Source organism: Amblyomma americanum, chromosome 2 (assembly GCF_052857255.1).
Source record: "Amblyomma americanum isolate KBUSLIRL-KWMA chromosome 2, ASM5285725v1, whole genome shotgun sequence".
Taxonomy (NCBI): domain Eukaryota; kingdom Metazoa; phylum Arthropoda; class Arachnida; order Ixodida; family Ixodidae; genus Amblyomma; species Amblyomma americanum.
Window position 1 is genome coordinate 101,329,662 of NC_135498.1, and position 72,089 is coordinate 101,401,750.

At 48.1% G+C, this 72,089-nt stretch overlaps 1 protein-coding gene across 1 annotated transcript; it reads left to right on the forward strand.

The window, feature by feature from the left end:
* Nucleotides 1-17,813: 17,813 nt before the first annotated feature.
* On the forward strand, nucleotides 17,814-47,954 carry LOC144121676 (uncharacterized). The gene is made up of 12 exons (XM_077655016.1): nucleotides 17,814-18,032; nucleotides 19,876-20,016; nucleotides 21,719-21,871; nucleotides 24,257-24,459; nucleotides 28,618-28,812; nucleotides 29,790-29,838; nucleotides 32,106-34,050; nucleotides 34,799-34,915; nucleotides 37,191-37,368; nucleotides 40,581-40,784; nucleotides 42,844-43,076; nucleotides 47,669-47,954. Exons 1-12 carry the CDS (start codon nucleotides 17,949-17,951, stop codon nucleotides 47,836-47,838), a joined length of 3,672 nt encoding a protein of 1,223 aa, XP_077511142.1. The 5' UTR covers nucleotides 17,814-17,948; the 3' UTR covers nucleotides 47,839-47,954.
* The last annotated feature ends 24,135 nt before the right edge of the window (nucleotides 47,955-72,089 follow it).

Genomic DNA, 72,089 nt, shown 5'->3' on the forward strand with positions numbered 1-72,089 from the left:
TTTTGCTGAAAGTCAGTCTCAAGACATACACTTGGGCAGCATAGGCACCCCGCAGGGTTCGGTACTTTCCCCCTCTTCTCTTCTACGTGGTCATGATACGGCTACCGATGAGGCAGGTGGGGACAGATGGCTTGAACTTCTGCATGTATGCGGACATCACCATGTGGATGACCCGTGGAAACGGCACGCACATCGAACATACTTTACCGAAGGCCATAAATGAGGTCGAAAACTGTCAGCCGTAGGGGCTCTCAGTGCTCGCCGCAGAAGTCTGATTTTTTTTTTATCGACCTCTGCATCAAAGACGAACTACAACCATCCCTAACATCAAATTACAAGGGACGGAGATATACCATGTTGAAACTATCAGACTTTTAGGCAGGATTATACAATGAAACGGGTATAATGGTGATGCAGTAATTACTAAGATGAAAAACTGCGCAAAACAAACGATGCGCCTCATACACGGATGGCCAACAGGAGACACGGCATGAAAGGGCAGAATCTTCTGCGGTTGGTACAGGCCTTCGTAGTTAGCCGTATCTCGTACGCTGCCCCCTTCCTCCATCTTAAACTTTCAGAAAAGGAAAAGATAGATGGAATTATCAGGTGATGTATGAAGCAAGCTTTAGGACTGCCCATCCGTACATCCACCTCCTCGCCTCCTGGAGCTTTGAACGCACAACACCCTGGAAGAAATTACGGAAGCAGTAAAGAACGTCCCAAATCGAACGCTTATCCGGGACCACAACTGGCAGGGCAATTCTCGACAAACTCTGAGTTGAGATAACCGAAGAGCCGCCAAAGTTGACATGCTCGGAGAAATTCAGGACAATATAATTGTACCCACCCAACCCAGGAATATGCATCTTGTTCATCACTCAGTGCGCCGGGCCAAACGGGCAGAATCGCTCGAGAAATGCTTCTGCTCCTACAAAGACGAGGACGTGGTCTACGTGGATGCTTCTGAGTATGCTATGAACACGATAACCCTCGTGGTCGTCAATTATAAACAACTCCTCAAAATAAGCGCCTCTATACTCGCGGGTAACCCAGAGACTGCAGAGGAAGCTCCCATTGCACTGACTTGTGTAGGCACAAAAGCGAGGTATATCATCAGTGAGTCCAAAATTGCCATACTAAATTTCAGAAGGGCCCGGGTCACCCCTCTAACGATTACAATTCTAAGTCGTCATGTAATAGACTAGAAAATTACACTAGTCAGGACACCAGTACATGCATCCCGGCCTCGTAATGAGAAGGCCCACGAGTTCATCCGAGGCTTTTCCTTCCTGGCGGACCCGAGTGAGGTGGTATTCACACACAGGAATCGCATGGTGGCATACAGAGAAATTACACAGCACTACCGTTTGAAACGAGCTAGACTTCCCCCAGCGGACAGATCCTTGACCAGGTACCAAGCCATCAAGTGGCGCTGCTTACAAACATACACCTTTCCAAACGCGGCCTTCTGGAGTCTAATGTACCCAGGGCAATTTTCAGACAAAAGCGCAAACTGCGAACTTAGAGCCACCATGGACCACACAATATGGGAATGTCCTCATGCTCCCCGGGAGGGACGGGGTATAAAAAGAAAGACCAATGAGAGACATTACTACTGAGATCCGACCTGGCTACTGAGCTACAGCTCGTGCGACTGGCAGAAGCCACCGCCGAGAGTCAAGACCTTTCGGCCGTCGTCTAGGCGGGCATCCCTGTGGCTACCTTCTTTCTATTGGACATTAAAAGTTTTCCATCCTATCCTATCATGGCCATCGGGAAATTGATAGTAGTAGTTAGAGCCGCCGCATGGCTCAGTGTTTATGGCACTCGGCTGCTGACCTGAAAGACGCCTGTTCGGTCGCATGTGCCTCGGTCGCATATCGATGGAGGCCATATGCCAGAGGCCCTTGTACTGTGCTATGTCAGTGCACATTAACGAAGGTCAGGTGGATGAAATTTCAGGAACCTTTCTCTACGACATCTCTCATAGCCTGAGTCGCTCCGGGACACATAACCCAAACCATTCTGCTTTTTAGAGCGTTAGCTCTACTGGTCGCGTTTCGAGCCTTGACGTTTTGCTGATTCCGCGGACAGAATCGAAGATTGCGGCCTCCGCAGCGACATTTTATTCATTGTATAGCAACAGTGCATACTCAATGACCTTCCAGCACAATGAACTGGTTGCAAACCTGGCGACCGTAGCTTGTATATGGAGCATGCAGCTCTACTTCTCGCGTTTCGAGTCTGGTAGTTATGCGTTACAGCACAAATCGTAACCCAGTGGCTGCCACGGTAAATGAGGTAGCTCCATAATGGAAAAATTCTGAGGGCACTTAAGTCTGCTTACATAGAGAAATGCCAAGGCGGGTATACTGAAATTGAAAATTGGCCCAGTACCTGTCTCACATATCGGCGGACAACTAACTGCGCCTTAAGGGAAGAGATACAGGAGGTTCTAAGAGAAGAAAAGACGAAAAAGGTTTTATTTATTTGTTTATTCAAATACCCTCAGGGCCTGAAGGCATTAAAGAGGGGAGTGGGAAGGACATACATTGGGTTAGATAAAGTGCAGCAGAAAAACAATATAGAAGAAACGAAAATGCAGCGAAAAATGTACAAAACATAACACAAAATAAGGCAAGAGAATGCAAAGGGGAAAAAACAGCAATTCCCAAAAATAGAGAACATTTCCGGCAGACAGCAAAAAAGACAACGAAAACGAACACAAAATAAAACTGACTAAAATCTACAAATAAAGATTACATAGGGCAGTCTTAAAAGAACTTGGATTAGAAATATCGACAATGTGCCTGAGAAGGTGGTTCCAACAGTCATAAGTTTCGGTGACAAAAGAAGAAAAAGCGGGTTTAGTATGGCATGACGGAACAGCTACTTTGCGAAGATAATCAATGCGGTCTGAAACGTATGTAGGGGTAGTTAGTAGCCGGCTCTTAAGGACGGGATTGTAGTAATAGATCTTATGAAATAGGCATAAGCGCGAAACTTTTCAGCGGAGTGAAAGAGGTGGCAATGATAAAGTAGTTTTCACAGCAGTAACACTGGAGATACGGTGATAATGGGAAAGTATGAAACGTGACGCACGGTTTTGAACAGATTCAATTTCAGTCGCTAATGATGACAGGTCAGGATCCCAGATAGATGCTGCATATTTCAATTTAGGCCGAACAAGTGTTCTATAAAGGAGCAATTTTATTGAAGTAGAAGAAAGGGAGAAGTTTCTGCGCAGGTACCCCAACATGAGGTTAGCATTGTTAGTAATAAATTCCACGTGCAGATTCCATGAAAGATTAGAAGTTATGTTCACACCAAGGTACTTATACGAAGACACAGTTTCAAGAGGGATATTATTAAGATCGTAAGTGGCTATTCCAATGTTACGTCGAGGAGCACGCAAATGTTTACACTTATTAATGTTAAGTTCTATGTGCCATAATTTGCACCGTTCTGAAACTTGGTTCATATAAGATTGAAGGACAGAAGTGTCAGAGTCACTGCTAATTTCACGGTAAATAACGCAATCATCGGCAAAAACACATACGGAAGAAGCAGTGTTGTTAGGCCAGTCATTAATACAAATGAGAAAAAGTAGTGGCCCTTGGACAGAACCCTGGGAAACTCCTGACCACACTGGAGAGGAACGAGAGTTGGATTTATTAGCTGTCACGTATTAAGAACGATTAGTGAGGAAAGACTGAAGCTACGAGATGAAGTTATGGTCGAGATTGAGATTATTTAATTTGAAAAGTAGTAATTAGTTAAAGACATTGTCAAAGGCTTTTGAGAAATCAAAGAATATACAGTCAGCTATGAAACTACGGTCAAGAATGAAATGAAGATCCTGTGTAAATCATTGAAGTTGCCTCTCGCACGAGAAAAATTTACGAAATCCGTGTTGGCAATGACTGAAAAAAGAATTTGACTCAAGAAAATTGGCAAGCTGAGAGCATACGACATGTTCCATGATCTTACAAGGGATGCTAAGAAGTGATATGGGCCGATAATTATTAGGAGAATGTTTGACACCAGCCTTGTGTAGGGGAACCACCTTGCCCACAGTCCAGTCGCTAAGAATATAGCCAGACTTGAGAGATTGTTGAAAGAGTTCAGCAAGAATAATAACACTGTACATTGTAGCACTGTACACTGTGCTGTAGTGGAGGGCTCCGGAATAATTTCGACCAGCTGGGGATCTTTAACGTGCACTGACATCGCATGGCACACGACCGCCTTTGCGTTTCGCCTCCATCAAAACGCTGAAGCCGCGGTCGGGTTCAAACCCCGGTAATCCGGATCAGTAACCGAGCGCCGAAACCATTGAGCCACCACGGGGCATGGTATATGCTTAGCTATTTCACGTTGTTGACAGCTGAGCGAAGGAATTATGGACTCCCGAGAGCGCCCAAGGCCTTAGTTGAGCGCTCCCGGGCAGCGGCCGAGACCACTGAGGTCCTGTACCCACCCCATCTAGGGTTTGTGAGGGGCGGCCTCTTGAGAGTCGGTCCAATCACACATCCCTGTGCCTTTTTTCGAGACAATAAAAGTCTTTCACCACAATCACCACCGAGGCAGGCATAATACATCACGCCGGTGCCTTTGGACACCGAAGGAAGAGAATATCGCTGGTATGGGAAAAGCATTTCGTTTGGGGTAGCAACGCTTTAAAGCAGTAAAGTAGTCAAGAGGCCCTAGTGAAAGTTGATTTTCTCAACTACACCTCAAGGATCCTCGACTCGATACAACACGGCTACGTGCCCGTATGCTCCTCTAGAGATGCTTTTTTTTATTTGCTTCGCTTAAAGCATGGCAGCATCGCGGGGTTCTTTAAGACCAGTAGTTTGAGGAAATGTCGTTTCTTTTACCGTTAAGTAAAAAAAATAAGATATCAGCTTGATATACTTGGCCTAATAAAAAATTTAAACCCTTTTATTCAATACTCGTTCTCTCCATTTTAACGAAGAATGTTCAACGTCAAACATCAGTCAGACATAGTGCTGGAGCAATAACCATTCGGATTTTCTCAAGCGCAGAGAGCTTGCCCCTTTTAGGCAGAGGCGACCGGTAAATGCTGCTGTAACAAACGAAGAGCACCAGAAACAGTTTCAAGTATATTCGTACGTAGTTATGAGTTCAGAAGGCGGTTAGCCTTAAGGACATTAGCTTCCAAAAAAGATTTTGCTAGGCTCCTCATGGAAGCGATCGCTTGAGCGCCGCCATAGCTTCAGTGCAATGTTAAAGTTCTGAAGAAGCCAGCTGTACACTGACAGTGTAGCTTAAAGAAATCCGTGCGACCGAATTCATTCAATCCCTTGCAAATCCAGTGCGCCTTATCAAGTGCGCTGAAAACTCCAGAGACGGAAAAATTTCTTTTCGCGACTTCAGCGGTGCATCGGAGAATCCAGAATCCAATATCGAGTATATGTATCGGAAATCAATTTTGGTTCGGTATCGCGTATCGGCATCCGAAACACAATTTTTGAGGACATCGGGTGCCGGTATCGAAGATACTTTCTTTCATGAATAGGGCCCAGCCCTGTCTCAAACCTGAAATTTCAATTTCAGCTCATGTTTCCATGTTCACATGGTGATGGCCCAGGGAAAAAAAGCCAGAAATTTCGGCTTGAGATGCCCCTCGGTCAGTACACTGCAGGGTAGCAGGCAACATGCAAATTTCGTGCACAAGTAGCGAACAAAAATGCTAGCAATGGTGGTCAAGAACGGTTTGCGCTTCATTATAAAAGAACAATAACGAAGAAAGCGTACACAAAACATAACAGAAAAAGCAACAGAACAATATACTTCATAGAAAAACATGTCTTTGGTTATTAAAGTCAGCTTCGTTAATGCGACGATGATCCATCGAAGCACCCCAGGTGGTGTCACTGCTCTTCGCGTTATCGCGAGGAAGCAGTGTCACGGTTCTAAACGAGCAGCCTGATATATCTATCTAAATTACACCATAGTATACATTTGTTTTGTTGCACATATTGGGTGCGTTCTTTAAAACACGTAATAAACAGTGTTTCCTTTGCTGCTTATGGTGCATTACTGTTCAAGTGTTATTCCACGGTTTGCGGACCTCCTTAAGGAACAAGGGTCCCTCAAACGTAAAACAGAATTCGCAAGAATCTTACTTGTATGCTGACCTCTCATCGCTCAGAAACAGCGCCAACAACCCGGTGCACATGTGCTTTGCTTGCACTTCTTAAGCTGCTGAGTACGGCGTAATCACGCGCGCCGATTGGGCGATTGGTGAAACTAGGAACGCTTCATTCCTGCCGTCGCAATAGCGCCGCACATAAAAGTGGTGAATCCGTCGGGGTACAGCGATTGAGTCACGGAGTCGGGCCCCGTTACCGTAATTCTCGAGGGGCGTTGCAGCAAAGTATTCCGCTTTCATGCAGTCGTCTAGTTTATCCAGTCATTAGAGTATTGCTTCATCAAAGACGTGTCTCTAGTTATTTGAACACAGATGGAATGGGAAAAAAGAGTGAGGGAGAGAGATACCGGCTGGCGGCCTGTTTGACACATCGTTTTATACAAATGGGGAGGAATCATTTTTAAAGCTCATGTCTGCTCAGTTTATGACACACCTGAAAGAAATGATCTCCACTGTCTGCCAGTGTGCTCGTTGTTACTGTGCAGCCTTGGTGATGAGTGGCCAGCTATGGACTGACCCCGGTGTCACGACATGGGTTCCCCTTTTGCTTCCAGCCTTTGTATAGTGCTGCCGACTTTTTATTGTCTTCGTCTCACGTTTTTGAATATATGTCAACGATTCTTGCTAAAAACACCGGGAAATTTTCGAAACGATAGAGAACTGCTCCGACCATCACCGAAAAGAAGCATAAAAATGGTTGCCTGCTTTGGATTCATGCAGTCGCTACATTCTAGCGCATAAGACGGTCTCAGATCACTTGCCAATACTGATGGGGGGGGGTCTGACACCCCCGAGAGACTCCCCTGACTTTAATCACTGAGCTTATCCATGCTCTCTTTTCAGTAAAAGTGAGAATTGCAATCTTGAGAAATTAATCTCTCATTCTAGCTGGACTAGTACTCCCTTTTGGTAATCGTTTAACATTGTGCGTCTGATGTCGTAATAAATATGACAGTGATACCATCATAATTATTTTTTATTTTTATGCCGATGACATGAGGACAAGCGCACGAAAATGAAGCACATAAGGGAAAGTCTGGCAGGTGCAACCAGAACACTCTCAATACTTGTTTCTGCGTTCTTTTTCAGAAATTCGAAAACAGAAACGGTAATTTCTGTTATCGTGAAAACCACAATGAAAGCAAATCTCTTCGCGCTGCATGTTGCTTTTTCAATTATAGAACAGCATTCAAAATTTCTCTAAGACATGTCTCAACGAATGCGCCACCCACATCAACAACATGTTCCATTAGAAATTTCCAGTTCTTTACACATGCTCGTTAACGTCAGATATATCGAGCAGCTGTACTCCCGAATCAGAGACGCGATATCTCGATAATCTTTCGGCCGTCCTGCCAAGCCTTGCTGCAAATGTAGGCCTTATCGAAGAGGGATGACTGGAGTCCGCTTAAAAGTAGCAAATAGATTCTGCCATTTGCAGGAGGATTACTGTGTTCGCTTCGACAGATTGCCCAACTGTGGGAGGGCCTGTTGTTATTACAGGAGCGCCATTCATGCCATTATAATTTCAGCCTTCTAAAATTTGTATTCAGGGTTCGGCAAACACAGGTCGGTCTGTACATAGAATTATAGGAAGATGCAACGCGGTTCTCCATCACTCTAGCACTACATAGCTCTATTTCCAACCACTACATCATGCCTACATCATCACTCTATATAGTAGAGTGATGTAGCGCTCTCTCCATTTGTTTCATTGCTCTTTTTCCTTCGGTTTTCAACACCACACCTGCCCATTTGGTTCTCATTCTCCTACGGGGCTTAAGAACCGTCTGAAAGATAAAGATGCGATCTGTTTGACAAAGCGAGCTTCGGCTTCACTGAAGAAGTATAGTGAAGATAGCGAGCCGGTAGGAAGAAAAAAAAAGTCTATCCCTACGTATCAGACAACCTCCGCCTACTCGCGTGTTGATTGTGGGACACTGGAAAAGGCTCCGGGAACTGACCTAGATAGGCATTGCCTTGGCGGCCGTTGATGTTTTCCGCCTGTTACACGCTGAGTAACGTCCATCGATGTTCGAAGCAGTCATCATTCTGTTTATTAACGTTACGCCGACCATTTTCCTATTTACGACTCAGCGTAGCCGTGCAGTTTATGTTTTGCCTCCACTTTGGAGGTCAGTGGGCGCTCAGCAGGAGTAATCCCTTACGTACTTTCTATCAGGGAGGCACTGGTGTGCCACTGCATATATCTGGGTACAAAAATGTGTTCACTAATGACGTGGACACGTTTATTTATTTTCGACTGTTTGCAGGATGAAACCACAGGCATTTGAAGAATCGTAGTTTTAAAAAAATGCACTTTTGTTGCTAGAGAGCATAAATAAAATTTAAATTGGCGCCAATTAACAGGCAGTAAAGTAGCGCTGTGATTACCGAAGCTGTAAATCTTATTGAAATGAGCTTTATTGAAACCAAAAAATGCCAGACAACAAAACCAAGATGGTAAAAGCATTTCAGTGCATGGCTTTTCTTGCCTAGAGAGAAAAAGATCTACTTCGTTCATTGGTACAAGGCTGTGTGCAACATAGTACTTGTTTGTAACGCAAAAGTACCGTAGTTACGTTTGTGTTCTTAAGAAATCATAACCGCACTTGCCACTTTGCTTTATGCTGGCGTACGTTATAATGTTGAACGCAAAACTCGGAAGGCACACATAAGCTCTGCCTGAAGGGCATGACGCGATTGAGTAATGGGTTATTGCCCATATATGCACCACTGGTTATTCTCTACTTAGCAGTCACAAATCTCTGGAAGTCCTCATTTCTCTCCTGTCGCAGTGGGGCAGAGGTCAAGCGATGCGCCACTCCATTGTGACGGCAGGCGTTGCCATCGCTGGAGGCTTGTGCGAGCCATGGAGGTTGCTCTTGCCGAGCAAACTCTGTTGAGCAAACATTGATTTAATTCGTACCTACGTTAATGCGAAGGTTGCTTACAATACGTTAGGCAGGTTGTGATGACGCCACAAGGTTAAGTGATCTAGGTGGCCTACCTGCCACAACAGGCACCCACCAGTCGTCGTGTGGGCCTCATCTCTTCGCTGTGTTCCGTCTTTTGAATGGTTGTTTTCAAGAGCTACCTGCCCCCTAGATTGCTTCTGTAGAGATTTTCCGTTGATTTTTCGGTCACGGTGAACGACGTCGAGGGCATATTTTCTGCGACACGAGTTTCTTAACGCTATAGCGTTGAAAAGGCATATCCGGAACACGATTACTAGTGCATCTATACATTCTCATTATTAGGCGCCAGTTCATGCTTCATGTCCTCCACTTCGTGTCTTTCCGTTTATTTTCCTTAGATATCAGTCACTTACGAGCGTTATTCTTTTAAAGAATACTTTAAAGCAATCTAAACACGCATATTTATCGTCATTAGCCTCACTACACCCACTGCAGGGCAAATACCTCTGCCATTTCTCTCCGATTAACCCAGTCCTGTGCTTGTTGCGGCCGCCTTATCCCCACTAATGTCTATTGTCATCCACCCACCTAGCTTTTTGCCGGCCCCTGCTATGCTTGCCTTCACTTGGAACACACTCCGTTACCTTTAACGACTGCCGGTTATCTTGCCTTCGCAATACATGACCTGCCCATGCCCATTTCTTCTTGATTTCCGGTAGCATGTCACTAACTCGTGTTTGTTCCCTGACCGTATAATGTATACGCATAATATTTTATGAAGAATGTTTTTTGTTCGCAGACGATCACTTACCATGAATGTCGTAATAATGTTGGTGTCCTCCAAACACAGGGAGACATATTGTGACTGAACGAAATCAGTTGGCAACTGGTGCTGTTCGTGTAGAGAACTTGATGTTCACGGACATTGTGGTGTATAAAATAGAATTCTTTTAAAAACAGGAATGAGAAGATAGTGAACGATTGTAATTAGAACTTCAGAAAAAATCAATATAAGCCGGTCTCAATAACTCGGAACTAACTGCCAAACCCACTCTCATAATTTGTTTAACATCATCCTTGTTTTCTCCTCATCATCTGTCTATGCAGGACCTTTGGTTCTTGGCGTAGAGTCTTTTAACGTCCCAATATATTTATGCACGCACATTTCTTTGACTTCATCAATGCTACTTTGAGCTGCTCGGCTTCCGTAGCCTAATAATATGTCAGCAGTCATGCGCTGTCATTTGACTTTTTATATAGTAGGATAACACCCTCCGCCAGTCGATGGTTTCGGAGGCATCATTTATTTTTGCACATATTCTTTCCAGCCCAACGCCCTGAATGTTTCTTGTACACATGCAGCGATAAACAGTGGGTAAATTGTGTCTCTGTACCGAATAACCTATTTGACCAGTGCTGTCTTCGTCTAATAAAAACTGGTGTTGATATGCATTTCTGAGTATGTTTTGCAATATTTAGGGTTGTCTAACCCGCGAGAAGCATGGAAGGGGACACAAGAGCAAGATCAGGATGGCAGATTGCTGAGCACAGCAGAATACATTGAACGTCTTTTGAAATTCGTCTCTGATGCGATATTCGTAATAAATTATGCCTAATGTCTATCAAAATCGCAATATGGCGTTCCCTCTTCTATACTACAAATATCTGACAACGCTCACCTTCCTTAAGCAGGATTTCAAAATGAAACCTTACATACGCAACAATTCTGGACAAAATTATTTTTGATCGGGAGCCAGTTTATGAATGCAATTTTTTCATACCTTGTAATATATATATATATATATATATACATATATATATATATATATATATATATATATATATATATATATATATATATATATATATATATATATATATATATATATATAATTTTTCTACTTATTGGAAGAGTAGACCATTATTCTCAATATTTTCAAAAGAATACCTTATAATATTCCAATGCGGATAATTTTTGTACAAGAAAGTTGGACATGTGCACTTTTCTCAGTGTAAAGTGACAACTCTTGTAGGCAACAATAGTTCAGTATATGGGGGTTTTAAGTCCCAAAGTCCCTCAGGCTATAAGAGACGCTGTAGTGAAGGCGTCTGCAAATTTCGACCACCTGGGATTCTTTAACGTAACTGACACCGCACCGTAAACGGGCCTACAGTTTCGCCTCCATCGGAATGCGACCGCCACGGGCGGGATCGAACCCGCGTCGTTCGGGCCAGCAGCTGAGTGCCATAACCCCTCAGGCACCATGGCGGCGGTTGCAGGCAACAATAAAAGACATACTCTACCGGAGCGTACCTTAAACCCACGAGTTTTTTTAACTAAACCGATGATACCAATGCCCCGGATTCGATCCCGGCCGCGGTGTCTCTGTTTCTATGAAGGCGAAATAATACAGCCATATGTATTGCACAATATCAGCGTTCGTTAAAAATACTCAGGTGGTCTAAATTCACACCGAGCCCTCCACTACGCCGTTAGCCCAAGTGTCGCTTCGGGATGTTAAATATCTCAAATTAAATTTTTTGGTGTTGAAGTTAGTCTGTAACGTAGCCGAGAGGCGTTTGCGGTGCTCTTGGCCTCACCTAGACACGATGCATCGCGGCATTATTATAGTAGACCGTGCAGTCTGAAGACCTTTCTAGATTTTTTTTATTTCTGTCAGGACTGTTGAACAATTACAGTTCGATCAAGCTGGCACTGCTTGAGTCACCATATCCTGCGAGTGGAATATATCAACGTTGATAAGACAATTTTAAACATGCTGCCAACGCAGCTGCGTTTCGAGAATTGGTAACACTGGCATGATTTGCATGCGCAGAGTGGAGTACGCAGAGATAAAAACCTGTTTTTGTGTCAAACCGCACACCTACACTGAATATGTCGTTTTCACGCTGCATCGTGTTGGAAAGTGGTGGAAATAAGGAAAAATCGTTTTCAACGGTATGCTTGTTGCAGAAAGCTTCCGAGGCCATGCAAGTTTCCACTGGACTGCTCAAGCCGTGCATTTTTGAAGCCCACACGGGCTGTACTCGTGATACTTTTGTTGCTTTCTAGCTTTGCAGTTAGAAATAGGGTCGCCAGTGACATACATTGTTTTCAGCAAGAACATCGTTACGACAATATCAGATTGAGGATAAGGAGCAAAGAGTGCAAGGAAACGTGTCACCATTGTCGATGGCCGAAATAAGTATGTGTTCTAAGGCTGATTCACGTTTAACTTCCACATGTACAGTCGCGGCCAGTACAGCACGGAGAAGGGTTCAGCGATAAAGCTCCGCTTATGAGTTATTCAGCAAAAACTCCGCGCTGTTTGATACCAACGCGAGTAAGTGCCGCTCGGTCTCTGGCTTGTGCGCACGTAGCAATATTCCCTATATCCATCACTGAACGCGAGGAATGTGCTCGAATGGAAGCCTGATTTGCAGTATTATGGCCACGACTGTGCGTAATGGACGCTACGCAATCGGAAACTTGCCTGGATAGGCTGACAGTGTGGATCAAGTCAGTTACCTCAGCTTCTCCCATGCTGGCATCTTATTCATCACGGTGTGAAATTCTTTGAAGTGGATCATACAGTAATGTGCGTTTTTATTGTGAAGGCTTTCAAAAATTTCCCCGCCTCAACCGCTGGCTCATTTGCGGTGAAACTGCACACAGAGCTTGCGTATTGTGGTAAATTTTGTATCGTAGCAAGTTTTAGAAAGGTACTTACTGAGTTGAGCCATGCATGATGCGAAAACGTAATCGTCTACGTAGAGATCGGCGAGCCAAAACCCGCAGACGACGTTTTTTCGCTGAAGGGTGGCAGTGGCGCCATCTGGCTCCGTCTTCCGAGTTTATGTCGTAATAAAAAGCGTCATAATGTGCCGCAGCGGGCACACCTGATTGGTCGAAACTACGGAAGCGGATGTGGCGGTTCAGATGCAGCAAAAGGGTCGAAGTAACCGGCTTCGGAGTGAACTCGTCGATGTTACTGCGTTTTTCGGCCTGTGAACTGCTATAAACTGGGTACGGGAATTTCGCTTCGTCTTGTCTTGCATATAACAAATTGGATGGACGATAAATTTGGCCTGTTTTTTTATTTCGTTGGATGATTTGGTAGCTCCTTTGGTAGCTCCTAGGCCTAACAAGCACCGGTTTGTTGCAGAAATTGTTCTCTTCATTCAAACTGGACGGCGCCACTATCACCGCGCTGTCTCGTTTCCGTATGTTGAATTATGTTAGAAAAAGCACACACAAAATACTTGCGCTTACTGCGCGCAAACGTGAGTTTCCTATTCTAAAGCTATTACCTGTTGAAGTGTCCTGCATCATGATCGTGTGTAATGTCAGCCAGTGTGAAACCACTCACGTGCACAGATGGTCAATCGCCAGCGACGCGCTGCTACACTGAAGCGTTTGACATGCCAGAGCTGGTTCTTTGGCGTCCCTTACGGTTCTCGATAGCCGCGGTGGTGTGGCTCTGCATCATTGAGCTCGCGATTTAGCTTGCAAGTTAGTTTTAAGGCGTCAATGGGCATGCGTGCGCTTCGTATCATGGCGAACCTATGAAAACTTCGTCTGCAAAGTCTTCCAACGCATATATTAAAAGAAACACAGTAAGAAAATTTTTTTAGCTCATTCTTTTTATTTATTTACAGTGCCTGCATGAAATGAATGAAAAATAATAAATTACCGCTTGCACAACCGGCCGATCACAGCATTAGTTAACATTCAGCGATGTTGCAGACGGCAAGTCGTCACGGCGCCTTGGTTCAGCCCGGCACGAAGCGCGTATTGTGCAGCGATTGAGTTCATGCTAAAAATTTTCCTCTCCATTCCCTTTTCCTCAAGATAAATGTAAAACGCCATGTGCGAACAAGCTAGCTGCCTTTTATTTACCATCGGCGATCGACGGCTGTAGGGGCCGCCTTCTGTCAATGAAAAGCCTGCGTGGTTGCGTACAACAGTTTCTTCTGCAAGTATACATCCGGCCTTTACGGTGCGAAATTATTGCGGGAACTCTATTGCTCATATTTGCTGGAGTCAATAGAATAAATAAAGCAGCTTTGATATTACTCTTTTACAATGGAATACGATGCGCAACCGAACTTGCGGCTGAATGTTTCTTCTGTCGCATTGGTCGTGTTCTTTTTCTCGGCAAGTAGCAAAAGCGCCGCTGGACGTTTCGTTGCGGCAACGGCAACGCAGTGCATCCGGACGCCGCTCACAGTCGCAACTGAACCGACATCCGCTACCGGTTTTTTGACCAATCGCGTGTGGCCACTGCGGCAGATTAGGGCGCTTTTTATTGTGACACAAACTCGGAATACGGCCCCGGTTTTCTGCACTGGAAAGCGTCACGACAAAGCGCCGTGGCGAGCGTTGCAAGGAGCGCAGGCCCTTTGAATATGCTGTTCCGGCCGTTTCGCGCCACATGATGACGGAAATAAAGTTCATTCATTTATTCATCATTCGTCTGCTTCAACTGAAGCGCTTCCAACATGTTTGGCTAACTGAGCGGAAAAAAGGAATCAGTCAATTGATTTAACGAGGCTTTACGTTTCAAAGAATATTGTTTGATCTCTTTTCCTGGAGAGTGACTTTATCCAGTTCAGCACATGATGTCTGCTTTCGTGACTCTCCGAAATCGTCTGAGGGTGACAGCAGAAAACAGATGGCGCAACTGCCTCCCTTCAGCGAAAAAACGACGTTTGTGGGTTTTGGTTCGCCGATCTCTACGCAGACGATTACTTTTTCACATCATGCACGGCTCAACTAAGCAAGTACCATTGTGAAACTTGCTACGATACAAAAGTTACCATAATACGCAAGCTCTGTGTTCAGTTTCACCGCAGATAAGCTAGTAGTTGAGGCGGGGAAATTTTTGAAAGTCTTCACAATAAAAACGCACAATACTCTATAAAAAGCTTACGTCACAAACCTTAAGATTACAAGTTACTTAAAGCAAAATTTCACAGGCGATCAAGGCGATTCATGTGGCAGAGTATGATCTAGCGTTAGTGCTCCCCCCGGGACGGAGCAGCCGCTGCTGTTGACAGGTTCAAACCATGCGAGCTGATGATGGGGTCCAATCCATCAACTGCCGTGCGACACCAAGTAACCTCTCCCCACCTTCGCCACCCGTCGACACTGACTGGCAATCGTGGTGTCCCGCTCGTCACCCTCCATCCTCTGCTCATCTTCCCCCTACCTCCCTTACCTCTCCTGAAATTGGAGAGGGGGAGTCACCTCTTTTCACTTGCCTCCTGCCAACCGAGGCTTCACACGCCAACTCCAAAGCCTGACTTTGCGATAAGTGACGTCCTATTGCTAACGCATAAAAATAAAATTTGGAGGGGGCCTAAAGCTCCGCCTTAAGGGTATGACGTGGTATCATAATGGGTTAATTGCCATATATGCAGAAGTTCATAGCCTAATTTACATATATAGATCCGTGGCAGTTCTCATACCCCTCCTTGTACAGTGACGCTGGCTGATGAGCGCTTGAATTGCAGCGTGTAAGCTGGCGAGTCTAGGGGGTCTTGTCGGGGATGCCACTACTTGCGGAGCGGGTCTTACTTCCATAGTTTGAGCCCCTGGTGTTTGTTGTGGTGCTAACTGTGCGGGTTGTTGTCGTCGTGCTTCGAGGCGCTGAAGACGCCGACTGAGTTCACTGACATGTTCTCTAAGGTGTGCGTTGTCTTTTTCTTTTGCTCTGCATGTGCGGTTAAGTTGCATCGCTTGCAGACTGTTGAAACCTTTTGCTAGGGTTCCTACCGTGCCGGTGTAGCAGCCTTTGCTGCTTGTCCAGCCATAGCTTGCTTGGTCTATCCGGTCAGTAGCGTTGAGATTGGCGGCGTGTTGACAATGGGAGAAATCCTACGTGGCTCGACTCGGCAAGTTTAAACGCACGATGCAACAGAGGTGCGATGGCGCCCAACATTTTTCTAAACTCACGAAACCCACGCTATAAGAATGCACTGGTTGAAACATTTAGAACAGCGTACGCCATTTAGCGCTGCCCTCTTATCGCTCAAGGAGGCTGAAATTGCTGTACAGTGTCAAACTTTGCAATCTAAACACGACTGAGCGGAGAATGAGCTTAGCATGCATTTCATAACGGTCGGAAGTTGGGCTGGTTGTCGAATAGTGTGAATATATGCCAGAAAAAAGTGTGAAGGCGTTTAGGGCAAAAGCCATTTTCTTGAATTCCTTTTGGGTGAAGGCCTTCATGCCATAGACCTTTAGGGTGAAGACCTTTTCGGTAAAGTTCCTTGAATTGGAGGTCTTTAGGTTAAAGGCATTTAGGATGAACGCGTTTATGTCAAAGGCGTTTACCCTAACGATCTTCATCATAATTGCCACCATAAATGCCTGCACCTTGGGGGCCCAAAAGGCCCAAGACCTTTGGGTGGCGGCCTTTAGGGTAAATTCGTTTCACCTAAGGCGTTCACACTGAATGCCTTCACCCTATAGGCCATTGGGTGTCTACTTATACATCGTTTTCGCGGCGACGAGGAAAACACTAACATGACGTGCTGCCTATGGACGTCACCATCACTATCACTATGCCTACAACATATCTACAGCATGTCCCATTCACTATCTAATTGGCCACATGGGAGCATGTGTATAGTCTCATGACATCACACCAATTTTTTGTGATCACGTATTGCGGTCAACGCCGACGACGGGTTTCGTTCTGATGAGCCATATTAATGCTTCGTAATTTAAAACGCGTACAGACGGGTCGGGAAAGAGACGCGTACGGAGGGCGCGCTTTCAATGCATCTTGCGCTAATATTCCTCAAACAAGCTTATCACAAACGGGAAGGCGGCCAAGAGTCATGCGCTTCTGACGTTCCCTCAGAACTGCTACCGCGTTCATACGCGCAATTGATGCGAGCCGTCATCACAGCCTGTGACGCTTGCGATTTGAACGAAGCTATAGTATACTTTTTAAAGCGATAGCCTTTAATGGCTCATACTCGCGCTGACCGTCCGTCTGTGCCATCGCCACCTAGGTCACGTGTCCTTGTGATCACCCAAAATATCTATAATTTCGGTAAAAATTGCTCAAAAACGAGAAAACGTGGATCACGACGTCACATGAGACAAAAGGACATCGAAGCAGTGTGATCCGCCGCCAAGTAACGAGTGAACGATAAGGGGATAGTTGGTATGACATGATTACAAGACATAAAACGGTGCAGGGGACAAGCCACAGAAGAGAAGCAAACAGGACGATCTCGTCCTGTTCGCAAACAGGACGATCTCGCCCTGTTCGCTTCTCCCTTGTGTCTTGTCCCCTGCTCAGTTTTATGTTTTGTAGTCATGTCTGCCATGATTTTTAGGACATACGAATACATTATTTTTATTTAAAAAATACATATCTCACTTGTCTAGACAGCGCGTAGCGTTATCTAAAAACTATGGGATTGTCAATGGCAATGACCATGCAGTTATTATTGTTGCGTTTGATCCCTCCACAAGTTCTATGAGGAGGCCGCACTGCAACATTAGACCCCCCCGAACAAAATTTCCGGCTACGCCACTGGCTGACAGATTTGAAGACGCAAAGACAGGGGTCCTGAAGACAGGGCATCAGTCTCATAACCAGGATCACCAGCGACCTCTCAGCATGCACCGGCTGCCTGCTTCATCTTCCTTAGCGTCTCTCAAAGAAGGAAGATGGCTCGTGGCGTTCGAGCGTCACTGCGGCCGTCAGGGGGCCCTCGCGGCGCGTTACCACCGATGGGCCGGCGGGGCTTGGGCGGCGTCCCCAGGCTGTAAGTAGCGGCAGCGCGGTCGGTACAGCCGGCCGCACGGCCCCACCGCGGCCGCCGCCATGGCCACGGCTGAGGCCGAATACCGCCGCGGCAGCACGGCGTTCAGCGGAAGCGGCGGCTTCAGCAAGGAGATCGGCAGCCTCGTAAGCTCCCTCTTTCTTGATCGCTCGTCCTCGCACGGAGGCTGCAGTGCTCGGGGCAGGCTGGACATTGGCGTCTGTGTACAGGCGCGCCCGCGGTGAAATACATTTCCCCTGCCTCCAGCGCTAAGCACGTATACCGCATAGTCCGGCGTCTGCCGGTCGCTGTTCGATCCCAATATTGTCCTGCAAGCGATGGTCTCTTTAACGCCACTTAGTCGGCCTACATGGTGGTGAAACTGGACGGACCTACGTCTCATCTAGCTACAGTGTCAGGGGAGAAGATTGGACGTGACTGCTGTGCCGACAGCCCGAGAAATAATCCGCAGGGAACCCTGACGGCAGTTTGACCCCATTGGCTGATTCCTTTCACGTCAAGTTACACTTCCAATGAAGCGACACTGCCGGCATTCTCTTTTTTCCAGCTCTTTTGACGGCAGAATACCCTGCACAAAAAAGTGCCGGCTGCCAACAATCAAACCTAGCCAATCCAAAGACCAAAGAATCGCAGATTGCTACAGGCGACACAATCCCAGGAAAAACAAATATTGATCTGACCTATTTTCTTTTTCCATTTATAACAACAAAAACAAAATTCCTTCTCTAGAAGCGGGGCTGTGCACATCACGTGACCACAGCAAGTCAATGATACGACACTGTCGGCCTTCTGTTTTTCGGGCGATTCTGCTGGCTGTCGGCCATATAGTGACTTTCCAGGAGATTCCGCCAATGCCCGTTTTCTTCCCACGTCTATTGACAGTCCCACATTTGTCGCTTCTTGCTTTATTGTAAAGAAGCACCGATTGCCACTCGTCATACACACCAATCAAAACCCCAATGAAATCGCGAAGACTTCAGTGCACGTAAAAATACAGTAATTCGCTGAAATGGGCACAAAAAGGTCTCCGAATGAGATTTAACAGGGCTGAAGTATAGCGTGACAAAGTTGAATTTCTACCAAGGATGGGAAACTGCCCGCTATGAATTCGAGGCGCAGTGCAAATTTTCGCGGCCGTCACCAGGGAGCCAATTGTTTTTTTTTGCGTTCAGTTTCTCCAGCTCCTGCTGTCACCCTTATACAGATCGTTGCGTGGAGGAAGTGTGCAGTGATGCGTATGCGGAAATTGTTACAACGCTCCTAACGATGGACAGCCTCTTGCAGCAATGGCGGGACAGGAGGCAATCCAAATGCATGCAGTCGTTTTCTGCTATGCCAGTGACCTACGCAGCTTTGTGTACGATATGCTCGTGATACTTGTATTTTCTTGAATCCTTTATAATTTAATACACCGCAGAACAATACTTTCAGAAGCAGTACTTGTCTGTTGCGAAACCCGTCTTTATACCTAAAAAACCTATTTTAAAACATTGCTGGCAGGTTTTGCTGCAGCCGCCCTGTGTATCACATTATACTGTTTGACCGACCCCAAAATGCGCACGCGCACGTGCGCGCGTATGTGCCAGCGGGTGTGCGAGAAAAATTCGTTGTCATAATGGTTTTATCCCAGCTGGTCTGCACCCCTTTTATTTTTTAAGCTATAGAATGACGCAGAGTTGATTGTTGAAAGCACTGGAAATAGGCGTGCAGCCTGCGTTTCAGTGCCTCCTATTTCAGTGAAAATTGGCTTCAGAGCTCGAAGAGATCTCGATGGGCGAGCCATTCTATTTTGTTGGTCGGAACTGCTCGAACGTTTAGGTTATATTCAAATGAAAATGCAGACCCCGAATTTGCGAAGAAAAGCGTTTCACTTCTTACTGTTGCGAACGGTTGACTACAAAATTAACAACGAAAACTGTGGCAGTGTGGGTGGAAGAAGCGAGACACACTGTCGCGATGTCGACGCAGGTGGCCGACGGCTCGCTCAACTGCGTCGCCGTGATCCAGCTGAGGGAGAACGACTACCTGCTGCCCACGGCCGTGCTATGCGAGGCGAGTCCAGCTATCAGAAATGCTATGAGCACACAACGCGGAGACACCATACCCAGGGTGAGCATCTCGATCACTCAAAAGGGCACGTATTATGGAAGTGTCCACTATAAGCGGGCATGTCCACTTTGGTCTATACCGATTGTAAGGAGCTTCAAATGCGATAGTACTGCTGCGTGATGACAGATGACTTGTCTTTTCTGTTACGTTATCGGGGCTGAAGATGCTGGCAATTTCAACAGTAATTGTAATGCAGACAGATAGTTAGGAAACTTCTGCTCTAAATACTTAGGTTAACATTAGAGCGTTGGAGAGTAGTGACTGGCTTCTGTGTTTGATTTGAAGGATGTAGGAGGGGAGCGTCTACGCAGTGACTCGAACTGAAACAGCGGCCGTAATAACAATAATTGGTTTTGGGGGGAAAGGAAATGGCGCAGTATCTGTCTCATATATCGTTGGACACCTGAACCGCGCCGTCAAGGAAGGGATAAAGGAGGGAGTGAAAGAAGAAAGGAAGAAGAGGTGCCGTAGTGGAGGGCTCCGGAATAATTTCGACCACCTGGGGATCTTTAACGTGCACTGACATCGCACAGCACACGGGCGCCTTAGCGTTTTTCCTCCATAAAAACGCAGCCGCCGCGGTCGGGTTCGAACCCGGACCCGACCGCGGCGGCTGCGTTTTTATGGAGCGTTTGTCGTTTTTCGAAATAACGGACGCGCCCGGATTGATCCATACCCATTTAGACATGTGCGCTTAATGGACACTTCCAGAAGATTCGCCAAGGACTCCCTTTTGCGTCATAGTCGCAGAAAAGATGAGGGTCCAGTGTTCGTCTTGTCGTAACAGTAAGCAAACCTGCATACCTGGTAAATCAGGCGCATCGAGAGTTAAATATTGACGACCACGTCTAGCTGAACAATTGTACGACTTCCCTTTGGTTTGTAGGATGGTAAGATAAAACTCTGCTGGTGGTGTCTGCGTTGCGAAGATTTTTGTTTGAAACAGCAGACCCCGATCATGATTGACGCCTGCAATGTAACGTCAAGCTTTTCAGTGACCTGGTGCCTCATACCACACAATTCTTGACAAAAGCATTTTTTGAGCGGAAAACAGTTTATCAACGCATTCTATCATATAATGTAAATTTTCATTATAAGAATCAATATATACGCAGATCGGCCTATCACATTCTTTTTTTTTCTATTAATATTTTTGGTATCGTCAAAAGCGTTTCCCATTGGTTTTTTATGGCAATCTTAGCTGTTTGACGCGATCGATGGAAACGCTTTTAAAAGAAAGATTTTGCTACGTATCAGAAGGATGGAATTACTTTAAATATTTCCATAACAGTGTCTTGCAATTTTTCAGTCACCAAAAATTTTGCCCGAGAATGTTGGACATGTGAGCATAAGGCAGTTCTTGCTCACCCACAGCGATCAATGAACTCTGCGACAGCTGTGTAGTAAATGAACTCCTACCTTCAGGATGCGTGCTGATGCGATGTTAACGTCGGCTTAAGAGCACGTCATATATAGTGAGGTCTTGGAAGTTCAAGGCAGAGATTTTTAGTACGAAAGAAGGAGCAAAAGAGTGAAATTTGCTTGACATTTAGAGTACTTGCTGCCGTTTCTCTGTAACTTGTTCGCAGATTTTCAGTATGCACAAACTTTAAAAGTATGAAACTTCAACTTCCTAAGTACCTGATTATATACACGAACAATCTCCGCGGATTCACAAAGGCTGGTGTCTCCTCTCACGCAGATACACATTAAGGGCATCGACGACAAGACCTTCGCTGTCATCATGGAATACTTGCGCGCGGGCGACGCCCCGGTGAACGTGCAGAACGTAATCGACGTCTATCATGCTGCAACCAGCCTCCAGATCAAACCGCTCGAGACCATCTGCTGGAACGTGAGCTCATACAGCACGCTTGCCCATGTGTCTTTCCTTTTTCTTGATGGGATGTGCAACTGTCTTTAAAGCATCCGGTTCAGCTTCGACCACATGGGCTATATTTTAATGTTTCAAGCCTGCGTTGCGTCACTTGGTACTTACGTAGGCGACGCAGGTTAGAAATGCATATACATGTGCTTTATGCGCATTTCTATCGCGAACGTCTACAGTTTGAGACGTGGCTACACGGACTCAGGTACCTACATGTCACATGCGGATACCCCCTGCTCGGAACATCTAAATGCCTATATGCGTGTGAAATGGACTAAGCTATCCTCTAGCGCAACCGCTTTTATATAAGGGAGTGCGCTAGAGGACAGCTTACTCAATTTTTACTTCCTTCTGTTTAGAGTGCAGGTTATGTATTCCTGCTGGACGAAGACCATCTTGGACGTTGCTCGTGCGTTTCGTCGAGCCACGGCCACTAATCTAGTTACTTTTTTTTCAAAGCCATTGGCTAAAATATTCAGGGGCACGGGGCTGATGTGCTGGATTCTCTCTCGGGGACTTGTTTTGTTTTGCTGAGCGCGTTGTCCGTAACCTGATTAAAGTCGTGTGCTCTGAACAGCGCCACTATTAGGCAGAGTCTGCGAACGCACTGCGAATGACTTGTCAAGTAGCCACGTAGGTCCACGTCCTTATAAGGCCTACAATTAAAAAATATTTTCTGCATCACTGACAGCCATAACACTTCACAGGAGAGTACAGATTAGAGCTGCTCTGTAAGGTACCTAAGCATCGACCATGTGCTCCAAGAGGAGCTTCTAAATTTGTGCTTTAAAAATACACTCAACCACACCACTCACGAGCAGTTCACCGCGCATGCTGGGCGGCTGTCGCAATTGGGTCCCAGGCTATAGCTCTCCACTTGAGAAAATCTAGATATTTTTTTTTTTCACACTAATGGTTATGCACTCTCTCTCCCCCTCTCAATACGAAGTCTCTGGGACGTGCAAGGATGTTCACCTGACCTGATAGTCCTGCTTTTAAGCTGGCATGCGCTCAGCCTGCAGCCTGCTCAGTGCTCAGTACTTCGGGAGCTAGCGTGGTTAGAAGGCCAGTAGGTTTTCGCTTTGCGAGTTTTTTTTTCCCCCGAAGGCTATCCTTCTTAAACTTACAAACTGCCAGTGGTACAGCCCTGCCAACAGGTCTCATCAGTTACTCTTACATTCAGTGTTTAGCTACAACAATGCCTTTTCGCGCACTTAGGCAGCAAACGAACGTTTAGCTTTTACTTAACTCAAATGCGCAGACTTGCAGTTCAGACTTCATTAAAGCGAAATAAAGAACACGGCGCAAAACATTGCCATGAGTGTACACTTCCTGAAAAGTGGTTGCCTGAATATAATGGCAGTGTGGTGAGACCACATGAAAGACTTCTGATGGTACTGCGAATTTAATATAGCAGTAAAGTGCAAAGGCGGCACCAGCAAGGGATGGGGGAGGGGCAGCTAGATCAACAGTTTCTTCCATAAAGTTCCCGTCTTGTCATGGTACTTGCATCCTAGATGGGTGCCTTCGCGCACATTCTGTTGCACCGGGATGCAGGCTCCAGCATGGCGTGTACGGCCTGCGCCTGTAGGCCTTTTTCACAAAGAAGTTCAAGATTTTCGGTCTATTCTACACTGAACTGCTGGAGGCACCCGTCAGCACTGGCTCTGAGGACTGGAGACAGGAGAAGCACGGAGTTTCCGCACATTCCGAAGCCCATCTGCCCGGAGGGTTGTTAAACGGTATACACAACTTCTCGTGGGGTGCATTGGTATCATAAAACACCTCCTCTTTTAACTGTCGCGAGCAGGCGTTGAACGTTAGCGCTGCTATTTCCACCGCAAATGTGTAAGCCGCACACAACGGTACGGCGAGCATAACAGCAAATCCCGGGGGGGGGGGGGGGGGGGGTTGGCAGACGTATTTAACTTTCCTCTGTTTACAGCATGGAGGAAGGAAAGCTCAACAGAGGCCCTCGCTAACATAGCTGCACGCGAAAAAGTGGGCCGGAAGTCTCGCGCTTTTGCAAGGACTACTGGGAGTCTTTGGTGGACGGCTCAGCCAATAGTAACAGTGGATGCAACGGCGTCGTCTGCTTCAAGTCTGCTGCGCATACGCCAGCGCCCTGAGGCAGCGGCCAAGTATGGAAGGGATCCTTCACGTCCAGGTTCAGAAATTGCGGTATAACGGCCTCTCCTGAATTCTTTCCTTCCTCCATTGTCTAAGGTCTGGATAATGTCGCGGCGTACAGACCTATGAACCTAAGTAATCGTAGGTCTATAAGGCTTAGAGCGCCGCCAAGCGGACGCTCACAGAATGAATGCGATCAGGGCTTCGGCGCGTATTGCGCAGCGGGTGTTCGAGAAGGAGCCCCTGGAGCGCAGCCTGCCGGCGTGGATCGCCGCCAAGAAGCTCAACATGCCGGACGAAGAGAAGCAGCTGTTCCGATTCATCACTCACAACTTCGAGGACATCGCCAAGACGGACAGCTTCTACGAGCTGGACGCCACGCAGCTCAAGGAGATACTGCGCGCTGACGTCATCCGGGCAGAGGAGTACGTTGTGGCGCGACCATTTCGTCGGCTCTAGTACTCACAGGGACAGAAATCGTTGAGTAATAGGGAGCAGGGAATGAAATTTTTGAAAACCAATTCGAATACGAATGGGAATATTTTGCAAAGTTTATCTGTTTTTGTGCACATTGCTTAAAATGGTTGGCAAAGCAATTAATTGAAAAGAACTGTCATTTTATGAATAGCTTGCTAGACTCTAGATAAGCTGCAGCTTATATGCGTTTAAAAGCTTTAGACTTCTTTGCCGCGGACACCGGTCCGGCCCACTTTCGTAGCTAACGATTCGATAAAGGATTTCTTTTTGTCTCCTGCTGTTGAAGAATATTCATTTTTGCTCACAATTTGGTTAGTTCAGCGAATCGAACAGGAGCGTATACAATTTTATGTTTCGAAACTGCAAAAATTTGCACGCTCCTACTTGTTGAGCCAGCAATCAGCGGCAACACTGAATTTTATGGCAATTTAAGAGCGTTCATTTTCGAGGGCGAATATCCGACATGCTCCCTCCCGCTCAATTACAGTAACTTATAGTTCAGCATTTTTTTTTTCGGCCAGTTCAGTTGCGCTACATTTAACCGACAGCACACACCCTGGGTGTGTTCGAGAGATGCTCCACAAAGTTTAAAAATGGCGGCGTGAGCGGATAGGAGTGTCGTAAATATTTTATTCTTTTGATGCGTCCTGAGCCTCAAGTGCTTTGTCAAAACATGCAGCGCACTCAAGCGCTGTGCTACTTGCGTCAGGAGAAAAAAACTAAGCATGTGGCTGATGAAAACGAAAATAATATACAAAAGATGTTTCAAACGCAACGTGGCCATCGCAGCTTTTATTGCGGTTGTAATCCACAAAAAGGTCAAAATTAAGATTAACAATTAATAAAAAAAAGAATGAGAACGCAACACTAAAGTTCTCTTTGCGCCTACATTTTGCGACCACATGGACACAGTGCAAGCGGGTACTTATTGCCCTCAGTCTGATGATTAACTAGAGTCAGTTAACAAACTTCTCAGGCACTGCACTTAGCGAGCAGATCTATATTTGAAGCTAAAATGTGGCCGCATTTCTGTACTATTTCATACGGTAGATTTGTCATAGCGAGACTCTGTTCCGAGATATGTCAGCCTACAAGTGTCGAACGACCGCATAATTATTAATGCAACATGTTAAGGAGCCGCTGAAAACATGGATCCTGTTGTTACGACGCTTCTTCAGTTTGTCTAGCTGATACTTAGGGACGGAAATTATCAACTTCAGCAGCCTCTCCTTGCCGTTAGAAAGTGAGAAGCCATGAGATAACACCTGCCCTACACAAGGGAGGAATCTTTCGCCGATATGGAGCAGCTTTTATGCGTAATTACGCGGAATGAGTCATAAATTTAGAGGCGGATATCTCGGAACACATACTTGTTACGAAAATTCCAGGAAATTCTGTGGGGGTCAATTTACCAGTACTAAATTGCACGCCACCTACGTTGACTAAAAGGCGTTTAAATTAGTTTAAGCTAATTAGGATACTAGAGGCAACAGTTATCACTGTGTGTCAGTATGGTCGCTTAATGTGCGTGCAACAAATAATTTTCGTTTACTGGTGATGAACAAATATTGAAAAAAGATCGTAAAACCCCAAATTTGAGCGCCCCATATATTCTTTCTCACATTTTGTTGCCTTTGAAGTCGTAGTGCCGGATGCTGACAGCCAGTCAGGAATGTCATCATGCTTTGCCCCTACGCGTCGGACATCCGAAGAATAAAAATAAATTGACCAGCTTGGTGATTATAGTGCATTAGGTCGTACGAGCGAGGCGTTCGAATAAGCAGTCGCGAACAGAGCAAAACGGGGTGCACAGGAGAGTTAGCTCATGATCGGGACTCTCTCGTGGGCGCTGTCTACATTGCTTCAGTGTGCGCCATGGCTTGTACTCCGAGGTCAACGATTTGTGAGACAGAGTATACATAGCTCTGTATTTCGACAGCCCTCGAACAAGCTCGGACTTGGCTCGGGTCTCTGGGGATCGCGTTGCTTGTCGTTTTTGTAGCTAGAGCTACATTGGGCTACTAGTCGAGCATTTCGCGGTACATGGGAGAGGGCAGTTGTGCGCATGCGCCATAGCAACCGAAGAGGAGCAAAGTGCGGCGTGCTCGCTCCATTGTCAAAGCCGAGCGTAACGTTACGCGGATGAGCAGTTGTGCGCATGCGCGGATACCATGGTAACCGGAGAGACCCCAGAGCTGCGCCGCGTTCTTCGCCGCCGCCTCGCTGCACGCCGCTCTATCACCCGAACCGCGCGTCGCGTGCGCAGCATTGCGTATAAAAGGCGGAAATATAGTGGGCGTCTGCATCACAACGTTTGACATGCACGCAGAGAAGGAGAGTCCAGCCGCCGCTAAACGGCGGTATAGACAAGAGAAGATTAACTCTTCACATTCTTAGTTTGTCGCCTGGCAGTTGGCTTGAACCAAAAACGAACGCTGGAGTCTTTGTGTACTTGAAACAAGGCATCCCAACTGTCAGACATATGCATTCGATCGCGGTGAATAATAGTGAAGTCTGCTGTGTTCGGCCTCTGGAAAGCGGCATTGTCATCCAAGGAGTCGTACGTGGCACCGGGAACATATGTCAAGCTGACGATTCATGTGGTTGTCACGTGTATACCAGCCTACGGCACGGTTTCACAGTTAGTGGGACTTTGGGTGATTTCAACAGGAAACCGGACTCTCTTAGTCAGCGTATGAAATAAAAGTTTGACTTTACTTTAGCTTCGGACCCTCACGTGCAGACTACACAATGGGGAACTACTATAGATCTTGTATACTAAAGATGCTCCACCAAATCAAAATACTGTATCGACTAAACTGAGACCGCTGCAGGCTACTTCACAGATCATCGAGCAGTCTTCGTCTCTGTCAAGCAAAATGAGTAAAGATGTGAATACCCAATGTCTCTCATTTCTAAACGTACAGTGACCACAACAAGCTCACACCTCTCGCTATATATATCCTGGCATAGCCGAACTAAGCCGCTGCCATTTTTTTCTAATGTCTGGATACATTTGGGTCTCCGCGAACCTCGCTGCGACAAAGCACTTGAAAAATGGTGCAAGGTACTCAAATCAAATGAAATCAAATCTTTATTCAGCATTCTTCCGCGTGTAACAAAGGAATGCTGGGACAAGAGCAAAAAAGCTGCTACAAGCTACGAGTTGAAAAGAAAAGGATTAATTGACTATTTCTGCCGTCTTTGATGCGGAGCGATGCGCTCATGCCTGGCTTGTAGGCATATGGAAGGACAGTTTGATAAGAAGTGTCCAGACTGGCCGAAAGCTTTTAAAACATTTCGGGTGACTTGCTGCGCTGCTATGGGCAGCGATTGCGGGCTTGGAGTATTTCGAGGGTCGCGGTCGCCTCGATAACAAATCTACGCCATACCTAAGCAGCTCGTACGCGCCAGCGAGCACGCGCACCAACTCCTTCATGCTCGCACCCTCTTCACCGTAATGTAATCCGTGAGGAGGAGATATTAGTGCACTGAATTTCGGCTGGGACGGTTGTGATCTCATTTGTACATCAGTGCCGTGGTTAAGAGTGGCCGACGAATGTGAAGTGCTCTCAGAGTAGTGAGTCACCGGTGGTGCGTGATGTACAACACTTGTGGGGGTGCCAGAAGACGGCTTCTGAGTTCGTATGCTTCCTCAGGACAGGACTGCGCATGTGACTCCATTAAATGAGCATTGGAAAATCATTATAAAACTCTCTTTGCTGCTGTTTCCGTGGAAGGGGACTGCGCTCCTTCTGGATCTCCTGTCCGAGATCCTCTTCCTTACCTCTCGTGTCCAGTGCACCACTAGTCGCAAAAAATAAGAAACCTTGCTTCCTGCTGGAACGCACTGACCAAATGTAGCTATGATAGATTTGGTTACAGGAGGAATGAAATGAACGGCTGCGCAAATCAGGACACAGACAAGAAAGAGACACCACATGCGCACTGGTGTCTCTTTCTTGTCTATGTCCTGATTGCGCAGCCGTTCATTTCGTCATGCACCAACTCGCCCCTCAGACCGTTATACAGGAGGAATGATTAGCTATGGAGGACAGTTGTGTGCAGTAAGCGAGCTATTTATTGTATGCATTGCCCAAGCGCAGCGAGCTGTCCCTGTACAAGGCTTTGATGAACTGGATCCACTACGACTGCAAGGCGCGTAGCAAGTACGCCAGCAGCCTGGTGGAGGCCATCCGCTTCCACGACATGACGCCGGGCCAGGTTGAAGGCTTCAAGGCATTCAAGATCTGTCCCGAGGTGCAGAAGTGCTTCGACGTCAGTCAACGTATACCTCAACCGTGAGTGCCAGCGAGAAACAGCGTTCTTCTCTCCGCCCTCTCCCACCTCTTCATAGCCTTGAGTGTGACGTGTGCGTTTCAGTGTTCAGGGCACAGTGCCATATTATGACATCATATTGTACAAGCACGCCGCGCTGCACTGAGCCAGACAAGCAATAACAATTCGACTGAATATCACTTTGGAAGCCCTAGCTGACCTTTACAAATCAGAATGAGAACTTCCAAGGCTGCGTGTACGGAAACAAAATTGTGACATCCTTGCGCCCATGGCCACAGAGCTCTTGACTGCGGAGTATGCTGTCCCAGCGCAAACATTTCTAACTTGAGTTGTGAGAATTGGGTAACCTGATTCGCTTAACCCGTTTGTGACTCCCACAAATCTACAGAGCCGCAGTATATGTACCTGCTTTTAACCACACGAGTATTTATCGAATGGGACTTCTGAACGCAGCTTCAAAAGTCAGTCGACTTTGTGCAGGCTGGATCTACGGGCAAAATTATTTAGGCGCCTTGTTGAAACGTAAACATAGTGAAGGGATCTGAAGCGATAGAAAAAGCTGAATTTTTTTTTGAAGAAGTCTGAACTTATCAGAGCGAATCGTGCTCCGCGCTGCCTTGTTTGTCTAGAACTACGTTAGTGCTATTTGGTTTAGCCAGTATTTTCACCATGATTATTGGCTTGTATGACCAACAATAGGATGCGTAACGTTTGGTTAAATGCCATTTGTAAAAGAAGATTTTCTGAGGAGATCGCTGTTCAAAGTTAGTCGCGAAGAGCACGAGACGGCTAACCCAAGAAGGCAGTTATGTTGAAAATGTCTTGCTTCTCTCTACATGGGCTTTCAGCAGAAGCTAGGCCTCGAAACGTGTTACTTCGCCGCCTAGGTATTTTTTTTCTCCTTCAGACCCGGTGAGCTTGTACATGATTTTAAGCGGACAATTGCCATCAGTTCTCTGAATTGTGTGCCATTTTACAGAGGCCAGAAGAAGTCAGACAAGGGCAGGGAGTACGCCCAGTTGCACAAGGTAAGACGAGCGAACGAGTGCGAATGATAGAGGTGTTGTAACTAGCAAATGTATGGCGAGTGGCTTACGAGACGAATGAAATAACCCGTGCGGCTTAAGCCTAGCGCAGCGAAGATGTGGGTTACATGACGCAGTCACCGACTCGAGCAGGGATGTTAGCTTTGAAGTTTTACGTGATGTTCTCGAATATTGTATTAATTGCTTTCCATGGATTAGATAAAAAGCTAAAATGACGCGCTAGGACGGAAACGAAGAAACGCGTGGAGTCCGTAATCGTATGTGATCAAAGATGATTGCCTCTGTAGCGGCCAGAATGCTTCGGTGCCTCCTGTTAAGTTACGCAACACCCTTTAGTAATTTCAATTAGCTCAAAATGTGGTCCTTTTGCACAGACTTCACTGAGCATGCTTGCTAATTTTAGCATATATATATATATATATATAGGTAGCTCAGTTGGTAAGAGCACCGGACGCGATATTCGGAGGTCGTGGGTTCGGATCCCACCGGCGGCATGGTTGTTTTTTCTGCTGCTTTATAAGTAATTTTCTTTAATCGATTTATTAATCTAAGTATTATTATCCCACTGATAAGCATAACACATTAAAAAAAATTAATTAACGTTCCCCTATGCACCTTTGGTTTCGGTGACTGTTGGCTCCCTTCATATATATATATATATATATATATATATATATATATATATATATATATATATATATATATATATATATATATATATATAGGTTTAAAGGAAATGAGGGGCCCGTTTGACAAATTTATGAATGGAGCCAACAGTCACCGAAACCAAGGTGCATAGGGGAAAGTTAATTTTTTTTAATGTGTTATGCTTATCATTGGGATAATAATGCTTAGATTAATAAATCGCTTAAAGAAAATTACTTATAAAGCAGCAGAAAAAACAGCCATGCCGCCGGTGGGATCCGAACCCACGACCTCCGAATATCGCGTCCGGTGCTCTTACCAACTGAGCTACGCCGACGGCTGTCCAATCTGCTGCTCTCGTGGGTATTTTTGTTTACTGGGTGTAAGCGAGCCTTGAGAGTGTTCACCAGCGCCACCCTCGACCATAGCGGCGGACGTAGCACGTCCTGTAATACCGCGAGCGTGACGTAGAACGTCATCTAACGGCGAGGGCGGAAACTATGCGAGAGCCCTCTTATGCTACCTATGGGATCAAGACTGCCAGAACCGAGACCCTCGTTTAGCTATTCGCAGAAGAGTTTAAAGGAAATGAGGGGCCCGTTTGACAAATTTATGAAGGGAGCCAACAGTCACCGAAACCTAAGCATTATTATCCCACTGATAAGCATAACACACTAAAAAAAATTTACGTTCCCCTATGCACCTTGGTTTCGGTGACTGTTGGCTCCCTTCATATATATATATATATATATATATATATATATATATATATATATATATATATATATATATATATATATATATATATATATATATATATATATATATATATCCCTAGAGCCACAGGTGCGGTTCAACTCTTCTCATTCATGTGACGTGACATTGAACAAACGGCACTATAAAGACTGAAGTCGCTCGCATCGCCCGCATCGCTCGCATCACATGGCGCAACCATCACAGTGCCTGATTCACCGAGAGGGATCCGCCTGTGAACAAACAGAGACGATAGGAACAAGAATGGCGAAGCAAAGCTGAAGTGAAAACAAAGAAAGGTCTTCTGCGCGTTCCGGCAGCTAGCTGATCTTGGTTTTCCCCCGTTGTTCCCTTCCTGGCTAATTGAACATTGCGCTCGTAGTAGTATTACCAAGTACACTGATACCAACTATTAGTCTCTAAACCTGTTTACGACTGCCCTCATAGTTTACACATAATAACAGCCCTTGCATACTACTCATAGTTTTGCTTTTAAAGCATCATGAGAGCCTAACTTGAAGACACTGTACACGAAAAGCCATCGCCGAGTATTGCGCCGGCAAATCGGTGTGCTTTGAGACCATTTGATGTTACCACCGGTGATATCCTACATGATCGCAAAATAAGGCATCGGCCTCCAGATTTCGCAGAAACGGCTCTCGGTTACTGCTTTGCGCGGACCGGAGATTTTCACCCGTGAATGTACAGCAGGTAGGACGAACCTCGCTAACGGCCGGAACGAACCGGAGTCCCACTTGGCTAACGTTGTCTGCAACAGAGCACCACCGCAAAAAAAAAAGCGCTACCTTTTCACGTTGAAACAATGCAGTACATGCGGGCTGGAAATGCAGGTGGAGGCAGGTGAGGCCGGCGAACCAACACTGGTGACTGGGGCGGGGCAGGCCGTCCCGCCTATGCCATCCGCTGCTGCTGTCATCCCGCCATCGGTCCACGATGCGGTCGCTCGGCAACCAATGGCATCCGCCGAGCCAGCAGTTGTGGGGCGCGAAAGCATCCCCGTTGTCCATGCCGCACAGCCGCCGCCACCGCCGCCGCCGCAGCAGCAGCAGCCTACAGCTCCTGTCGTTTTGAGTCTGGAACAACAGGCGAACTTAATCCCACCTAAGCCAGACGAGATGCCCGAAGTCAAGCCAGATATCAAGAAAGAAGCATCCAAAGACAAGGCTGCTGCGGAAAAAGAGAAGCAGGAGCCAAAGGGAGAGAAGAAAGCAGACAAAGCGGCGGAAAGTAGGAAAGACCCCTCCAAGGAGGTCAAGGTAGGCCCCGTCTCCGAGCCGTCGTTGGCCCCCAAGGAGCTGCCGAAGACCAAAGACGGCAAGAGGCGATCGTCGCACGAAAAGAAGAAAAGCGAGTCGCACGAGAAGCCCGACGCTAAGGGTGACAAGAAAGACAAAAAAGACAAGAAAGCCAAGGAAAAACACAAAGGGAAGTACGATATCGAGGCTTCCAAGTCGGCGCCCTCTGACGGCGCCATGTCGCCGACGACCATGCCGCCGTCAACAGTGCCGGCGACCATGAGCGATCCGACATCAGGCACCACTCTTCCGGCTTCCACGACCGGCTCTGCAGCCAGCAAGGACAAGAGGAAGCAAGGAAAAGACAAGAAATCGAAGGACAAGAAGACCAAGAGCAAGGACAAAAAAGGCAAGGCTGAAAAAGGGAAGAAGAAAAAGAAGGGCTTCTGTCCCTGGCTTAGCAGCAAGAGTAAAAGTACCAAGAGCAGCAAGAGCGCCAAAGGAAAAGGTAAAGGCAAAAGCAAGAGCAAAGAATCTGCCTCCAAAGACACCGCAAGCCGAAGCGAGGCCAAGACGACGGAGGCAAGCAAGGGAGGTAAATCGAAGGGCAAGAAGGACAAGAAGGGAGGCTCCAAAGAGGCCAGTTCGAGGTCCAAAAGTAAAGAAAAGGCTGGCAAGGAGAAATCCAGTAAAGAGAAAGCTGGCAAAGGAAGCAAAGAGAAAGCTGACAAAGGAAGCAAGGAAAAGTCGAGCAAAGAAAAGGCTTCTAAAGAGAAGCACAGCAAGGAGAAACATAGTAAGGAGAAGCACGCGAGCAAGGAAAAGCATAGTAAGGATAAACGGAGCAAAGAAAAGCTGACCAAGGACAAGGCAAGCATGAGTCAAGGCAAGAAAGGCAGCGGCAAGGACAAGGGCAAGAAGAAAAAGCACAGCAAGGAGAAAAAGTCAGGAGAGTCTAAGTCGGAGTCAGCCGGTGGTGGAGGTACAAGCAGGACGCGTGAAAGCCGGTCCAGCTCTGCAAAGGCGAAGAAGCCTTCGGTAGAAGGCGTCGGAGGGGGCGGGGGAAAGACGAAGAGCAGCTCGAAGCAGAGCACCTCGAAGTCCCGCAGGAGTGACCACTCTTCCAAGAAGTCCCACTCGGGTTCCAGCCGCGGAAAGTCGTCTGGAAAGAGCTCTAAGACGTCATCGGCGCCGAAGCGCAGGCCTGAGAAGGATAAGAACCGGTCGGACCTCGGCGTGAGGACTAAGAGGTCCGGCTCCGGAGGAGGCGCCGCCCACCGCCGGACGCGCAGCGCCAACCGCCTATCTTCTGGGCCCCGTGGCTCGGATCTGTCGCTGGTGGGTGGCAAATCGACGTTCCGTACTGATCGCGAGATGAGGCGCCGGCGCCTCTCGAAGGTGCCGCACCGAGCCCGCTCTGAGACGCCGCACACGTCCGACGTGAGCACCAAGGGGTTCGAGCACATTGCCGCCGACCAGCAGTTGGTAGTTGCCGTCCTGGGAGGCCTGGCCGCGGACTCCAAGGGCGCCAATCTTGAGAGTACGTGGCTGACCTAGCACGAGATAAGGTTATTTACCGTAAATTTGCTAATGCCGAGTAGACAGAAAATGGTAGATGTTGTCTGGGACATATTGCTTATTAGTAGTGGAGAAAGACCTGAACAATGCAATATTTTCTTTTTCTCAGTTTTCACTGTACGTAATTGCGCAATAATTAATGCATGATAATATAGTAATGGATCTAATTCTCTATAGCATTCGGGCCATCTGCATTGTACACAAGTGTCACTATCCTAATTTTGAGCTTCAGGGTATTGCCATTTTTGTCCAGAACAAAATTGTAGCTCACATACCTTCCCGATTTAAGATGTGCTTCTATCTAATCGTAGCAAACTAAAATAAAAAAGTGTTGCCGGGTGGGGGGAGCTGGAAGAGGCGGCTTCACACAGATTCCGACGCCACCGCCGCACAGTTCTCGCCTTCATAGCCCTCCTAATGCTATCGCATTGAAGGAAAGCAAATGTAGAGTAATTTGATAATATCATTTGGGTAGCTGCAAATCAAGTGCCAAGTTTATGCAGCATATAACGCACACTGGCATTCGTTAAATAGTATGTGTTGAACTAGAATGCCCCTAAGGGAAAAGTATGGGGGGGGGGTTCTTAACAGTAAGCACCTAATGACCGGGAGTGAGTCTCAAAACTGAAATGGGTCTGGAGGATAAATGCCGTACCACTTCGTGGACGTACTCGTCCTAGTGACCCAAAAGCAAATCGCTTTTTTTTCAGGTGCCGCTATCTTCTCCTTTTGGCCCCAAGAAAACAAATGGAAGTGCGCAGGAAGAATGCCAAAGCCCCGCTACGGACATCAGGCGGTCATACACGGAGAGTACATCTACGTCGTGGGTGAGTTCGACACCTGCGTCTGATACAGCAACAAGAAACTGTCAGTGGAGATTGTATGGTCAGTGGACTACTTCACATAGGAGGATGCACGATGATAAATCTTTATACTGGTTAAGAGACTTTGCGACTGCGCGGCTAAGCTCTGCCACTGCCAGATGAAATGCGCAGGGAACGTTCGATTCGAATCCTATGTTTATTCCCAGCAAGGCCGAGAACAAGCAACAGGGCAGGAACAAACGTCAGTTCGAAAGTGTTCGCGGCTCTGCGAAAAAGAAAAATCCGCTGCTAAAATAATATGGAGAAGCCTAAACTCGTCGACAAATGCTTAACGCAGAAACATGATACTACTCCGCGCCGAAAACCATGGCGGAAGAAAGTGGCGGACGATTTATCGGGATTAGGCCAAATGCGAAATAGGCACTCTAGCACTTCGGCTTTCACTTCGGGTTTCGGTTCGAGGCTCGGTCTTCAATGTCAAGCAGGCTTCAGACAAAGATCAACGATATCAGGCTTAAGCGCCGCCTTAAGGGTATGGCACGATAGCGTGAATGGGTTGACAACCCTGTAGGTGGAATGGGTCATTCTCTACTTTACATTCATAGGCCGCTAGGATTCTTCATACCACTCCTGGCGCAGTGGTGCAGCGGTTAAGCGATGCGTCACTGCCATGCGATGGCAGATGCTCCCAGCGATGGGCCTTGTAAGACAAAGGTTCCTCTTCCTGAGCAACCTAAATGTCACGAAGTAAGGCTTCGGGCGCGCAAACATCGGCGAAATCTGAGATTCGGGGTCTTAGTGCTCGCGCACTAAAATAAAACGGAGAACGTGGAACGTGTGTAATCTGAAATGCTCGCAACGGAGTTTGAAGCGTTTATTTGAACAATAATGTCGTTTCTATACAATTCGCATTTCAATAATAACTTTTTTTTTAACAAACGAAAACTTTTTCATCCATCGACGGGCGACAAAAAACAGCGAGGCCAGCTTCAATGCTTGGACATGAAACTTCACATATGCGCTCCACTCATTGCGAGGCTTTACGCAATAAGACGCAACATGCAATTTGCGGAGCCGATCGTTCTGGTAAAAGACTGCATGTCGAAACAGTGATGTTGTGAGGAATATCGGGAAAAGTGTTCGCCCTTAAGTTCTATAGAGCCGGGCCTCAATCTGCTAAAAATGTGCATGGTATCCGGCATTCTCAGGCCCCCTGGCTGCAAGAATTGAAGCAATAAGGTGCTGAGCTGGGCCATTCTTATGGCGTGTGTAATGGTATATGAAAGCTGAAACATACAAAATTAAAGACGAAAGATGTAAATGTCGCGAAACTTTACAACCAAATGTTACCGATGCGTTTGCTAAGCTATTCAGCGCCTTTAATTCCCGATTTAATTCTGCTGGATCATCTCTCACGAGATGACGTTGCTTCGCTCCTTGTGAAGAAACGTAGTGGACTACCGCATAATCTTGAGCCTGGTTGTTCTAGTTAGTACAGGTTAGAAGTGTGGGGTACCATCGCGAAAAAGACGGATGGACGAAGCACATAGATGCTGGTCAGTTTCGTCTATGCGCCTTTCTTTAGCTCCTGTTTCTCACTCTACCAGCCACGGCCTTCTAGCCACGGCGACTCTCTCTTTTAGAATCTTTGCGGCAGGTGGACCCGTTCTTTATACACTTCCAAATTAATCGCCTAGTGCCGTGTTTTATTTTTATTTATGCGCTCTTTTCGGCAGTCCTGATTTGTTAACGTACTGCTTGTCGCTTTGCTTTGCTGCAGCAATGTTTTTTTTTTTTTAATGAAACCTATTTCATTCTGCGCTGTCTCCTGCTTCTTGGAGAACCGTTTTCAGCAATGGTTCTCCGAACTTTGGCGGTTCATCCACGTAATTCCTTAAAGGTAATAAAAGTTAACTCTCTCTCATCCTCTGTGCGGATTCGTCGCTGTGCCCTTTTATCATTAGACTGGTACCTGCCTGCCGAAGCTTAATGCTGCGCTGGATGCTCTCGATCTGTCCTGACGCGTGCTGCGCTGTTTTCTTGTGGCGCTCTTTATAAACGCGCTCGAGCAGTGCATCCGCGACGTTGTCAACTCAGTCAGCTTAAGCATAGAACATGCAACAAGGGCTGATAAGTGTAATATCGAGTGAACCTGAGGAAACGAACAGCACCGAGATGCTTTCTGGGTAATGACATACGTAAAGGCCCAGTGTTCATGTGCGCTGTCTGCGCGTTATCACTCTGAACTAACGACAAGCTTTGCTCTGTTCTTCTGCAGGTGGCTTCGAGGTCTACAACGACGCTAGACAGTTGGCAACGGCTTCTTGCCACCGGTTCAGCTTGTCTCGCAGTAGCTGGGAATCCATGGGGAGCTTAAGGCACGCCCGCTGCCACCACGGAGTTGCAGTGGTGCTCGGCAAGATCTACGCTGTGGGCGGACAGTCCGAACAAAATGAGTGCGTTATCCGACAAGCGTCTTGCCCCGAACTGAAAAAAAAACCTAGATTGGATAGCGAGGGTTAGAAAAACCTGCACGCGATGAACTAAGCTTCGTTGCCCGCTTGTCGTGTTGCTGTTGTACAGCCGTGCCTCCAACTAGCGGCTTAGTAGAAACATGCCTTATAACTTGCCTGTGTAAAGAAAATTGGCAGGATCGTCTGCGTGCCTCCGATAGGTCCTAGTGATTTTGTATGTGGATGTTTTACGCTGCATATCTGTAATTCCACCGAGTGCCGAATTAGATGAACAGTCCGGTGCTAACCCAACAGCCGGTCAGACTTTAAAATGGTTTAGATACTTACATGCACTGATACATGACGGATGAGGCAGCTATTTAGCGCGTAAAGCTTTGCGAACGAAACAAAAAAATGTATGAGGTTCGAGGCGTAATATGGATCGTGCATCAGAAGTTAAGAGGCAAAACAAATTCCGCCAATACACACTGCAAAGGTAACAATCATGTTGATGGACGACGACTATGCGCAATGCAGAACGCGAAAGCGCGTTGCAGTTTAACACGAGGCGTGATCGGCTGCGGCGATAGCATAGTGCTCTCGTGCAGTGGCCAGCGAAGCTGACCTGTTGACGCCGCCGCGGGTTTGAAACGCAGTCACGCCAATATTTACTTTATTTTTCCGGGTTGGTCAAGGTCATCCTCGTTCAGAGTCCCGTTTATTTATCCCCATTTTCCTCATGACGTGATTAACTTCACAGGCTTCATCACACACCGGCATTTCTCAGGTTAGAAGGTCATAGAGCTTTCGCATTTAACACGAATTGAGGAAGGGGAGAGTGCATTGCGCGTAAGATATAACACAGGGGATCACATCTGCACCTATTCCTCTTGCTGCTCCACTTCGAAAGAGGGACTCCGCCGCAGAATGGTGCACAGGACTTTTAGCTTAATAATGTTTAAGGCTATCAACAGTGCTTCTTTGCATTTGTGATTTTCGCACTATCCTCTCGTTGGTGCTTTTTAGTCGTCATGAGGATTCCCCAGTTTTATTAAAGTAGAATAGCTCTAACGATTTGGGCATGCGACGGTGAATATATTTCAGCGTATTCGGATATGTTTTTTTGATGAATCAGTTCGCAGTTCTGGCCTCTGCCGTTTAACGGAAATAGATATTGCTACCAATGCTTTTGTGTCTATTTGTATTTCCTTTTAGTTGGCAAAATAATTCGCCGCCCCTTCAGGGTGAACAGCGTAAACTGTGCTGCATTAGAACGAGTGGTACATAATCAAGACATAATATTGAGAAAGCAAATGATTGCAGTTATGACGACGCTAGAGTGCCGCAAACTGATTATACTGCAGGACGTCTTGTACTTCGTCATGGTTTCACCAATTCCTTTACCGAGGTTGGACGTAGGAGTCATACGGAGCAAGACCGAGTTCTCAGGAACAGTGGTGCAGCTTCTTCAGCGCTGACTGTTAAGTCTGAAGGAAATATAGGCCTGTAGTATCACAAGCAAAGCATCCCGTCATGCAGGGTCAATCTCACTGGTATACAGGGCGAATAAGATAATCACACAGCGCGTACAGTCGGCCAGGTTGCTGTGGCAGTTCTATCGGACAGCATTTATGAACGTGCGTAATTTGACGAATTTTGGGACCGCCAATGTTTCTCTGTAGCGCAAACCTTAGGCTTCGTTTTTTTTATAGCCATATAGCAATATGGCGAAGCCGAGTGCTGCTTGCAGAAAAGGGTTACAATAATATGGTAGTACAGGGCCAGAGTTTTTTTATACTTCTGCATAGAGGGCCGAGATTGAACCCAGGTTCTTGCAACCGTTCTGTTGTATTTACGATTGGCCAAGTAGCTGCCATTGCTCCTAGACTTGCGCGTTTAGAGTCATATCTCGGGTGTTGCGGTTCACGCTCCGGCCAGCTGTGTGGATTATTATGCTTTGATTCGAGTTGATTCATTGAAACTGAATGCTGACTTAGCGCGGTATAAGCGAAGTTAGAACTAAAACGTATTACTGCACGGCCAGGTTTTATGCCGGTTTTTACAGGGCGTAGGGGACAGATGTAACGATTTCCCATACAATAAAATGAATATAAGTCAGGTTTTTGCCCTGAAAATATAAACACAATGGTTTATGGGGGTTTAACGTCCCAAAGCGACTCAGGCTATGAGGGACGCCGGAGAGGAGGGCTCCGGAAATTTCGACCACCTGGGGTTCTATAACGTGCGCTGACATCGCACAGTAAACGGGCATCTAGAATTTCCCCTCTATCGAAATCCAGCCTCCGCGGCCGAGATAGAACCCGCATCTTTCGGGTTAGCAGCCGAGTACCATAGCCACTGAGCCACCGCGGCGGCATAAACACTTTAGGATCTTACTATATCTAAAATAATTATTTCATTTACTAACTTAAACACGCAGCAAACAATGCGAGTGCATTAACTTGAACAAGCAAATTAGGGTGATGGTATGTGTTATTCTGGTATCCATTATGGTATGTATTATGAGGAATCTGTGAAAACTGTATTCTAATATTAAAACCCAGCGTAGCCAAGTGGGCATTTAATTGCATCAACAGCGTAAAAAAAAACAATGAGCACAGCATAGGAAGTTTGCCGTGGATCTGCTTTCGTTTTGCTTATTTGACGGCATAAAGTTAGCATTTTCCTACTATGGTATGGTTTGTTACGTGGGCTTTGCAGTCTCGAAGCTGCATAAGAGGTACGAGAGATACAGTAGTCACGTGCTAGAGACGAATTTCGATAACCTGGAGTTATCTAACGTGCACTTTAATTGCCGGGCATTTAATTGCATTTTGCCTTCTTCGAGATGCGGCCACCGCGACCGAGATTCGATCCCGCGACTTAGTTTCGCAGCCCAATACCACTGCCACTGACCACCGCTACGGGCTAATTATGGTCGACCTGCTTATGCCGCGCAAAAAACACACAACTGGCGCATGCGAACAGTTCGTCACTTGAGTCTGTGTATATTTTCGCGCGGTCAGGCATTAAGGTGAGATGACGGGAGTTGTATTAGCCACACAATATCCAGTAAACGGCAAAATCAGAGCGATCAATGCTGCAGGAACAGCCGTTTATAAAATGCTGACAAGGCCCGCATTAATTCGGCCTGCCTTTACCATTGCGTTTGCCTTTCAGCATGCGTACGCACATGCAAGCATTCCGTCGCGCAGGTTCATGGATTCGGTGGAGGTGTACGACCCGGCCGGCGACCGCTGGTCGGAAGTGACGCCCTTGTGCTGCGCCCGCATGGCGGCCAGCGCTGTCGAGTTCCGCAACCAGATGTACGTCGTGGGCGGCCTCATGGTGGTGCCTGGGCACAAGCGCAAGGTGTGCATCGTACCCGACACGATGTGCTTCGACCCCATGGACGACACGTACGTGCACGATTCTTAATTGTGCTCGCAGGCTGCGCAGCGGGATGTTGGCGAGGGCGCGTCTTCGTGCTTCTGTACCACAGTCAATGCACAGAAGGCACACGCGAGATGTTCGCACCCGCATGAAGGGGTTGTTGATGACAGGCGCAAGCTAACGCGTTTTCCCAGTCGAGAAGCGCTGGGAGATGCGTTAGAGCTTAGCTGTTGAATGCCGAAGATGACTTGTAATCTGGGAATTTCTTCCACGTCAGTTTGGTAGTGAACCAAGCCCGAGGCTTAATTCGGACTGAAAATGCTTGTTTCTGAGCGGTATCAAAACTAGGTCATGGTTGAACAGGGACTACAACTGCTTCTTGGTGAGTGGTATTGAACCTGGATGGACGTTTTAAGTGGAACTACTAATCTATGTTGCTCAGCCAGCGGCGAGACAAAATATTCAGCTTTGACGATGGCGGTTTTCGAGAAAGAGCCAATAGAAAGGGGCAGGAACTGGAACTATCACATAGTACAGCGCCGTTTTTTTTTCTGGGAAAAATTGGGTCTCAGTAATTTTTATCTCCTTATCTTTGCCTAGCGCTGATTTTCAGTATTTTTAATTAAACAAAGAAATTGTCATTCCTTGACTTTAATGTGAAACTTGGGCCTAGAAAGTTCGCTATACGAGCAGTTTTATTTTGAAGCTTCGAAGTAAACATTGAAGGGACAGTGACAAGGTTTTTCTCCCCAAGGGCGGAATGGTTTCGTTTATGGGGGCTTAATGTCCCAAAGAGACTGAAGGACAGTGACAGCGTTTTTGTCCCCAAGGGCTGAATGGTTTGGTTTATGGGGGTTTAACATCCCAAAGCGACTGAGGCTATGAGGGACGCCGTAGAGAAGGGCTCTGGAAATTTCGACCACCTGGGGTTCTATCACGCGCACTGATATATCACAGTACACGGGCCTCTAGAATTTACCTCCATGAAAATTCGACCACCGTGGCTGGGTTAGAACCCGCGTATTCTGGGTCAGCAGCCGAGTGCCATAACCACTGAGCCACCGCGTCGGCCCCCACGGATTGAATGAGTCCTCACAATGTCGGTCGCGGAGAAACAGCACGATGGTAATTTTGAGGGCACTGGTTGCTCTTGTACTGAATGCAGCTCGCATTTCATGTATATAACGCTGCAAAACATTGTATTGTAAAGGCTATCACATTATCCAAACGTGCGAGCCAGGGCTCTACCAAAAAGTTACCACGTCAACAGGAGTACGCGTCTCAGCAGGCTTAGAAAGTGATGAATCAATAACCTATTCCAATGCCAGCGTAATACACCCGCCAGTTCTTCATTATTCAAGAGATGAGAGGTAAAGAAATCCCGAGTTCACATTGACCATCAACGAACAGCGCAACGAATGTACGGTACAGCGCAGACTCGCTTGCAAGGACGTCGACACCTTGTTTCCGAGAACATGATGTGCCTACAGCCTCTTGGGGGTTCACTTTGGCTGCATGCGAAATACAATGCAAGATTCTATATGTCCTCTACAATGTCAAGATTTTGTTTTCTTAAACATGCAAGTAATGTATTGAAGCTATCTAGAGCACTTGCCTGTTGGGAGAAAATTTGCGTTCCTTGTGTAATCGAACGAGCAAAATTGCGGGTGAACCCGAGCTGAAAACTCAAGTGCCAGGAGGTGTGAGTGCAGCATGCCCTCAATTCTTTAGACACTATGTAGACTGTTCATAGAAATTTGTCTATAAAGTCTATAGGCTTTTTATGGACAAATCCTATAGACTAGTCTTTAGGGAATACAAATCCTATAGATATTTTATAGACAATGTGTATAATTATAGCGATACACTTTTATTAGCCTTATTTTATGTCGACTCTACAAACTAAGAACAGAGAACAGGAATAAGAAAAATGTGTCCCAGCCCGCAACTAATAGACAAAAGGAAATATCTATAAGAAGGCATGAGAAGTCTATATACAATCTGTAGACCGTTTATACAGCGGCTTGTTCTGGGAAAAGTTCGCCAGGCCCTCAGTGGCCCTGTACCCTCCGCATTCATCTCCAGTTGGCACCACAAGGCCTCGCTGCCCATCCCAGTGTGCAACTGCTCATTGGTGGCGCACCGCGGCCGACTTTTGGCTGTGGGTGGCCTGGTGCGCACTCCGGCGGAGACTTCGTCGCAGCAGCAGCCGTTGGCGCCCATCGGCGACGTGCTGGAGTACTCGCCCGCCAACGACTCGTGGACGCGTCTCAGCGTCATGCCCACGCGCGCACACAGCGTGGGCCTCGCCTCCCTCGGTGAGCGGTCTCCATTCCGCAAACCGCCACTGATGACGACTTCGTCTAATACTTGTTCGCTGGCTATCTCGGAGTTTGTACGCCAGGGAAAAGCGCATTTTTTAATTGCGATAATGTGCCCTTCGGCATAAGACAGTCATATGTGCATATATATGCAGGCCTGTCTCGGCTATGAATGCCAACAAGGGCCGGTGCTGCGGTCCATGCGTGCTGATTGTTGTATCTGGAGGTCGCCTGGGGTAGTAACTGCGCATCAACCACGCCGTGAGGGGAAGAAGGAAGGAGGGAGTGAAATAAGAAAGATGAAGAGGTGCCGTAGCCGAGGGCTCCGGAGTAGTTTCGACCCCCTGGGGATCTTTAAAGCGTACTTGCATCGCACAGCACAGGGGCGCCTTTCCGGTTTCGCCTACATCTAAGTGCCGCCGCTGTGGTTTGGTTCGGACCCGGGAACTCCGGCTCAGTAGACGAGTGCCGTCGTAAGGGAAGGAAGGAAGGTGGGAGTGAAATAAGAGACAGTGAAAAAAGGGCCCTAGTTGAGGGCCCAGGAAAAATACGCAGGGCACTTAGGACTAGTGACGTGCCTGAAATGCGAAATCACTGTTTTTATTTTTTTTATATGATACAGATACTGCGCCATTTCCTTTCCCCAAAAACCAATTATTTTTATTTTTGTTTGCTTGTTACGTATTTTTAAATTTTCTGTCTTTCATTCTAAGGACGGGCCTGCTCCTTAGCGGACAGCTGTAAGGTAGCGCATATACTAGGTTCACCTTTTTACGCTTAGAAGCAACGACGTTCGGTGGCTTATTTTGCCTCTTTCTTGCCTGTTTCTATAGTTTAGAACAGAAGGTCACAAACAGATTATGTTCAAAATGGTTTTGTGGCCTATGAGTTCCGTGCTCGCCTCGCAGTCTTACAGTCCTGGGTTCAATTCCCCGCACCTTCGGAAGAAATATTTCTCAGTGCACCTCTGGGAAAATTGGCAATTGGATTTGGGGAAAGGAAAGGCACATTATCTGTCTCTCATATCGGCGGACACCTGAACCACGCCGTAAGGGAAAGGATAAAGGAGGAAGTGAAAAAAAAAGGAAGAAAGAGGTGCCGTAGTGGAGAGCTCCGGAGTAGTTTCTACCACCTGGGGATCTTTAACGTGCACATCGCACAGCACACGGACGTCTATGAGTTTCACCTCCACCGAAACGCTGCCGCCGCGGTCGTATTCGAACCCGGCAACTCCGGATCAGTAGCCGAGCGCCCTAACCACTGAGCCACCGTGGCGGGTAGTGCACCTCTTATGCGCCTGTTCCCGGATTCCACGACGTAGTCGTCACTTTCGGCATTGTCTGCGTATTCGGAGTAACGCGCCACCTGACAACCGTGGCAGGTAGTTTCAAACCAAAACGCCACCTGCCACGGCGTGACAGGACGAATGGACAACTGGAAAGTGGCTACCACCGGAAGGTCTGAAGGGTAGCTGGGAGCGCAAACGCCAGCTGACGGCCATGAAGAAGTGCGCTACAATGTCGCATTAATGGAGGCGAAACGCAAAGGCGCCCGTGTGCTGTGCGATGTCAGTGCACGTTAAAGATTCCTAGATGGCCGAAATCATTCTGGGGCCCTCCACTACGGCACCTCTTCCTTTCTTCTTTCACTTCCTCCTTTACCCCTTCCTTTACGGCGCGGTTCAGGCGTCCGCCGATATGTGAGACAGATACGGCTCCATTTCTTTTCCACAAGAGCCCTTTCAATTCACTATCGTAATCGGCTGCCAAATTTTTTTCTTTGATAGCACGGTGACCTCTTCAAGGATTTTTTGGACCACTGCTGCTGGTGAACGCTGGTGCCATGTTTCATTGCCGATGAGTCATTTAATGCTTTTGCATTAATAATTTCGTCCACCTGGTGATCTCTGCCCGTGTGCTGTGCGATGCGAATGCTTAAAACTGAAAATTAATTTCGATGAAATGACAGGCGCGGTACCTGTCTCACTTTTCGATCGGTAGCTCAACCGTGACTTAAGGGAGGAAGGTGCAGTGGTAGAAGAAAGAGTGAAAGAGGTGCCACAGTGGAGGACTCAGGAAAATTTTGTAATTTAATCCACCTGGCATTGTTAAAGTGCACTGATATCGCACAGCAGGCGAGTGGTTTTTGACGTCAAAACCTTCTATGCAATATCAGTGCACATAAACAATGCCAGGTGGATTAGTGTGGTTTTTGGGTTTTGAATTGATCGAAAACTCCGCTGCGGTGGCTCAGTTGTAAGGGCGGTCGGCTACCGATTCGGAGTACCCGGGTTTGAACCCGACCGCGGCGGCTGCGTTTTTATGGAGGCGAAACGCTAAGGCGCCCGTGTGCTGTGAGATGTCGGTGCCTGTTAAAGATCCCCAGGTGGTCAAAATTATTCGGGAGCCCTTCACTACGGCACCCCTTTCTTCCTTTCTTCTTTCACTCGCTCCTTTATTCCTTCCCTTACGGTGCGGTTCAGGTGTACAACGATATATGAGATAGATACTGCGCCATTTCCTTTCCCCAAAAAAACCAATTACACCATATGAAAGCGCATTAGCCTCCTTTTCGCCGGTACATTTTTTCAGAAGTGGGCCGATGAGACCTCAAATTTTTTCTATGTGTTTGAACAGAACGTAAAAGAATTCAGAGAGCAGAGTGCTAAAGTTAACGAAGCCTCTCCGGTTCTGAGATTGGCACGTTAGTGTTTCGCCGGCCTCTGTCCCGGGCCTTGATGCAAACAGTGCAGTGGCCAATGTAGCCGGCTGCCCATTTTCGCAGAAACACATGTTTCACTCTCTCCCAAGGAAAACTGGCGCAGTGACAGTGGCGCAACGAAAAAAGCCTGTCGCTTTGAAGCCTGAGACTTAGAACTCATTGCCTTTTTTCGCTTGTTTCCGTGACTGTCATGGTACTAGACCCGTAAAAGACAGAACTGGTGAGTTACGTCATCGAAAGAACCGCTCCTAAGGCATGTTTGCTTTTGAAATGTGTGCGGAAATTTATACGAATCTCAAGATAGCAGCTATACGTTGGGAATATGGACGACAGAATGCAAACTAAAGGAGCAGTTTTATTGTCCGTTAAGGTGTAGATAATGGATGCATTCCTTAACTGTGCGCAATACTTTTTTCAGCTTGACTAACAAAACTCTCCTCAGGCCTGAAGCAACGCCTGAGTAGTTTAGTATTAAACATTGCGTAATAGTGTTCGCAACACAGATTCATTACATCCAGCCACTTTGTCCCATATCACTACGGCTATTGAATAGAATGTGCAATGGTGAGCAGTGTATGAGGGAAAAAGTGCGGGCGTGCACTTATTCATTCGCGCGTAATTGTGCAATTCTCAGAGCTTTTCCACTTGATAACTAGTTTTCCTCTTGGCGTGTGATTGCCAAAAGTCAATCATAAATTTGGTAAACAAATAATCAGCAAATTTTCAGTTTTATGCAAAAATGTTTCCTTTCATTTTGCTGAGGACTGTACGTCACATATTCTTTCTTACCGAACATCCTACGGAGTAATGTGCTGCTACAGTTCAACATCGTTATAACGAAATCGAAGGGGCGCGATGATTACTTCGTTAGAGCCGTAGCTTCGTTATAACCCGTGTTGACCGAGCTTCCAAGGGGAATTGTCATTCCTTCGTTAAATTTATTATTTCGTTATAACGAGATTCGACTGTACTAACTTTAGACAGACATTTATGTGCCCAGAAATAGGGCTCTCGGTGAAGGCGTTTCTATTCCCGCGATGCCAACGAAAGCGCTCGCGCCTTCTGTAACGCACGTTGTGGAAACCCCGTTATCTAATTTGGCGGGCTCTGCTTGCCATAATATTTGGCGCTTGCTTGATTTCCTTCGTGTTTTTTTAGTAAAGGCTTTGGTGGCTGGTTAAGCCAATATCGAAAAACACTGGACCAATATTGTTTGTGAAACGTCAACACGTCATGCGAAATTATCTTGCGGTCGGCCGACGGAGTCGGGAGATGTCGTATTAGTAAGTGGCCGCTTGATGAAAAAGCAGAAAAGCTCACGGGCTCTTAAACAGTTACTTTCGCATTTTTATGAGCAATGAAAAACTCTTCACCCCACAAAACTGATACATATGTTGCGCCACCTTAGTAAAATTTTCGATTACATTTTTTATTCATAGTGACGGCAGCATTCCTCTGTACAAAAACCTGTGCTCTGTTATTAAATGTATAATCCTGTTGGGGAGAACCAGCCTTTTTTTCTTTTCATCTACCTATCGGGCCAAGCCTACGTGGGGCACTTGAACAATATAGTATCGTGAGACATTAGTCTAAAGCGTAAGGTCGTAGTCACAACTAGCTGCAGTGCCGCTTTTTGCTTAATCTGTGAAGCCACCTCCACTGCCACTGCAGTGAAGAAAGGCTCGCTTTCTGGAAAGCGCCGTTGCTCCCGCGCTGGGATTCAGAACACCATTGCTGGCTAGGTTGCTCTCATTAAAGCCCTCTTTCTATCTGCCGTCCTAGAGTCCGGTATTCGTTCGCCCATTCGTGGCTCATTGTGAACATAGGGAAAGCACTGTGTAAGGATCTGTTGGCCTGGTGGCTTGCAGGCGACGACATCTACATACTCGGTGGTCAGCTGGCCGACGACGCCGGTGCGGCCACGAGGAACGCCTACCGCTACAACCTGGCGACCGACCGCTGGGTGACGCTTCCACCGCTGCCGATGCGCCTGAGCCAGGCGTGCGCGGTCACCGTGCGCAAGCACACGTTCAAGTGACGATGGCCCTCCACGTTGCGCTGGACAGCTGCTATGGGCGCGTGACAAGCGCACGGTCGCAAATAAATTCGTTGCAGAGGAATGCGCGGCGCTTGCATGAGCGCAGCGGCACAATACGTTTTCTGATTTGTGCCATCTCATTTGTTTGGGGCTGCACTGTTCATGAAGCAAAGAGGACCTTACGTCACCTTGACTGAAACCGCGAGTGAGGGTTCCGTCACGTAAGTCGGCGGCCAACCAGGAGCCGAGAGCGACTAGCGGCTACGTTACTACAGGAACGCGGCAGCGTGCGCCGAGAATTCCGGGCTACTGCGTTCAAACGTATGGTGCAGAGTGCTGCAGCTATGATGTCAATAACAACATTGTCGTTTTCGTTTCTTCATGGCGCAGTTAATAGTAAGAACTGCAGGGGCGCTGTAGCCTTTGCACAACTCCTGGCGCACAGGCTGTGCAGGGGAACGGAGACCGGACAGAAAAAAGGCGTTTGGTATTACGAAGCAAATATTTATCAGCTGTGTTCTGCCCCACAAGTGATCCTGCATTTGCAGTGTATCGCTACGCAGCGCCTAATCTCTGCTGTAGTGGGCCGTCAGCGATAAAAGCCACTCAAATTGATATGCGATAGTAAAACACAGTGTTCTATAAATGAGTGACTAATGAAACGCAATATCTAGGGGGTAGGTAGCGGTCTGTTCATAAACTCTACGCATACCTCGAATTCACGTGGGTTCAACCCCCCCCCCCCCCCCCCCCACCAAAAAAAAACTACAACCGAGTGACAAGAAGGCGATGGACGTTTGATGCCTAGCTTTGATCTTTCGTGAGTAAAGAGACTGAGATTTAATAGAAAACCAATTTTTAATGCAGCAAAGATGACAGTAAATATTTACATTAGTCGCAATATTCGTGCTGAGAATTGCACACGAGAAAAGAGAACAAGCTTACATCAAGAAGACTTATTCTCAAATATTTACTTGTTGCTTAAGGAATATTACAAGAGGAATGGGTGCATGAACGGCGGTTAACAATGAATGTTTCATGGCGACCGTAAAGATGACATGGCTTCCTCGATGGCGGTCTTGAAATCAGCAAGATTGGAGATTTAGCGCTATAGGCCGCTGGGAACGCCATTCCAGTCGTGGGCTGTGTGCACAAAAAATGACTTCTGGAATGTAGCAGTGTGGGCACAATGCGGAATAGCATTGTTAGTAAAATGAGCTCTTAGCCGAGTTGGTAACTTGTCTTAGGCATAATAGCAGCGCAGAAAAACGCACACAAGAGAAGAATAGACACAGAGACACGCACAGACGCTGCACTTTCAACGCATTGCCTTAACGGTTGGATATCCTGGTACTCAACAAATCTTTTCCTACGCTGTGCAAAATTTTCTTCAAGAAACGCAGAGACTTACATTCTAATATCATTTTCCCGTTCTCAGTCAGTAAGATACTAAAATATTACAGGCATTGAATAATATTATGCGCATTAGCCATTGTCCCGTCTTCGATCTCCAAGTTAACAGGACTCCTGTCCTTGTGTCTTCCAATCTATCAGCCTACATGCTATTACCACTCATTTTCCCGTCAAAACGTTCCTGTATCCAGCAATTAACCACTTTTTTCATGGCCACTCCCCAGCAGTGGATATGTGCCAGCATTGTTTCAGGCCTGCCTGCCTGCCTGCCTGCCTGCCTGCCTGCCTGCCTGCCTGCCTGCCTGCCTGCCTGCCTGCCTGCCTGCCTGCCTGCCTGCCTGCCTGCCTGCCTGCCTGCCTGCCTGCCTGCCTGCCTGCCTGCCTGCCTGCCTGCCTGCCTGCCTGCCTGCCTGCCTGCCTGCCTGCCTGCCTGCCTGCCTGCCTGCCTGCCTGCCTGCCTGCCTGCCTGCCTGCCTGCCTGCCTGCCTGCCTGCCTGCCTGCCTGCCTGCCTGCCTGCCTGCCTGCCTGCCTGCCTGCCTGCCTGCCTGCCTGCCTGCCTGCCTGCCTGCCTGCCTGCCTGCCTGCCTGCCTGCCTGCCTGCCTGCCTGCCTGCCTGCCTGCCTGCCTGCCTGCCTGCCTGCCTGCCTGCCTGCCTGCCTGCCTGCCTGCCTGCCTGCCTGCCTGCCTGCCTGCCTGCCTGCCTGCCTGCCTGCCTGCCTGCCTGCCTGCCTGCCTGCCTGCCTGCCTGCCTGCCTGCCTGCCTGCCTGCCTGCCTGCCTGCCTGCCTGCCTGCCTGCCTGCCTGCCTGCCTGCCTGCCTGCCTGCCTGCCTGCCTGCCTGCCTGCCTGCCTGCCTGCCTGCCTGCCTGCCTGCCTGCCTGCCTGCCTGCCTGCCTGCCTGCCTGCCTGCCTGCCTGCCTGCCTGCCTGCCTGCCTGCCTGCCTGCCTGCCTGCCTGCCTGCCTGCCTGCCTGCCTGCCTGCCTGCCTGCCTGCCTGCCTGCCTGCCTGCCTGCCTGCCTGCCTGCCTGCCTGCCTGCCTGCCTGCCTGCCTGCCTGCCTGCCTGCCTGCCTGCCTGCCTGCCTGCCTGCCTGCCTGCCTGCCTGCCTGCCTGCCTGCCTGCCTGCCTGCCTGCCTGCCTGCCTGCCTGCCTGCCTGCCTGCCTGCCTGCCTGCCTGCCTGCCTGCCTGCCTGCCTGCCTGCCTGCCTGCCTGCCTGCCTGCCTGCCTGCCTGCCTGCCTGCCTGCCTGCCTGCCTGCCTGCCTGCCTGCCTGCCTGCCTGCCTGCCTGCCTGCCTGCCTGCCTGCCTGCCTGCCTGCCTGCCTGCCTGCCTGCCTGCCTGCCTGCCTGCCTGCCTGCCTGCCTGCCTGCCTGCCTGCCTGCCTGCCTGCCTGCCTGCCTGCCTGCCTGCCTGCCTGCCTGCCTGCCTGCCTGCCTGCCTGCCTGCCTGCCTGCCTGCCTGCCTGCCTGCCTGCCTGCCTGCCTGCCTGCCTGCCTGCCTGCCTGCCTGCCTGCCTGCCTGCCTGCCTGCCTGCCTGCCTGCCTGCCTGCCTGCCTGCCTGCCTGCCTGCCTGCCTGCCTGCCTGCCTGCCTGCCTGCCTGCCTGCCTGCCTGCCTGCCTGCCTGCCTGCCTGCCTGCCTGCCTGCCTGCCTGCCTGCCTGCCTGCCTGCCTGCCTGCCTGCCTGCCTGCCTGCCTGCCTGCCTGCCTGCCTGCCTGCCTGCCTGCCTGCCTGCCTGCCTGCCTGCCTGCCTGCCTGCCTGCCTGCCTGCCTGCCTGCCTGCCTGCCTGCCTGCCTGCCTGCCTGCCTGCCTGCCTGCCTGCCTGCCTGCCTGCCTGCCTGCCTGCCTGCCTGCCTGCCTGCCTGCCTGCCTGCCTGCCTGCCTGCCTGCCTGCCTGCCTGCCTGCCTGCCTGCCTGCCTGCCTGCCTGCCTGCCTGCCTGCCTGCCTGCCTGCCTGCCTGCCTGCCTGCCTGCCTGCCTGCCTGCCTGCCTGCCTGCCTGCCTGCCTGCCTGCCTGCCTGCCTGCCTGCCTGCCTGCCTGCCTGCCTGCCTGCCTGCCTGCCTGCCTGCCTGCCTGCCTGCCTGCCTGCCTGCCTGCCTGCCTGCCTGCCTGCCTGCCTGCCTGCCTGCCTGCCTGCCTGCCTGCCTGCCTGCCTGCCTGCCTGCCTGCCTGCCTGCCTGCCTGCCTGCCTGCCTGCCTGCCTGCCTGCCTGCCTGCCTGCCTGCCTGCCTGCCTGCCTGCCTGCCTGCCTGCCTGCCTGCCTGCCTGCCTGCCTGCCTGCCTGCCTGCCTGCCTGCCTGCCTGCCTGCCTGCCTGCCTGCCTGCCTGCCTGCCTGCCTGCCTGCCTGCCTGCCTGCCTGCCTGCCTGCCTGCCTGCCTGCCTGCCTGCCTGCCTGCCTGCCTGCCTGCCTGCCTGCCTGCCTGCCTGCCTGCCTGCCTGCCTGCCTGCCTGCCTGCCTGCCTGCCTGCCTGCCTGCCTGCCTGCCTGCCTGCCTGCCTGCCTGCCTGCCTGCCTGCCTGCCTGCCTGCCTGCCTGCCTGCCTGCCTGCCTGCCTGCCTGCCTGCCTGCCTGCCTGCCTGCCTGCCTGCCTGCCTGCCTGCCTGCCTGCCTGCCTGCCTGCCTGCCTGCCTGCCTGCCTGCCTGCCTGCCTGCCTGCCTGCCTGCCTGCCTGCCTGCCTGCCTGCCTGCCTGCCTGCCTGCCTGCCTGCCTGCCTGCCTGCCTGCCTGCCTGCCTGCCTGCCTGCCTGCCTGCCTGCCTGCCTGCCTGCCTGCCTGCCTGCCTGCCTGCCTGCCTGCCTGCCTGCCTGCCTGCCTGCCTGCCTGCCTGCCTGCCTGCCTGCCTGCCTGCCTGCCTGCCTGCCTGCCTGCCTGCCTGCCTGCCTGCCTGCCTGCCTGCCTGCCTGCCTGCCTGCCTGCCTGCCTGCCTGCCTGCCTGCCTGCCTGCCTGCCTGCCTGCCTGCCTGCCTGCCTGCCTGCCTGCCTGCCTGCCTGCCTGCCTGCCTGCCTGCCTGCCTGCCTGCCTGCCTGCCTGCCTGCCTGCCTGCCTGCCTGCCTGCCTGCCTGCCTGCCTGCCTGCCTGCCTGCCTGCCTGCCTGCCTGCCTGCCTGCCTGCCTGCCTGCCTGCCTGCCTGCCTGCCTGCCTGCCTGCCTGCCTGCCTGCCTGCCTGCCTGCCTGCCTGCCTGCCTGCCTGCCTGCCTGCCTGCCTGCCTGCCTGCCTGCCTGCCTGCCTGCCTGCCTGCCTGCCTGCCTGCCTGCCTGCCTGCCTGCCTGCCTGCCTGCCTGCCTGCCTGCCTGCCTGCCTGCCTGCCTGCCTGCCTGCCTGCCTGCCTGCCTGCCTGCCTGCCTGCCTGCCTGCCTGCCTGCCTGCCTGCCTGCCTGCCTGCCTGCCTGCCTGCCTGCCTGCCTGCCTGCCTGCCTGCCTGCCTGCCTGCCTGCCTGCCTGCCTGCCTGCCTGCCTGCCTGCCTGCCTGCCTGCCTGCCTGCCTGCCTGCCTGCCTGCCTGCCTGCCTGCCTGCCTGCCTGCCTGCCTGCCTGCCTGCCTGCCTGCCTGCCTGCCTGCCTGCCTGCCTGCCTGCCTGCCTGCCTGCCTGCCTGCCTGCCTGCCTGCCTGCCTGCCTGCCTGCCTGCCTGCCTGCCTGCCTGCCTGCCTGCCTGCCTGCCTGCCTGCCTGCCTGCCTGCCTGCCTGCCTGCCTGCCTGCCTGCCTGCCTGCCTGCCTGCCTGCCTGCCTGCCTGCCTGCCTGCCTGCCTGCCTGCCTGCCTGCCTGCCTGCCTGCCTGCCTGCCTGCCTGCCTGCCTGCCTGCCTGCCTGCCTGCCTGCCTGCCTGCCTGCCTGCCTGCCTGCCTGCCTGCCTGCCTGCCTGCCTGCCTGCCTGCCTGCCTGCCTGCCTGCCTGCCTGCCTGCCTGCCTGCCTGCCTGCCTGCCTGCCTGCCTGCCTGCCTGCCTGCCTGCCTGCCTGCCTGCCTGCCTGCCTGCCTGCCTGCCTGCCTGCCTGCCTGCCTGCCTGCCTGCAGGCTGCTCCTTCATTCTGGGTAGGTAGGTAGGTAGGTAGGTAGGTAGGTAGGTAGGTAGGTAGGTAGGTAGGTAGGTAGGTAGGTAGGTAGGTAGGTAGGTAGGTACCTACCTACCTACCTACCTACCTACCTACCTACCTACCTACCTACCTACCTACCTACCTACCTACCTACCTACCTACCTACCTACCTACCCAGAATGAAGGAGCAGCCTGCCGTTGCCGTTCGGTTCCTAATAGAAGGCCTACCCAGGTGGCGGCGGGGTAGCGGCTAAGTACCTGGCGCTGTTGCGCTAGCTTGGTCAATTTCTCTTTTCTTCTGTGCCTGCTTGCTCCTGTTTTAGGGCGCTTGGGCGCGGGACGAAAGCTTAATGCCTACTTCTTCTCCCGGCCAGGGGTTTTCCCCTTGGTCGACATCTCTTCCTCAATGCCAGCTCCCAATTTATCTCTTTTTCCGCAGTGGAGTTTCCAGCATTCCGGTCGCTTTAGTGCCTTCTGATGGAGGCTAGATCCGACTGAACAACCCAGAGGCAGTACAGGCGGCTCTTCAGTACACATCGAAGCACTTCATGCGCACTCATGATGTCCGGTAGTTCGGCAGGTGTGGTATTTTGGGCAGGTCACCCGATAAGGACTGTGTACAAGACCTGCTGAAGTGTGTCCTTCACTAACCACCCGGTGAGCGCATTCATTCCGCTTCATCTAGCGTGTTTGAAGGGCCTAGTCCGAGGGGTCGACTCTTGATTGAGCCCCATGGAAACGCTTGAGAACCTCTCGCTTGCGGGAGTGATTGCTGTCCTTCTATGCAGCAGGATGGTCGACGGTGTTAAAATTCCTGCGAAGTCCGTCATTGCCACATTTGCAGGAATATTCTGCCCGTCAGAGATAAAGGTGTGGCCAGTGGTATTTCGAGTAGATTCTTTTATTTCTCGACCCCTTCAGTGTCAAAACTGCTGGCGATTTAGCCACAGAGGCAAAGCCTGCAAATCGGCCTTACTCTGCTGTGCTTGCGGGGAAGGTCATGGCAGAGAGGAATGTCGCGAACAGCGAAAGAAATGTTGTTTGTGCAGTGGTTCTCACCCTGCTGATTCGCCTGACAGTCCTGCACGAGCACAAGAAGCGCTTATATACAAGCGCAGATGCACGCGGAGAGAGGCTTTTGCCGCAGTCAAGGAGAGAACCTCAGGCTACTCTATTGTGGCCGCCAAATGCCTACCCATAGTAAATGCTACTTGGTCCCAGGCTATTACAGCGGCAGTTGTGAAAACTGTGTCAAATGCAATGGATCGCATTATGGAAACCATATCCACGTGCATTTCGCAGATAATAGCTACCCAGACGACCAATATTCTGCAGGTGCCCACCGCTCCGCTTTTGCCGTCTTTGGCTTCAGATGCTGCTCCTCCTGTGGTAATCAATTCCATTCCAGAGGACCACAAACAATATGAGCAACAAAACACCTCTCAGGCCTCTCCTTCGAAGAGCGTTATGAATGCATTCTCTGTGGGCAGTGTGGATATGAAGTCTGATCTCCGCGCCCAAAAACGAAGTGGGTCTCCTTTGAATATTTCATGTCCATCTTGCCCCCATTCGGAGACAAAAAAAAGTAACACTAGTTAAAATCTTAAGGCCAGGATTCTAGAAAAGGAAGTCGCAGCTGCGGCACTCCCGCCAAGATAGGGTTCGTAAGTTTACTCCATTGTAATTGCCGATCTATATTCTCAGCTTCAACAGATTTAAATTGCCTATGCAATCAACTTCTACCAGATTTAATTGCATTACAGGAAACATGGCTAACTACAAATTTCAATTGTCATCTCAAGAATTACCGTCTGTTCTGGCTTGACCAGTCATCACGAGAGGAAGGGTTGTTAGTGCCCATCTCTGCAAAGTTTTGTCACGGGGCATGCATTTCTTTCCAATATGTGGACAATGAATGTGAAATTTTTGTGGTTGACCTCAGTGGCCCAGGTCAACAGCCATTGGAATCTGAACCTGGCAACGTTTAACGCTAGAACTTTAGCTAGTGAGGCTAGCCTAGCAGTGCTGTTCGAGGAACTAGCGGGAATTAAATGGGATGTGATAGGGCTTAGCGAAGTTAGGAGGACAGGTGAGGCGTATACAGTACTAAAGGACGGACACATACTGTGCTATCGCGGGTTAGAGGATAGACGAGAACTAGGTGTGGGTTTCCTCATTAATAAGGATATAGCTGGCAACGTAGAGGAGTTCTACAGTATTAACGAGAGGGTAGCAGCTATAGTAATTAGGCTGAATAGGAGGTACAAGCTGAAAGTGGTGCAGGCCTACGCACCCACATCCAGCCATGATGACCAGGCCGTTGAAAGCTTCTATGAGGACGTAGAATCAGCAATGAATAAAGTAAAATCGCAGTACACTGTACTGATGGGTGACTTCAATGCGAAGGTGGGCAAGAAGCAGGCTGACGACCACGCGGTAGGTGACTATGTTATAGGCTCTAGAAATAGCAGGGGAGAGTTATTAGTCGAATTCGCGGATAGAAATAATTTACGGATCATGAATACCTTCTTCCGCAAACGAGAAAACAGGAAGTGGACCTGGAAGAGCCCCAATGGTGAGATTAAAAATGAAATCGACTTCATACTATGCGCTAAACCTGGCATCAGTAAGGATGTGGCCGTCCTCGGAAGGGTGCGTTGCAGCGACCATAGAATGGTAAGGTCTAGAATTAGCTTAGACTTGAAGAGGGAACGGAAGAAGCTAGCGAAGAAGAAGACCATTAACGAGTTAGCCGTAAGAGGGAAAGCACAGGAGTTTAGGATAGCGCTGCAAAACAGATACTCGGCTTTAACTGAGGAAGATGATCTTGATGTTCATTCAATGCACGATAACCTGACATCAATAATTACGGAGTGCGCAGTAGAAGTAGGCGGTAGGACAGTTCGAAAAGATACCGGGAAGCTATCTCAGGTGAAGAAAGATCTGATTAAGAAGCGCCAAAACATGAAGGCATCTAACACTACCGATAGAATAGAACTAACGGAGCTATCAAAGTTAATAAATAAGCGCAAGGTAGCCGACATAAGGAAGTTTAATATGGAGAGAATCGAGCATGCTATAAAGAACGGAGGTAGCCTAAAAACAGTGAAGAGGAAACTAGGCATAGGTAAAAACCAGATGTATGCATTAAGAGACAAGCAGGGCAATGTCATTAGCAATATGGATAAGATAGTTAACGTAGCCGAAGAGTTCTACACAGACCTGTACAGTAGCCAATGTAATCAGAGCACTAATGAGAAAGACAGCAGTGCACAGCAATGCGTCATCCCGCCAGTAACGAAAGATGAAGTAAAGAAAGCCTTAGAAGCAATGAAAAGAGGAAAAGCAGCTGGGGAGGATCAGGTAACAGCAGATCTGTTGAAGGATGGAGGGGACATCGTGCTAGAGAAACTAGCCACCCTGTATACGCAATGCCTTATGACCTCGACTGTACCAGAAGCTTGGAAGAATGCAAACATTATCTTAATTCATAAGAAGGGAGACGCCAAGGACTTGAAAAATTACAGGCCGATCAGCTTACTATCCGTTGCCTACAAAGTATTTACTAAGGTAATCGCTAATAGAGTCAGGGCAACGTTAGACTTTAATCAACCAAATGATCAGACAGGCTTTCGTAAAGGATATTCTACAATAGATCATATTCACACTATCAATCAGGTGATAGAGAAATGCGCAGAATATAACCAACCTCTATATATAGCTTTCATTGATTACGAGAAAGCATTCGACTCAGTGGAAACCTCAGCAGTCATACAGGCATTGCGTAATCAGGGGGTAGAAGAGCCTTATGTCAAAATACTGGAAGATATATATAGCAACTGCACAGCTACTATAGTCCTCCATAAAGTCAGCAATAAAATTCCAATAAGGAAGGGCGTCAGGCAAGGAGACACGATCTCGCCAATGCTGTTCACCGCATGTTTGCAGGAGGTATTTCGAGGCCTGAATTGGGAAGAGTTGGGAATAAGAATAAATGGAGAATACCTAAATAATCTGAGATTTGCTGATGACATTGCCTTGCTGAGTCACTCAGGAGGTGAACTGCAAATCATGATCAACGAGTTAGACAGGCAGAGCAGATCAATGGGTCTAAAAATTAACATGCAGAAAACCAAGGTAATGTTCAACAGCCTAGCAAGGGAACAACAGTTCACAATTGGCAGCGAGAGCCTAGAAATGGTGCCGGATTACGTCTACTTAGGGCAGGTAGTGACAGCTGATCCGGATCATGAGAGGGAGATAACTAGAAGGATAAGAATGGGGTGGAGCGCATATGGCAAATTCTCGCAGATCATGAGTGGCAGTTTACCAATTTCCCTCAAGAGGAAAGTGTACAACAGCATAATCTTACCGGTACTCACCTACGGGGCAGAAACGTGGAGGCTAACGAAAAGAGTTCAGCTTAAGTTAAGGACAACGCAGCGAGCCATGGAAAGAAAAATGATAGGTGTAACGTTAAGTGATCGGAAGCGGGCAGAGTGGGTGAGGGAACAAACACGGGTTAATGACATCCTAGTCGAAATCAAGAGAAAGAAATGGGCTTGGGCAGGGCATGTAATGCGAAGGCAAGATAACCGCTGGTCTTTAAGGGTAACGGATTGGGTTCCAAGAGAAAGTAAGCGTAGCAGGGGGCGGCAGAAGGTTAGATGGGCGGATGAGATTAAGAAGTTTGCAGGCAAAGGGTGGATGCAGCTGGCAAAGGATAGGGTTAATTGGAGAGACATGGGAGAGGCCTTTGCCCTGCAGTGGGTGTAGTAGGGCTGATGATGATGATGATGATGAATGCACATTTCCCGTCTGGTATGCATGACACTTGGCCCCTTGACTCACTCATGTCTAGTAGCCATTCGCAGGTTTTATTGTTTGGAGACTTCAATTCTCACTATGTGACGGGGAGATTTAAAACAGACAGCGTTGGTTCTAGAATATGTGATTGGGTTTCTAACAACTTGATCTGCAACAATTCCGGATTGCCTGCGATTTTTCGGAGTCATTGCCGCTCTGCCTTGGATTTAACTTTTTCCTCCCAGGAGTCTCTGTTATGTCTTGGGCGCCTGCTGACTGTGCAATAAACAGTGATCAATGACTGATTAGTTTCAAGTTTGCGTGTAAATTAAGTCTTTCTGAGCGACATCAGCGCACATTAATAAATTACAGTTGGTTTAAGGACACGCTAAAATCAGCTCTCCAAATCACTTCAGTCGCTTGCGGTGAGATAAGTGCCGAAAGCAAGGCTACACATCTATGTTCAGTACTGGACCATGCAAGGCAAAAGTCTGAATTTTCTGTTAAGAGAACAAAGGGCGTATTCGCCAATAAGTGGTGGAATGCTGAGTGCACGCGTGCATATAGACGACGGAAAGCAGCTTGGAAGAAACTTCTCAATCAATGCCCAAAAAATTCGCTGGATTATAAGTATGTTGCAGCAACATTTAAGCGCACTGTCGCCCGTGCAAAGGAGGAGTATAATACAAATCAATATGATTTCCTTTTCCAATCAGGAAGTAAACGAGCTTTGTTTAATTTCATGAGGCGCAACAAGGTGATTCCTCCGGCTGCCAACATTGAATCCCTCGTTCGGTCCCCTGCCGACATCGCAAAGGCCTTAGAGGATATTGCGTGTGGCCTAGAGCTTCGCTTTATATCTGCTCTACCTTCTGCAGCTATAATCATATGCACCTCGAGTGATTTCACTGAGGTTTCTATGCCTGAGCTGTCGCAAATGGTTCTGCTGTTAGCCCGAGCGGCTCCCGGCACCGATAAGGTCACTTCATCTATCATCAAATTTTTGTTCAATGAATCTCCTGAAGACTTGATGGCTCTAAATAACCATTATATTAAAGGTCCTTGGATACCGCATGAGTGGCGTCTTGCTGAAATAGTTCCATTGCTTAAGAAGCAACGGGAGGGCTTTCCTTTAGAGAACATACGCCCTATTTCATTAACAACGAAGTTAGTGAAATTGTTGGAAAGAGTCCTTCTCAGCCGTGTCATGTCGTTCATTTAGGAAAATTCTCTCTTGAATCCATGCCAAATTGGTTTCAGGCCGGGCTGTTCAATTTGGTGTGCTCATACTGACCTAGAGAGTCGTATTTAATTAGCTCGCACTAGAAAACAGTTTGCTGCGCTTGTCACTTTGGACGTCAGTAAAGCATAGGACAGAGTTGAGCACTCGACTCTGTTAGCCAAATTACAGGAACAAAAAGTACCAAGCTATTTTGTTGCCTAGATTTCAGCTTTGTTTGGGAAATAGAGAATTTTATTGCTGGCGGAGTGGTACGTGTTTCCTTGAGATTTCAACAGAGAAGAGGTGTAGCACAAGGATCAGTTCTCTCACCTGTTCTTCTTAACATTTTTCTAAGCTCAATTCTATGCATTGAAAGTGTGAAAACTTATGTGCACGCCGATAATATTGCATTTCTTTCATCAGCAGGTGACATTCACACTCTTTATTGAACCCTGGAAAATTACCTCAATGTTCTTGACAACTGGTTAGGAAGAATTCATCTGTCCCTCAATGTGAAGAAATGCGCATTGTTAGTATTTCCGGTTTCTGTTCCTGTAAATGCTTGGTCTATAGAAATAACATAATTCCCCAAGTTCAGACGGTGAAGTATCTGGGAGTAATATACGACTCTACTCTATCCTGGCGGCCACAGATTGAGCAAGTTTCTGAAAAAAGAGTTCCGGCCATTGGCATTCTGCGCGGGCTTTGGAGTGCTAGGCCAGGCATGAGAAGGCACACACTTTTGATGATTTATAAAACGTACGTTCGCTCAACTTTTTGAGTTCGGCTGTGTTTTATTCTCAGGAGCTCCTGCTTATAAACATTGCCCTCTTGTGCTCTTGAAGCGTGAGGCGTTGCGCCTCTCTCTGGGGCTTCCAAAATATGTCGCCTATGCTGTTCTGCACCTTGAGGCGTGCATCCCATCGTTATCAGCCATATTTCGCCTTTAACAGTTAAAAATTTTGAACTGGTTCAACATACCTCTTCACGCCTCCAGTATAATATTTCTTAGTCAAACGTCCGCCTTTTTTAGTGCTGCCTGGTCTCGTTTTCATACTCCGCCGATATGTTTCGTGGAGTCCCTCCTTGATCCCATAAACATTAATTTCACAGATGTCCGCCAAATGTATAACAACTCATCTTCTGTTCAGATTGAATTAGATGACATTTCGGCATCAAATGCAAAGCTCCAGCCCTTTCCTCTTCTTTAAGGTTTATTGCAGGACCACCTAAAGTCCTTTCCCTCTCATGTTCTTATTGCTACCGATGCCTCGCAGGATCGCGAGAAGGCAGGTGTGGGAATTTTTTTGCCTTCACTAGATTGGTCTTTTTCTCTCCGTCTTCCTGACTTCACGCCCATTTTTCTGGCTGAATTATTAGCAGTAATCTTAGGCTTACGAAAATTAGAAACTACCGTTTCCCAGGTTGTGGTTATGACAGACTCTAGGTTCATTTTCTCTTCCTTATTCTCACCCACTGAGTCTCGGGCATTGCGCCTATTTAAGTTCCTGATTCCGCTCCATCTAAATTCGGTAAGGTTGCTTTGGGTACCAGGTCACATGAGCTTTCACTCAAATGAGGTTGCAGATTAATTAGCAAGGGCCTCTCTCTGCGGCCTAATTATTGCTGTCCTGCTAACCTGTGCATATACAGCCGCGGTGAGGTTTCGCATTTACACAATATTTTAGGAATTTTCTGCCTCGGTTTAGGTTGAGGTGTTGAATGCTACAGGTGGGGTTAGCCTTGCTTTGTCTGCCGGCAACTGCTCCACCGCAGCGTTCCTTCGATATTAACCATGCCGCATCTACCCCGCTAAGCGCACAGTCTCTTATAATAGCACACATTCTCTCCCGCAGTCACCAGCTATGCACACAATCAATCCACACAGTTCACATCACAGTCCACTCCAGAAGTCACCATCTATGTATATATTCAGTCACACTAGAACATAGGCCACTGTAGTGCCACACTCCATACACACATTCACTCACAGTATAAAGTAGTCCACTCCGGAAGACACCATCTACGCACACATTCAATCACAGTAGGCTATAGTCCGTTCCTGCTGTCACCATTTAAAAACAAGATCCATGTTCTGCAGAAATGTAAAAGAAGGCGTGCAGCCTCCCTTCTGCATGTCTGGTTTCCACTCGGGTAGACAATGTCCTGCACTGTGTTGTGACGGGTTCCTGTCTTCTTGAAGGAAGCGAACATCACATGCCTTTCCGCGTTGTACTCTGGGCAGTACATAATATAATGTTCGATATCCCCGCACACACCACATAAAGAGCAGAGCGGAGACGATGCTATGCCGGTCTTATGCATCCATGCAGGAGTGCGAGCAGAGGCCGTGCGAATTCGATGTAGAAGGGTCGCCTGAGATCTTCTCAGTCCCTTGGTCACACATGGCTTGTGGGACGCACTCCACAGGGTACTGAAGTGATCGAGCACCGTTTTCGTGCAGAGACTTTTCCCATCTTGAGGTACTTTTTTTGATGGAATTCTTGAGAGAGCTTTATGGGCGAGACTGTCTGCCACCTCATTACCGTTGACTCCTATGTGAGAGGGCACCCACTGGAAATGTAGAGTAAAGCCTCTGCTGTGCAGATTCTGCACCAAGCGCAGAGAGCTTAGAGACAAGGCGTCAGTAGGGAATCCGCGCTCTAACCTCTGAAGGGCAGATTTTGAATCAGTTAGGATGACAACAGGTTGAGCAGGACAAGACCCTAACTTCCGTATAGCCGCCTCAATAGCAACACTTTCAGCCGTTGTGGAGGATACAACAGCAGCACAGCGTACGGACCACTTACAGTCCAAAGAAGGAATGTAAAAAGCCGCTGCGCTAGCTTGTTTGACCTTGTCCACAGAACCATCCGTGAAAATTCGAAGATTGCAGGCATACTCTGTTTCCAAGTATTCCAGTACAAGCGAACGCGTTGCTGCCAGAGGAGAGCTGCGCTTTGCGCTCACATGGGGAATTGTGACCTTACAGTCGAGGGTCGGAAAAGACCAGGGGGGTTTCAACCGTTTCCTTTGCCTTCGGACATTAATCCCTAAAGAACTAAGAGTATTGAGTGCCAAGTAAGCCTTCGACTCATATCTCTTGCAGAGCCGCTGGAGAAGGGATCGCCCAGCTACCGTCTCTCTTAAGCGGTCAAGATGCATTAATAGTCTCTGAGAAGCGATAAAACTAAGAGGTTTCGATAGGGACTCATGAACTACTGCCTTATTCGCAGCCGCCTGGGGAACTCTAATGGCTCTTCTTAGGCACTTTCTGTGGACAACTTCGAGACGCTCAAGTTGTGATGCCGAGGGGGAAATTAAAGGTAATTTATACATTATCCGGCTGACCACCAGCGCTTCATGAAGTTTGACCATTGAAGAAGGATGGTTTCCCCATTGCTCACGTGCAATTCTACGGATCACATTGAGACGAGAAGATATAGATGAAACAATCGCGTCTACAGCTTTTCGCCACTGTAGACGGCAGTCAATAATGACGCCCAGGAAGCGTTCGTGGTTGAATTGACGGATGCAAGAGTGACCGAGGTCTATCTTCAACCGCGCTTGACGTCGTCCTACACCTGGAAACAGAATAAAGCCGGATTTGTCCACTGACAGAGACAACCCCACACCTTGAAGGTAAGCTTGTGCTGAAAGTATAGCCTGTCGAGCTATCAGTGCTAATCGCTTGTGTTAGTAGCCAGTAATCCAAATACAGATGTCAGCATAAAGTGACATACGCACTTGCCTGCAACTTTTTTTCAACGAATCGGGTAGGCCAGCCATTACGGCGTTAAAGAGCGTGGGGGAAAGAACACTTCCTTGAGGCACACCTCGTGACAGAACATCAGCATCTTCTGCATTCTTGGAGTAGCAAAGACTGCCGCTCGCGCATAGTAGAGGTCTCTTTCACGCGTTTGCGTTGCTGGGTTCCCCATCTAAATTTCTACCTTCACAGATCTGTCCCGGTGGTTTCTCTATTGTGACCATTTTGTGCCAAACCCGAGACTAAAGATCACTTCCTGCTGTTCTGCCGCCGCTTCTCTCATTTGAGGAAGCGTCTCTTGCAAATTCAATTTCATCAACTTGGTTTGCCTGTCTCCACTGCGGTTGTTCTTTCAATTGGCGCTTCTTTGCTTGGACGAAGCGACAGGAGTGTGTGCTCTGTTGTGCAAAATTTTCTTCAAGAAACGCAGCGCCTACCATTCTAATTTCTTCTTCCCGCTCTCAGTCAGCACGACATTGAAACATTACAGGCATTGTATACTATTATGCACAATAAGCCATTGTCCCGTCTTCGATCTCCAAGTTAACAGAACCCCGGTCCTTCCGTCTTCTAACCTATGAGCCTACATCCTATTACCACTCCTTTTCCCGTCAAAACGTTCCTGCATCCAGCAATTAACCGCTTGTGTCTTAGCCACTCCCCCGGAGTGGGTATGAGACCTACATACCTACATACCCCGGTATGGGTATGCGCCATCTTTTCTAAAGCCTACAACAAGAACATAATTCGAAGCTTGACCAGCTGCGGCGATAACATAATGCTCTCGTGCAGTGACCAGCGAAGCTGATCTGTTCGTGCCACCACGGGTTGGAATTCCAGCCACGGCAGTATAGTTATTTATTTATGGTTTGGCCAAAGTCTTCCTCAAGTTCAAGCTTCACACAAACTCGGTGAGCCGGTTTCACCTTCCGAATCAATGTTTTCCACTAGAAGTGCACTGTCACTATCACTAGCCGTTCCTTCTACCCCTGCTGGAGGAGGAGGAGAAGGAGGAAAAACAATTATTTAAATCATACGAGAGAGAGAGAGAGAGAAAGAGACAAACGGAAAGGCAGAGAGGTTAACTAGACAGCGCCTGGTATGCTACCCTACACGTGGGAAGGGGAACGTAGGGAGAGATAGAAAGGGGAGAGAACAAAGGGAGATGATCACTAGCTTTTCCACATGTCCGTTGGCCATTACTTGCAGGGTGCACAGGGCACACTGATAGTTCACAGCCTTGCACTGCATGCGATAGAGAATTGCTCTTGAGCCTTTAAGGTGGCTTCCTCATTCCAGGACTCCGCTGGTCTTGGCCGCCCGGCGAACATGCTGAACACCCCTGTTGGAAAGAGCATCTGGTATTTCCTCGCTGTTAAAATCACGATCGACGGCATGAAAGAAATCTTATGCAAGCATTGCGTTGCCGGAAATATATTCACTAATGTGCGATTGTGCTGGACTATGTGCAGTATATATAATTTAGCTGTGTCAGCGCCGTGTCGAAGAGTGGCCGCTTCCGAACTCGAATACTTGACTAATGGCATACTCCGTGCCTACGCGCTACGAAGTTTGTTGTTTACAATAGAACAAGCATGCCCTTGAACAGAAGGCAAACATGGCCCTAGATTGCGAGTGGAAGGTCCTAGTTTTCATAGGAAGGCTGCCAAGGTATATAAACTCGCAAAGCCTACCGCCGACACAATCGTGAGGTATTACTTGATGCTAAAAGAACAGGCAGCCGAGCTGTTTCTGTTATATATATATATTTATAAGGCAGACGCGCAGAGTTTATCCTCAAAAATGGCTGTCGGCGTGAAAGCTCGATGTCTCTATAAATTATTCAGCCCGAAGCTTTCCAAGAGAGGCGAATTTGTGCGAGCTATCAAGCCCGGCCACTGCGAGTGCTCTAAGGGATGTTCTAACTCCGCCTCGTGTTATCAATACTGGCTGGAAGATAAGTATAGCAGGTTCAGAGGAGTACGCAAGTAGCAGTCATGACAGACGTAGGCCGGCTCTCAGGTGCCCTGCCTCAGGCAAATAAGACGCATAATTGTACTACGATTTGTTTTGTAGGATAATAAATTCTTGTAATGCTGGAGGATATGTTCTAGCATCGTAGTTGTGTATAATCAGTGCGGACAGAGCCTGTGAGCCAATCGGCTGTCGCGTCTGTTCCTTTGGAGGATACGGCAGGGAATCAGGAATTTTTATGCAAAGGAACACACGCTTCAATTAGATTTCCGTAGCTTTATCACTAACGCGCCCTGCTACATAAAGCTTTTGAGGAAGCAGGAACGCGCTAATCATATTACTCCTACTTTCATTCACACTGCGCGAAGACGAACACGGACAAGAGGCGAGACACCTTGTCCGTGTTAGTATTCGCGCTGTGTGAATGAAAACATGAAACACCACCTCGGCCAGCAAATGATGACATTACTGCTATGGGGCTTGATCTACTTTCTTCCTACTTGAGGACCTCGCGCGCACAAATGATACCATCCATAAAGAAAGTCTCAATCATGGGATTGTGGTGAGTAAAAAGCAGTCTGTGCAGCATTTTGCACAAAAACATTTGGAGTTCGAGAGCGGTAAGCGAACTGCGGCAGGCAGAATCGCCACAATGAACAAGTTCCATTAGCTGCCTTTATACACTCTTACTTCGCTCCCACACTGCACACCAGAAGCGCTAAAAGGAGAACGGGACGATTTTAACGCATGTAATGCCTTCAGCTCCGGCTCTCCACAAACTGAGACGGACACTATTTGGGAAACGCGGTGTCATCCTTTGCGAGCCGACTTTAAATGAACTCTATGAAACTTTACATCCGTATATCAACGCGCCACGAGCGGAACCCATCCTTGGAAATCTTCGAAGCCATTGCTTTCATGGCGAAGAAAGAGTGGCCTATACCGGCATGTAGCTCAGCGCTCCGAGTTCCTCATCACTTGTTAGCCGGGACGCCTGCAGGCACAAAATTTACTCAAGTTTCATGGTTGCATTTGAGGACAACAGAGCTAGCAGCTAAATAATGAGCACACGTAAGGAGTTCATAAAATTATAACTTGAGGAAGGCAGAAGCTTGGTAGTCCGAGCACCCGATCTTGGGCCGAGCTTTTCCGCGGACGTTATGGTTGTGTTATGCAGAGGCCACACCTTGAAAGGACTTTGAGTTTCAATTGGGACACAGTAAGCCAACAGGCCTGCATTAACTAGTGGTTAGAAGGCGCGTCTCTAGCTCGTTCTGCGCTTTAACGAGATCTTTGGCGGATGTAATCTGCGGCGCGGTGTTATGCCTTGGTTGATAATTATTTCAAGAATTTGGCTGCGGCGGTTGAATTTTTATGAAGGCGAAATTCTAGAGTCCCGTGTACTGTGCGATGACAGTGCACGTTAAAGAACCCTAGGTGGTCGAAATTTTCGGTGTCCTCCACTACGGCGTGCCTCACAGCCTGAGTTGCTTTGGGACGTTAAACCCCCATAAACCATGAACCGTATTTCAAGAATGCGGATAAAGCCATCTATAACGGGTCCTATACCACGCTACGCTGATCCTGCAAGACATTTGATCTTTACCTGTTCTTTGGAGTTCGAGCAAGGCTAATAATAATAATAATTGGTTTTTGGGGAAAGGAAATGGTGCAGTATCTGTCTCATATATCTTTGGACACCTGAACCACGCCGTAAGGGGAGGGATAAAGGAGGGAGTGAAAGAAAGGAAGAATAGGTGCCATAGTGGAGGGCTCCGGAATAATTTCGACCACCTGGGGATCTTTAACGTGCACTGACATCGCACAGCACACGGGCGCCTTAGCGTTTTTCCTCCATAAAAACGCAGCCGCCGCGGTCGGGTTCGAACCCGGGAACTCCGGATCAGTAGTCGAGCGCCCTAACCACTGAGCCACCGCGGCGGGGTATCGAGCAAGGCTGCTGTTTTTATTTACATTGCCCAAGCGCGTCCCCGCTAGAAATAGGTAAATTAATGGCTTCGTAACTTTATTGTGCCATCCATGGCAAAGATGACGGCCACAAATACACTGAGCATCCTTAACCCCACAGCAGAGAACCCATTCTTAGCTGCACAGTGCTCAAGCGACTTGCCGGGCATAATCTCAAAAGCAGCCGTTCTTCTGCAAGCGTGGAGAATGTTCTCCATTGGTAAAATTCGAAGGTGAAGTCGGGAGTTCCTGGCTGCGGCATGTACCGTTTACTAAACACAATTCACACCAAAGCCAGTGCGCTTTATTGATATGACATGTAAAAAAAGAAGGCGGCCACCGTCTGGAAGAAGTTGAAGTAATGAGCGTTAGCTGTTTGGTTTACTAGAAGAAGAAAGCGAAGAAGAACACACCGCTCGTCTAGAGAAACGGAATATGATACCTTTGAAACGGGGTGGATTGCCACCATGCATGCATGCACGCAGCCTAGCGCAATCTGTCAGAGATATTACGATGCACGTCTACCCATTGTCGAGTGGCACTCGCTCAAGATAAGCCCCAAACGGAACTTGCATCGTTTGGGGGTCAATGTGGGCCTAGAATTCGGCTTGCGGTGCTATATGGTAACGCTCCAATTAGTAATTGCTTGTATAGAATGCTTACCTATTATTTATATGTGGCTTTATTTTTATACCACAACCCATAATGTTTTATTTGCCAACCAAATTCGGTGTACAGCGGTCCCCGGATGGCTGCCAGTTGCTGTCGGAGCATATACAGCGGAACGATTGTCTACATGTATAGCGTTCCCCTAACGGGACAGGTTTCCAACACTTTTAAGGATATTTTTTGGTTGGCGAAGGGGGGGGGGGACAAAAGGGATGAGAGGGCACAACGAAGTTTAATGATCGCCATCTTGAATTCAAGAAACCGAAACTATGTCGCCATTTCGTCCCCTGACGTCATACTCACAAAGTTCCACCTCTATCCACCATAGTGGACCGTGACCTCATCATTGGCACGCGGCAGGTGGTTGCTTCTACAATGCTATTGTAGATGGCGCTACAAGTCTCAATGGGAGATGCGCTGTTTTCTAGTTGCAGGCGCTTTGATCTCGGGGTGGTAGGAGACCTCACAAAATCGCGAAACAGGATGAGTAGTTGCTGCCACACTTGGCGTTGTGATCAAGGGCTCTGACAGACCCCGCGAAATCTCGAAACGTGATGAGTAAGAGCTAACGCTCTTAAAATAATTGCAGAAAATACACGGAACTATGCATGCAAGGGGTGTAGAAATGCTTCCGACCGATTAAATATGTAAGACAATGCATTTCGTTGAGGCTATTTTCATCGCCTTCATTCTCTAAATCTCCTTGATCTGCTAAGCTGAAATCCATGCTGCGACGGCCGCATCTCGATAAATTCGAAATGAAAAAACCTCCGTGTGCTGTGCGAAGTTAGTGTCCGTAAACGTACGTAAGTCGTTGAGTCTTAGCTGGAGCGCTCTACAACGGCGCCTCTTTTACCTTACCTTCGTTTGCTGCATGGCTAGCATATTCCTTTCACGGCGTGGTTAAGGTGTCCTTTGCCGGTTAGGTATTTACTACAATTTACGTCACGTTATAATCAATTTTAAAGCGCAGCTCTTGGAGCCCGTTCCAAGATTCCGTGTCGTAGTCGGCGGTGTTGGCGTTGTCGGCGTAACCGGCTTTCCAAGTAGCAGAGCGATAACGCCGTTCCTGAAGGTAGCTGCCACGTGAATATCCCGGAGGGTGGCTAGCTGCCTTACACGACACCTGTCAGCCGTGAAGAGCTGCGCTCAAACGTCGCTTTAGGGCTTATCCTAACCACGTGTCAATTTTTTTTACTAGTATATGCCGGATCACCTCCTACGTACGCACCAACACACGGAAACAGATGAGAGAGCAGTGCTTTTATTAACGTTCGGCTTGAAGGAGAGTTCAAGAAGAGAGAAAACCTGGGTGCCTAAACATATGAATTCGTATCTAGTCCTATTTTAGTGAGATTTGACCTGTACGGCAATTCACGTGATCTCTGGAGTGCAGACGAAGAAATTTTGAAGCATTTGGATTAAAAAAAGTTCACATCTTTTTGCTATTTTTCACGGCGAAGACGTCATAGAGGGCTCAAGTAGAAGCTCTGAAAAGCGGTCACATTTTCTCGGTCGGTTGTACGTAAACAAAAGCTCGCAGACGGATGCTGACAAACAGAGAGAGGACAGAGTAGGCAGAAAGTTTTAGAGTTCTAATCGCATCTACGCATGCGGAAATGACAGTACTTTTTGAGGCGCACCGGCTCGCACTTGTTCAAGACAAGGACAAAAAAAGAAGAATGCGCATACGAATGCGCATTGGTAACCATGCTATCCAAAAATTTATGTCATCAGGCATCTATATCTAAGAAAATTGTTCTCCCTGACTGTGAGCTTTTAGCGATCAAAATTTCATTTCCGCATTGTGCTGATATTACAATTGCTAATGTCTATTTTCCTTTTGGTGTACACAGGACAGACTGTTTAGACAGCTTGGTGACTGGCACAAACAGTGCAGTCATCGCAGGAGATTTTAATTCTCACCATAGTGACTGGGGAAGTTGTACTGATTCCTGCGGCCAGCTTCTCTGGTCGTGGCTGTCTGCAAATGCTGTACGCTGCTGCAATTCTAGAGAAATAACCTTTATGCGAGGGGTTGCTCGCTCAGCCATTGACTTAACATTATCTGCAGGTAGGCTAGATGTGACTGATTGGTCGACAGAGGATTCGGGTACGTCTAGTGATCACTTTCCAATAACTTTCACTATCCGGTTATCTCCTCTTAAAGCTAGTTGTGTAACCCATAAATTTGTCAACCACAAAATTTATAAAAATCTGATGTCCGCCTCACTTGCCTCTTTAGTTAATACAAGCCGGGATGACAGAGCTCAGCAGACGGTTTCATTTTTGCAAAATACAATAGACCACTCAATATTCGCTGTGCCCGCAGCAGCCTCTACTAAACAGCCGTCTCCTTGGTGGACAGAAGAATGTGAGAAGGCCTATCGTTGCAGAAAAGCGGCTTGGAAGAGGCTGTCCTGCAACCAGAGTCCGGCTAATTGGTTAAATTACAAATTCTTCTCTGCATCTTTCAAAAGAACACTTGCAAAAGCCAAGGAGGAATACAACCAAAATTTAAACACATATCTTTCAAATCCTCGTCATCGGAAAGCCCTGTATAGATTCATGGAACGTAACAAGAGTTCTGTCGTCCCTCTTCTCACTAGTTCAACAGTGTTATCCCCAAAAAAGGCTCAGGAGAGCCTGGAGTGTATTGCTCAGGGATTGGCGTTACGCTTCCAGACGCAGAGCAACGTCCCTTTGTGCACAATTTCACCCTCTTCAGATTATACCGAGGTTGACGCATCAGAGCTCCTCTCAGTCCTCGCAATGTTGCATCCTGCAACTCCTGGACCAGATGGTGTCATTGTTGGTATGATTAAAACTTCAGCCCAGGAGTTTACAAGCGCCCTCTTCTATATGGTCAATGCTTCTCTGGAGAATGCATGGATTCCAAGCATTCGGAAGACGGCGAAAATTATTTTAATAATGAAAGACGTAGGAAAAGGATACGTCTTAGATAATATTCGGCCAATTGCGCTGACTTCAAGTTTAGTCAAATTAATAGAAAGAATAGTGCACAGTCGCCTCACAAAACATGTTCATGACATCAACGGTCTCAGCTCAGCCCAGATTGGCTTTCGTCTTGGATGCTGTATATGGTCCGCGCGTGTGGATCTAGAGAGCAGAATCCGGCTCTCGCTACGCAGAAGAGAAGTTTCTGCTTTGGTCACTCTTGATGCAGCAAAGGCTTATGACAGTGTAGAGCATACTATTTTACTTAACAGACCTGCTCAGTTACATCCTCCAACCTACATTTATGCGTGGATATCTGAAATTCTGAAGGACAGATTGTTTTACTGCACCGAGGGAACCCTATGTTCAAATACATATTATCAATCAGGAGGTGTGCCGCAAGGATCGGTGCTATCCCCTCTGCTTTTTAATATTTTGGTCAGTGGCATCCCCATTCGTCCTGATATAAAAGTTTTTGTGTATGCAGATGACATAGATTTTTCGCCTCGGCCAGGGATATCCACTCCCTTTACCACATTCTGCAGGGATATTTGGATGCTCTTGGAGTATGGTTGCAGGGTATTAATTTATCCCTGAATGTAGACAAATGCGGAGTTTTGGTATTTCCTCCAGACAGGCCTTTGCACATTTCATTAGTCCATCGCTCTCTCCAGATTCCACAAGTGGAATCCGTAAAATATCTGGGTGTTACTTATCACCCAGCATTAGATTGGAGCCTTCATATAAAGAACAATGCTTTTAAAGGAGAACGCGCTCTAGGCCGGCTGACAAGAATCGCCAATAAAAAGTTTGGGATGCGCCGCGACACGTTATTGTTACTATACAAAGCCTACGTAAGACCTATACTTGAATTTGGTTGCATTCTGTTCTCTGGTAGTGCAAGCTACAAGATTCAACCCTTAATCTTACTGGAAAGGCGCGCTCTCCGCCTCTGCCTTGGTCTCCCAAAATCAGTTTCAAACGCCCTGCTTTATCTGGAAGCCCGTATCCCTGATCTAACTTCCCGTTTTCAAATACTCACGGTGCGAACTTTCCTCAGGTCGATGGACCCAGTGACTGATGTCAGTACTCCTATTTTTGTGTCTCAGCCGGCCTTATTCTTTTCTCATCATTGGCCACGGTACCAAATGCCACAAATTATGTTAACGCAGAACCTTTTAACACCGATTAGTGTTGATCTTAGTTCTTTGCAGTGGGTTGATGACACGCCGGCAGCAGTCGAATTCCATTTCGACCACATCTTCCCATTTCATGCGAAACACATGCCAGCAAACATTTTAAACGGTTTTCTTTCGGATCACATAGAGAAATACCCCCATCATACGGTGCTTGCTACCGATGCCTCCGTCAACTGCCAAACAGCTGCAGTTGGCATCTTTTCGCAGGATTTGGCATGGAGCTATTCCGCCGCATCC

Coding starts and splice junctions, on each gene's coding strand:
- LOC144121676 (XM_077655016.1), top strand. CDS start 17,949: ATGGCCACGGCTGAGGCCGAATACCGCCGCGGCAGCACGGCGTTCAGC. Junction 34,916..37,190: donor AGAGTACATCTACGTCGTGG/GTGAGTTCGACA, acceptor GTTCTTCTGCAG/GTGGCTTCGAGGTCTACAAC. Junction 37,369..40,580: donor GGACAGTCCGAACAAAATGA/GTGCGTTATCCG, acceptor TCCGTCGCGCAG/GTTCATGGATTCGGTGGAGG.